Consider the following 62,404-nt stretch of genomic DNA (forward strand, 5'->3'; position numbering starts at 1 on the left):
GCCATGTTTTACTCCCCTGAGTATTATCCCTGCCAAATCCTTCCCCCTGGCCCTGTGCAAAGCCTTCCAGACAGAGTTCAGTGCCTCTTTGCTTCAGGCCCCAGTCTGGGTTCATGAAATATTTGTGGCTGTCAGTCTCGTGCATCAGCCAAAGTTGCACAGATGCAGAAAGCCTGTCTGAGGGATTTTAGAATTGCAAATGCCTAACAGATTTTTAACAGCTCTATATATGTATACACGTATGTAAATACATACATGCATATGTATGTGTAACAGACTAGAAATACACACAAGAAATCTATGATTTCTCTGGTAATAGTGTGCCAAACTGGGCTGCTGGAGATGAGAAATGTCTTGAATTGAGCTTTCAAGTCCTGCCTTGATTTACGTGTGTTACAGGAGCAGCACTTGCTGTGGCTTCTTAATGGGGCATCTCATTTTAACACCTTATTTTCTCTTTCTTACAAGTCTTTCAAGCCTTTGGTAGATGACAAAGCAGAGTATCTGCCCGTGACCCCCAGCTCTGTCTGTTGTGTATCTTGATTTCCCTGACATTTAGAAACTTTTTAAGGCAGTTTGGCACAGTTTAATAATTCAGGAGGTCACAGATTAACACTTGCAATAATGTTTTTAAGAGCATAGAAACAGCTTTACTAGAGGCCAGGATGTTGTATCCCTGTGCCTGTGGAAGGTGTCCGTGCCTACGACAGGGGATTGGAACTAGATGAGGTTTAAGGTCTGTTCCAACCCAAACCAGTCTGGGATTCTGTGATTCCCTAAAGTGCCCCTGTAATTAGCCTGAACAAAACACCTGGGGCTGTGCACGTTCATCGGTTGACCACACAGAAAACAGGTGGTGTGCAGCACACAGGTGTGTCACATTACAGACAACGAGCCTGTCCAGGGTCTGAACGACCTGCAGTAAGGTAGGCTGGGGGTCACCTAGTGAGCATCCACGAGGGAAGTAAAATGGGGAATGGCTGCATGGTAAGTGACATACTTTTTTATTTAGAATTATGGAGCTGGCACTTAGCAGTACCTGAGCCTTTCTGGTTCTGGGCTTTCCCAGAAGTGGCTCTGTGCAGCTGCTGGTGCTGCATGTGACAGGCTGCTTCATGTTTTAGGTGAAGAAATGACTGTACCCTTGTAAAAACAGATGCATTCCCACTCTTTCAGGAAAATTGCTTTTATTTTTTTGCTTTGTGGGGGGATATCATGCAGTTCAAGACCTGTGTCCTCTGAAAAAACAGGGCTGCTGTGGTTGGAATATTCATGGTATCTCCTGAAAATCAAGGCTGAAGCTCTCCTCTTTTTTAATGTCGCTGTGACGCAATTTGGGTTTAGTAGAACCAGTATTTTCCTTTTCATGTTGATACAATGATTTCTGGCAGGGAGGTCAACTTAAAAATTCTAGTTAAGCTGTCACATGTATTCTGAGGACATTTAGCAGCAGCAGATCATGTGTTTGTGCTACGTGAGGCCAGCAGAAACTGATAGTGGTGGGCTGTGATGTTTCACAGGAGTGGTAATGCCCAAGGTACAACACAATGGTTTTTAATTGGATTTTAGGATCCTGATGTTTGTAACGCTGGCTAATTCTGACCCTGAAAAAATTCAGGCTCAGTTGAACACCGCTGGTGTTCAAGGATGTCGGAGTGGTTGATCTCTGCCTCCTGGAAAGTTTCTTCCCCTTGGGGTTTCTTACCAACTGGTTATGCCCAGCTTCAACTGTGTAGCATCCTCTGGGGAAATGAAGGTGTACAGAGTGTGCTTGTGCGGATTTCTGTCTGTGGAAGGTGCTGTGCAAGTGGATTTTGGGTTCTGCCCAGGCCAGGCACCATTTCCTTTTGTGTTGTGTGCTGAGCTCCCAGCTGGTGGGGAGAGAAATGGCTTTGTGGTCAGACTCCAGTCTAGTGGGACCCTTGGGAACTGCTGGGATGGGGACATGGGGTGATGGTTTTAAACTGAATGGGCAGCAGTTTAGGTTAAATATAGGGAAGAAGCTTTTTTACCATGAGAATGCTGGGGCCCTGGTACAGGCTGCCCAGGGAAGCTGTGGCTGCCCTGGCCCTGGAAGTGTTCAAGGCCAGGTTGAATGGGGCTTGAAGCAGCCCAGTCCAGTGGCCCCCATGGCAGGGTGTTGGAATGATATGAGGAATTCTATGAGCTTTAAGGTCTCTTCCATCCTAAACCGTTGTGGGATTTTAAGACTGTAGATGTTGCAGTCTGCCTCGGGTTAATGGGAAATATGGGAGCTTGAGGATGTGGTCCCGGGCTGGGGAGCTGTTTTGGGAGTCCCTGCCAGGGTGGGATGCAGGCAGTGATGGTGGCATGGATGGATAGATGGCCGGCCGGACAGGAAAGTTGTTTCTCGGTGGATTTGAGGCGCAGGGAGCAAGGGCGGGGAGCGCCGAGGACGCAGCGGGAGCACCGCGATAGGATTAGTGCCTCGGTGCGTCCGTGCGCGGAGCCGGCCGGGTTCCCCGGCGGTTCCCCGGCGGGCCGGGCCGTGCCTGACGTGGAGCCGGCCGGAGGCGGAGCCGCCGCGGGTTTATCAGCGCCGCGGGTCGCGGCGGGCGCACAGCAACAGGCGGCGCGGGGGACCCGCCGCCTCTCCGCCCGCCCAGCCGGCCCCGGCCCCGGGAGCCGCCGCCGGAGGCAGGGAAGGCAGCGGCAGGAGGAGGGAGCGGGCGGAGCGCGGCCGGGGCCGGGGCGCGGGCGGCCGCCTCGGGATGGTGCTCCTGCCCCTGTGGCTAGTGGCAGCCGCGCTCCTGGGGGCCCGCGCTGCGCCCGGCCGGCAGGTGAGTCAGGGAGGGAGGGAAGGAGCGGGGGACCCTTGCCCTCCCCTGCCCTCCGCGCTTTCTCACGGGGTCCTCCCTCGTCCCCCCGCTGCCCCGGAGTCCGCGGGCGGTACCGGCCCGGGGCGAGGAGACACGGAGATGGACGGGCGGCTCTCCGCTCTCTGCCGTGCTGCAGGGCGCTGCGTCCAAGCAGCCTGGAACCGGACACGGCATCCCCGGCCCGGGCTGGATCCCGCAGCGGCAGCCCCTGGGTCCCTTCCCTCTGGATCCTATGCCCCTAGGTCCCCTGTCCCTGGCAAGAGCAAGTACCAAGCCAGCAGTGAGCTGACCGTGGCATCGGATCACTGCCACTGTCCCTGCGGTCACTGTGGTCCAGTTGGCTTTCCCATTCTCTAGCCGAGATACAAAGAGCTGTCAGCTCGCTGCTTCCTCTCTGCCCCAGCACCCGTGCTTCTTGGAGCTCATTGCTTTCCTGCTGTTAAATCCCCTCTTTGGCCACCAAACTTACTTTTTGGCACAGTGTCACAACGTATAGAACGGGTCATTCAGAATCAGGATTGCTTAGCAGCTCTATTTCTGTTAAACTTGCTATGTTCTCCGCTAGGATATTGGGGGGAACAGCTGTTTATTCAGTTAAGGAAGAACTGCCATCCCTGGAAACCAAATGAAGAAACGTATAAAATAGTGCAGCACAGACTGAGTGATTTTTCAGCCTTCTGCCATTCCCCATTGCATAGTAATTACACTAACAACTTTGTGCATGTGTTTCTTCTCTCTTCTGCAGGCTGGTAAAGAACAGCAGATCCAAAGAGGTAAGTCTTTTTAGCTATTATTCCTGCTATCCAGACAGAAATAAAAGAAGTTAGCTCAAAGACTAGTTATTTCTGGAGAAATGATCTGTATGCAGGCAAGCATTCCCTGTGCACCCCCCACCACTGCCACCCAGAAGGGTTTGTAGTTGCAGTGACGTGGCACAGCTTGAATTTGCATGCCCTCTCGTGCTGCGGTTTTGCATCTTTTTGTGTCTGTGCTTCCCTTCTGAAGTACAAAGCAATCGATGTTATAAAATCTGTGGCTGCTCGCTGTTGCCTTGTAAACTGATGGACCTGGGTAAGAAGGTGCTGTGCAGCGAGTTTAGGGTCAGTGGCACATGAGGGAGCTGAAGGGAAATGTGCCTTCGTGTGCCCATAGGGTGCTTCTTGCTTCAGCCTCTAGGACTTTTCCCAAAGACAGGAAACTTCCTTTAATTGGGAGGATACATCTACAGTTTACATTTCAGGAGATCTGTGTTCATTTAGAGTAACTGGTGCTCCACAGGATGGAAGAGGTAGTGGGAGGATGTGGAAGCTGGCATTCCCAGGGCATTGGTGGCAGGGAATGCCATTCTACGTGCTCCTTCCCTTAGCCAGTGTGGAATGAGTCTTTGACCATGCCGGTGCTGAGTGTGTGTCCCTGCACACGAGTGCTCTCTGGAGCTCTTCTGCAGTGGGAGTGGACCCCAGGCAGTTCTGCTTCCAGCTGCTGTTGGACGTCCAGCCCTGAGGTTTTGGTGCAGCTTTTGTTCAGAAAAGAATTTCAGGCATTTCTGTGAGTTTTGGAGGTCTTGTCTCAACTTCAGTTCTGGCACTGTGAGCTTCTGGGCTTAGGCTGGTTTCTGCCATGATCAGTGAATAATGGGAACAGAGACAGCGAGGTACATTGGAAGCTAATTGGCAAACAGAGGGTTTTTCCAGTGGTATGCTGATCCTGTCTTTTATTTCTTGTCCTTTCCATAAAAAATGGATTGTATTTGAATTTCAGAAACCATAAGCTATATAGGAATGTGTCTTTTAAATTACGCAGTACATCAGGCAAAATTCCTCAATCTGGAAAATAACTTTTTGTCCTATAACGTCTTCCTTTCTTCCACAGCCCTGGCACTGCTGTAGTCAGGAACATTTGGGGCTGAATTTGATCCTGTAAATTCTGATTCAAAAAGTACAGAACCATAGAATCCCAAAATGGTTTGGGTTGGAAGGGACTTGAAAGATCATCTCATTCCAAACCCCTGGCCGTGGGCAATGACACCTTTCACTATCCCAGGTTACTCCAAGCCCCTTCCAACCTGGCCCCATTCCAGGGATGTGGCAGCCACAACTCCAAACCATGGCTTACTCAGTTGAGAGCTGTAATGACTTGGAGGTAAGACCTGAAAATGCACCATCCTGCTTCTGAGTCCCCACGAAGTATCGCTTTGCATTGGTGGTGTGTATTTTGAGTTGGCCCAGGACTGGCTTCTGGCAGCAGCTGATCTTTGCTTGTAGCCTGAAGAGTCACCTAGGGAAATTAAGGCACCTGGGGTTTATTTTTGTTAGGCATCATCCCAGGCAGCAGTACAGGCATAGCAGGTTAGCACACTTAATTGTCTGCGTTCATGCACAGAGTGCTGCAGTGCCTGGCAGCTGTCAGGAGGGAGTCCTTGTGTGTCACTCCGCCTGAAGGTGCTGATGCTGTGCTGCACCTTCACCTCCCACGCAGCAGAGCTCTGTCCCTGCTCAGTGCCACTTCTGGAAGACACCTGTGGCACAGCTGTGCTGGGCCCCACCGCCTGCAGGAAGCACCTGCAAAACACCTGGAGCTCGGCAGAGGCTGCAAAAAGCACCACACCAACCATCTCTTGAGCTGTGTGTGTCCCTGGGACAGGTGACAGTGAAGCAGAAGAATGAGGACACGGGAGAGGTGTCCCACATCAGCCTCTCTCCTTGCTTTCATTCATCCAGCTTACAATGTCCAGATCCCACACACCCTCATCCCTTTTCAGGCGCAGAGCCGAGTGGGAATTCTCAAGGAATATGTCCCCCTTTCTTGTCTTCTCTTTCTTTCTGGGCATTCCTGCCACCTAAAGTCAGCCAAACAAAGAACAAATGGTAGTTCTGGAGCGACCCAGGTTGTTGAGAGGGGCCAAAACTGCTCTCTTGGTTCTGGAAGCCACCAGCCAACAATGAAGCAGAAAAGGGTGGTGACAAAACCCCTGCTGGGCTTGTCCAGTTCTCTCCACACCATCTTCTCTTTTTAAGCATCACCTTGCTAAGTGACCAGAGCAGCTCTGTGCTCATCCCGGTGTGCTTATCTGCAGGACACAAGCATGATGTCCCAGAGCATGGCACAGTCTCTTTATGGAAGCTCTGTCCTCTTCACCCCTATAGCAGCAGGTAACTCCAGTGCTTCCACTGCAGAGCTGGATGTCGGCCATCCAGCAGTTTGGTTGTGTCACAGCTTGTGAGTTCCAGGCAGAAAATTCCATGGTGATGCTCTGGAGATGTCACCTTAGATCCATTGCTTTTGCTGAGGTCCCTGAGCTTCCTGACCCTCGCATCCAAATGCATCTTCCAATGGGGAGGCTCTGGAAGACTCAGCAATGGGATCTCGTGCAGGGGCCATGTGGGTGGGCTGTTATCAGGAGTCCCCACATTTCCTTTCTTGGGTAGTTTGGTCTAGACATAGAAAAATAATTTGAACTTTGAGAAATTCTTCCTTTTCCACTGATGCCACTGATTTCTACATAGACTGTGCCTTTGAAGTCTTCTCAAGTGGATGTTTAGGTATTTGGCATTTGCTGTGCACAGCCACCTGAATGATTTTTGATCTCTGTATTTCAGAGAATCTCATGCATGAAAAACACTTTTTCCAAATGTAAGTGATAAAAAAAGTTTAGGATTTTCAAACCTCCGTTGAGCACAGCTGTTGTACAGTGCAGAGACAGCTCTTGTGAGGCAGTGGTGTTAATCCTGCAGTTTGACCAGGTTTTGAGGGGAAGGAAAGCCTGGACAGCTCTCTCCAGAGGCATTCTCTAGCTAATTATGTTTTGGCACAAAATGAAAGAATGCGATCTTCCTTCTTAAGTGCTTCCTTTCAACCTAAACATTGTGCAACTGGAGCGGCGTTTTAAGGCCAGATTAAAAAAAAGGATGAAGAAAATTTACAGTTAAGTGCTTTTCCTCTTGCTCTGATCAGCACTGTCAGCTTTGAATTAGCAGAGCAGATCGGCTCTGAAATTTTAGCTGAGGGAAGGGACACCTACAGCTGGGATAGCATTTCCTCAGAGCGTGCAGTTTGTGGAAAAAGGGTAATGTAAGTCAGCAGAGGAGTTCAGATGTCGCTGGGATTCAGTCATGTCCCATTTAATTTTAATTGCCTTTGAACAAAAGGCATTTCCTCTTCTAGCTCAGCATTTACAGACTCTGGAAAAGGCTTTCGCTGACTCAAAACCTAGACAGTTGTTATTTTCCACCCTTAGTTCCTGCCTTCTTGGGGCTAGCTGGCTGCTCTTATTAGCCAAATAGCCAGGTTTTCCCCCCCAGCCTGTGGAAATGTGGGAATGCAAGATGTGCAGAGCAGTTTCTCAGCCGTGTGGTGAGCACAGAACTCCATCACCAGACTGTGGTCTCTGGCACTGAAAGTCCTGCTTACAGAAAAAGGGAAATGAGCCACGAGGAATCTCAGCGAGGTAGAAGGTGGAATGTCAGCCTGGGAATGAAATCCCAGTGTTGAAGCACTGGGAATGTGAGGATCTGAGCTTTTACTTTGACCCAGTTAGGATGTACAACCCAGCAGCTCTGTCTCCTGGGCATGGCCTGGTGTCTAATTAACAAAAATGACTTTAGAGTTTTAATTTGGTCCCTTCTCTAAGGAGACAGATTAACAATCCTGCTCAGAATTCCCAGTGTTTAAAATGGGAATTATCCTAAGGATAGTGACCTAATTAGGCTGCCTGTTTTAGAACCTGATCTTGTGGGTGTACGGCAAAATAGGTGGAGTTGGCTGCTGCTGAAACTCACCCTGTGGCTGCTGGCTGTAGGATGGGGGGTACCAATGGGCCTGGAAATGACTTTTGACATTCCTAGGATATAGACTTTGTGCTGTAAGGTATTTGTAGTGCAAGAATTTACATCTGTGCGTCCTACTAGTCCCATACATTGTGTTTCTGTCAGATTGCTCAGTAACTGGCTGGAAGAATATTAAAAGCAGTTCCCTGAAGCCATTAGGAACGTTTTCCTACTGAAGGTACTTGCTGAATGCGTGAGTCTCTTAAAACCAGCAGCCCTTGCTACCAGGAGAGAGGAACTGGCTGCTGAGCTTTTCCTCTATTTGATTCTCATATCAAGTGTGATGCATCCTGGGAGCAGGTGAAATTTAGCTCACTAAATTAAGTGTATTTATTTGAGGAATTCTCAGTGGCACTTGGCACTGACATCAGAGCTATCAGATCTCGAAGCTTTTAGAATGAAATTGTCAGTAATATCACCCTGATACTGCTTTCACCAGCTCCCCCAGGAAGATGGGAGTAGGGAATAACTATTTTTGTGGAAGATGTCTTTTTAACTCTCACCTAGTCAAGTGGAGAGGCTTAGACTTGGGCTTTGGACCCATTCAGAGCAGCAGTGTGGCTCTCTCAGCTTGACCTGGTCCTTCCCTGACAGCCTGGAAACCGGACACCGACTATCCTGATTGCTGCCAGGTTACAGAGGTCTCACTGAAAAGATCAACTCATTTGAATGGATTTCTTTTCCAGTGGTGTGAAATTACTTAAAATCTTGTTGCCTTAGCTGAGGGTTGTGCCATTGAGCTTCTCCAGGATTGCAAACAATGTGGCTTTGCTGGGTTTATGGCTTCTCTCAGCAGCACTAAAGTGCAAAATTTAGGGTCACATTTGTGCAGATCTGGGTTGGGTTTTTTAATAATTAGATTCTCTCATTGGTTTTGATCTGTTACTCAGAGGAAAGGCAACAGCAAGTTGCTAGGTACGGGGATTTGTAGATGGAAAAGTTACTGCCTTTACCAGTGCTGACGTGGATTAATTTATCAGCAGCACGTGATCTGCTGGATTTTTTCCCTGTTTCTATTTCCTGAGAAATCAGTATGCAAATTGTGCTTATAGCCAAGCTTGGCACTTCGTTTTCAAAACTTGATGGAAGTCCTGGCACAGAAGCAAGTTCTGTGTCAGGTGTACAACAGAGCTGTATTCCTTACAGGAGAATTCAGAAGGGTCTGTGCCTCTCCAGGGGCTGTTGAGCAAGCCTGAAACCCAGAGGAAACTCCCCAGATAAATGTCAGTGAATATTTCAGGCTTTTCTCTGTAAGTTTTAGGAAAATGATTTTTATAATAGCAATTGATGGGAAGAAATTCTTCCCTGTGATGGTGGTGAGGCCCTGGCACAGGTTGTCCAGAGAAGCTTCCCCATCCCTGAAAGTGTCCAAGGCCAGGTTGAATGGGGCCTGGAGCAAGCTGGGATAGTGGAGGGTGGTGTCTCTCCCCCTGGCAGGGGGTTTGGAACTGGATGGTCTGGAAGGTCCCTTCCAGCCCAGACCATTTTGGGATTCCATGACAAAAGAAGAGCAGTGACACGTGCCTTACATTTCCCCCCGTTAGTAGCTGGAACAGGAATCCTAAGCTGGGATTGTTGAAGGGGAGGTGTGAGCCAGAGGGGTCCTTCAGTCTCTGGGCTCCTTCCACGCTCCCGCTCTCACGTCGGCGCGGTGTCCGCTGTGTTTCTTGGCAGAGCTGCGGCGGAGCAGAGCCAGGCCCTACGGGTTGGTGATTCCCATCAGCACGGCGGCCGATGGCAGCTTCGTGTCCAACGTGCTGTCGGCCGGCCGCCAGCGGCGCTGGGCGCGCGAGGCACCGCGCGGCCCCCGCCAGCTCTACTTCAACGTCAGCGCCTTCGGCAGGGACTTCCACCTGCGCCTGAGGCCCAACGCCCGCCTGCTGGCTCCCGGCGCCGTGGTGGAGTGGTACGAGGACTCTGCGGGGGCTGGCGGCCATGCTGGGAACGCCACTGGCACCGGGAGCGCCGCGGAGCGCTTGTGGAAGAGAGAGCCCCTGTGGACCGACTGTGCCTACGTGGGGGACATCACGGACATCCCCGGAGCTGCCGTGGCCATCAGCAACTGTGACGGGCTGGTAAGGCCGGTTGCCCTGGCTCTGGGCACAGCTTTGGTTGCTTTTAACCGTGCATTCCTAATGCTGTCATTTCGGGAACTTGATTTCTTAGAAAATATCAATGCCCTACTGCTTTGCTTGGGGATAATTTCTCTGAGGTTGATAAGCAAAGTTCTTGATGTCTCAGATACGTAAAAGAGAACTCAAACCTAGGTGGTGTTGGGTGTTCTTTTTTATTTGCATGAGGTGTTGCAAACAGGAAAATGAATAATGAAGGTATTTGCAGACTTAAAAGGTGACCTTTTGTTAACTGAATTTAGAATTTGGGGTCCAAATCATCCCTCTTTGCTTCACAGGTACAAAAATGATGGGCTGCCCTGTTATCCAAGGATAGCAGCATTAAGTTTTAAAGGGTTCTTTTATAAAGTGAGCATGCTTTTTGTTCTCTTAGCTGCAGTTTTGTTTCATCAGGAGGTGTCATATGAGAGTTGAGTAACAGGTAACAGTTTGTTTTCAAGCTGTCTGCGAACACACAGATGCCCAAATCCCAGAATGAAAGGCTGGGCATGTTTGGATCCCACAGACCATTCCTTGGTTTGCTCAGGCAGCAGAGAAAGCCAACAATCCCCACCTTGTGCTCCATCACTGGTGGAACACACCTGCCCCATCCAGGGAGATGGATGCTGTGGTTACCCTCCTGCTGTTTGGGACAGGAACCACGTGAAGAAGTCTGCAACAAGCATCCTTCCTTGGAAGTGAGTTTCCCACTTCCCATAGCTGCCCCATGGTCCTGATTGGATTCCCTTTGGAGCTAAGCCCTGGCTAGGAAAGCTCCCACCTCAGCAGTGGCAGCAGTCGCTGTGGGAGTCACTGCAGAGATGGCTCAGAACCCCCATTCAGACCAAAACCCCTTGAACTCCCTTGCTGAGGGAAAGGAAATGCTGGTAGTCGTGGTTGCATCAGAGGTGATAACTAATGTCAGTTTGGTGTGCTTTGGGGGGTTTTGGGGGGCTTTTGAGGAGGTTCTATTGCCAGTGCACTGTGTTTACAAAGGCCAGGCAGACCCCTGGCTGGCTAGATGGAGCTTCCAGTGGGATGGCTCTGCTGAATGAGACCCTGGCAGCTGGGTTTTGGCAGTAAGGCTGAGTGAAGCTGTTGTGTTGGGACAGCAGGTGAAGACGAGCAATTGGATTAAATGGAATGAGATTAAGGAGTGTAGCTCTGGCACAGATTGCCATGGGGCTGGCAAGCTGCTTGTGGTGTGCTTTCAGGTAAATGAAGCCAGAGGGGGACTCCTGGAGGGGGAGTGGCTTCACTGGGACAGAGGACAGGGTTGGATGGGATATTGGGAAGGAATTCTTCGCTGAAGATGGCGAGGTGCTGGCACAGGTTGCCCAGAGAATCTGTGCCTGCCCCATCCCTGGAAATGTTCAAGGCCAGCTTAGATGGGGCCTGGAGCAACCTGGGGCCTGATCTACTGGAATGTGTCTCTGTTTTCCTATAACATCCCATGTGCTTCCTATGGTTTTGGTGACTAGAGTGGGAAAACATGGGCTTTTTCTTGGAGGAGTGGTGGGTAAATGTTCCTGGGTCACTCCTGTCTCTCTGTTCATTTCGACCTTTGCTGTTTTAACATCTCTTGGAGCTCTAATCGTGTGAGTGTGAAAGAAATAAATAATCCTGAAGATTTATTTTATGTTTTTTTTTCTCCCAGCATCTCGCAGGGTAGCAAAAGGAACTTGCAATTACTGTCCCTGCCCTCTCTGTTGCTGTACTATGTGTCTCTCAACCCAGCTAGAATGTTTGATCCTCAGTGTATCCTAAAGACCTGAGGAGTGAGATAATATGGCTGAACAGAAACTGGAACAAGAGTGAGAAATTCTAGGGGCATGTGTGTGCTGGAGGGATTTATTTTTGACTTCAAAGGAGTTTAGACACTCTCCAGAGCAGCCAGCTAGGTTCTGAAATCGTGGAGAGAAAGTGGAGGGACTCACCAGGGTAGCAGTTTGCACAATGTATAACTTGTAGAAGAGGCTGGATATCCTAAGTAAGAGAAAAAGAGCATTTGGTGCTAAATTCTGATTGTTTGATAGTAAGTGTGTGGAATAATCAGCATTTGCACTAGCAAAGTAAGATTTTTGCCAGCAGTCTCTTCCTGAATCTAAACTTACATTTAAACCCCCAAATACTTGAACACTTTTGTTTTGAAATAGTTTGCATATCTACTTTTGCAATGGAAGTTGTCTGTCTGCCATCAGTTCTGCAAATTCCTATTTTCACATCTGCTTAATCTCCCTTGGAAATGACCCTGTTTATTTAAAAATCCCACATGCATGTGCCTGCACTTGTCATGGCAGAAGAACCCTTCATTAGTCACGGAGGAGCTGCCTCTTTTCTCCTTCTCTGTGTCAGAATGCTGTGTATTTCTGCTGTTGTTTGGTCAAAACAGCAGTATTTATTGTCAAAATCCTTCAGGGGAGGAAGGTGCCAGCCTCAGAAAATGCTACAAATGGTGGAGATTGTAAACAGAGGCAAGGCAGCAAGCCTAACGCTGAGAAATAGTGGCTTAAAACACTTTCTACCTGTTAATGGATAGAAAATCTCCTCAGTTTCTTGGTTAGCTTCCTGCCTTTGTAACAAACTCTGAGCAGGTGCTGGTGTGTGATGCCTTTAGCTTGTACTTCCACTCTGGACTGTGTTCCTGTAGATCTGTGTCTCTGTGTCGGAGCTGGGATCTGGTTTGTGCCCACATCTCTGCCACCCCAAGGGGCAGGCAGGGCTGGTTTCTGTTTCTCCCAGAAACCTTGCTTGTTGCAGATGAAAGGGCTGGGCCCAGGACAATGAGCCTTTAATCTTTGACTTCAGGTTCCAAGTAAAACGTGACTTCTTTTTTGTTTGTTGGAAGTGATTTGGAGTATTTCTGTTTGTTGAAATTCCAAGCCCAGGGCAGCGTGTGGTTGTTGGAAGTAGAGCTGTTTGCAAGTGGAAGGTGCTCTGGAATCTGCCTGCCTTGTAGTGTTGAGCTGCCAAACCAGGGAAATCCTGGAAGACAGACCAACCATCAAGAATTTAAAAAATACCCAAACGTGCTTCAATCTGTCATTTGTGACAGATGATTCCTCACTTGCTTATTGCCCTGCCTTTTTCCAAGGATATGGAGACGTGAAGAAACATGTCTGTGCGTGTTCACAGCTCCTTTCCTTTGGCAAATCTTTTGGAAATACAGGCTGGAGTATCTCAGACCAGAGATGATTGCACAGGCTTTAAACTTGGTTCAGGAAAAGCTTTAAAAGTCTGTAGGAGTTGGGGCACATGGGATCCAAGGAGTTTCAGGGCATTTTGATTTGTTTCAAATCCTTTTTTATTACCATTGTTTCATCAGGACTGAGCTATTAAGGCTTATTTTTTGTTCCTGTGTCAGCTCTAAGGTTCTATTTCAGCATGATTTCCCCCAAGCTGGCAAGACAGAGTTCCTGAATGGAGAAACATCTTTCTAGGAGCCCATGGTGTTTGATCCCTGTGTATTGGAATAGCATTTTGGAGACAAACACTTGAATTGCTGCAGAGTGCCTGGTTGTAGAAACTCAGGAACATCAGACACTCCTGCTGAGTTTGGGATTGGGACTGGGGCTGGGACTGGGACTGTCCCCTCTGGCCTGGAGGCTTCTTCCAGTCCAAGCTGAGAGCTGTGGGCAAGGGGAGATCTGGTCATCCAGGACTTTATGGGAGGGCAAAGCACAAGGACAGCAAAACAAACTCTGGGAGAAGGAAGGCAGGACAGAGCCTGGGGGAAGGAAGGCAGGACAGAGCCTGGCAGAAGGAAGGCAGGACAGAGCCTGGGAGAAGGAAGGCAGGACAGAGCCTGGGAGAGGGAAGGCAGGACAGAGCCTGGGAGAAGGAAGGCAGGACAGAGCCTGGGAGAGGGAAGGCAGGACAGAGCCTGGCAGAAGGAAGGCAGGACAGAGCCTGGCAGAAGGAAGGCAGGACAGAGCCTGGGGGAAGGAAGGCAGGACAGAGCCTGGGGGAAGGAAGGCAGGACAGAGCCTGGCAGAAGGAAGGCAGGACAGAGCCTGGGAGAAGGAAGGCAGGACAGACCCTGGGGGAAGGAAGGCAGGACAGAGCCTGGGAGAGGGAAGGCAGGACAGAGCCAGGGAGAAGGAAGGCAGGACAGAGCCTGGGAGAGGGAAGGCAGGACAGAGCCTGGCAGAAGGAAGGCAGGACAGAGCCTGGCAGAAGGAAGGCAGGACAGAGCCTGGGGGAAGGAAGGCAGGACAGAGCCTGGGAGAGGGAAGGCAGGACAGAGCCAGGGAGAAGGAAGGCAGGACAGAGCCTGGGAGAAGGAAGGCAGGACAGAGCCTGGCAGAAGGAAGTGGCGCTGGCCGCGTGCCGCTCTGGCAGATGGCAGCGGGGCCTTAGGCTGATTTAACTCTCTGGTATTCCTGCTCCCCTGCCCTACTGTGCTCTTCCCACAGTAATTCCCTCCTTGCCATGAACCCCTGTGACCTGCTGTGCCTGCTCTCAGCACTGGTGGTTCACTGTGCTTGGCAGCATGATGAGCTGGGCCTGATGGCTTGCAGCTGGACTCTGTCCCCGTCACCTCTCCGCTGTGCAGCACTTCCCACAGCCCTAGGAATCCATAGGAAAGAGGATTTCTCAAAGCTCAGGACCTGCAGGAACTTGGGAAAAGGCATTCCCTGATTTGGGACTTGGGGCTGCTGGAGTAAAACCCAGAGGGGAGGAGCATTGATTGAGAAGGGAGGCGATGGGCACGGAAGTCAAGTGTCAGGGTAGTGGAAGATGATAAACTCTAGAAATTCTTTTATAGAATTTCTATAATGGTTTGCTTCTCCCTGAAATTCATCACTCAAAGCACATGAGTACTTCACCCTTACTTCCCAGTCAAAGTTATGCAGATGGTTGCTCAAGCTCCATTTATTTGTTCTTTTTATAAATTCTCCTAACAGGGCCAGATTTGGTCTAATGACAGCTTTGCCTCATTTCCAAGCCCTTGTGTCTCCTCCTCTCTCTCCTGCCTACCTTCAAAGACAGACTTTGGGCCATAAAAATTATACTTTGGCCCCTTAAGATGAGCCTTTATACCTCAGAAGGGATGTTTGGAACTTGTGAGGGTTTGTACCCTAAAAATGAGGTTTTTAATCCTAGAGACAAAGTTTTGAACTCCAGAAATGAGGCTTCATGACCCAAAAATGAGATTCTTTGGTCTAAAAGTATGATTTAGACACTAGGTATGAGGGATTGGACACTCAAGACATGTCTTGGACCCTAAGGATTGATTGGATGATAAATATGGAGCTCTGGACATGGGAAATGAGGCATTAGGCACTATAAATGCAACTTTGAGCTTTATCTGTTCAAAAAAGGAGGAGGTAGTTTAGCTCTTCTTGGCTCATAGGAGGTGTTTGTAGGCCCATTTTTGGTGACTGCAATTGAACTTGTGCTGTTTGTCTCTATCCTCTGTTGAGGAGCAGGTGTAATGGAAAGCAAAGATGAAAGGAAAATCAATCCCAATTCTGCAGAATTCCTCACCCTCCAAGCTGAGGAGAGATGCAGTGAGTTCAGGCTGGCTGAGTGAGCTGTGATGTCACCTAAGGTGCCTTCTAGGAAAGCAGGACTTCCCTGTGGGGCCTCTCTGGATCCAACAGCAGGAATAGCCCAGAGCACCTGAGCTGTGACTTTAACAACCACGCCAGGATGGGCAAAATGTGCACGTGGTACTTGGCCACGAGTGGAAAACATGGTGCTCAGGAGACAGGGTTGTTATTAGTCTCTTTTTTCCTGTCTTTAGACTGGAGACAATATTCAAAGGTAATTTGAGAAACTCGACAGTCTGGTGTGGGTGAGACCAGGCGAGGAGAGCATCCTCTAGGAAGGGGTTTAGGAGCAGGCAGCTGGAGAGAGTCTGCCTGGAGACTTTCCGTAAAAATCTCCACTTTGGTTGCCACAACTTCAGACTTTTATTTATAGTTGATTTCTGGTGTTGAAAAATTGTTCTGTACAGCAAAGCACAGGTTTACATGTAATCCCTCCCTTTTAAGCAATGTATTGAGGGGCTGAAACTGCTGTTACAGATCAGTGTGTGGTTAAAAATGGTCTGGAACAAAGGGCTGCTGGTTGGTGCTGCTCTGGATATGTCTTTTGTAGCTGTTATTTAATCACACCTTGTAGTCCTGGTGATGCATTTTCACAAAACACTGCTTTTAGGGCACTTGGGCAAAGAATTTCCTTTCTGGATTTTTCCCTCTTTGTTTCCAAAACAGCAGACGCTTCTTAAATGTTTTCATTCCTGGAGGCTCACAGCTGACAGTTTATAGAATAGCAGAAGCTTATTAAATTGACTAAGCACAGCCCTTTTTTATAGTTTCAGTAATAAATCCCAGACTGTATGACCTGCGTGGACCCTCGATAACACACTCAGAGTGCATGAACTGGGCTCTCATTCCTGTCCTGCCTCCACATGTCACCTGTGAGACAGTGTGTGTCCCAGGAAAAGCAGGTAAACAGATCCTGCAATAGTCAGGGTTGTCAACATGCAGTCCCATAGCCTCTCTCCAAGTTCTCCCTGGTGGTGGAGTGAATTTGGTGATGGTGGTGCTGAATTTGTGACTGCATTTGGTAGGGTGGAGGTACAGGAGCCATCTTCAGCCATGGCTTTTTGGTGTTCCATGTTTATCCAGTGCTGTACAGACTTGGATCTGCAATGTAGCCTGCAAGGCACGTGGTCTGATGTTTGAAGCAATATCTTTAGGGGCTGGAACTGCTGTTACACATCAGTAACAGGGAAAGGGGCAGTAAGCAGCACTGGAGAGAAAATACTGTGCCAGGTCATTGAGGAAAATGAGTTGGTCTGCTCTTTCCTGTTCCTAGTTTTCTCTCAGGGTCACACTGCTACTCTGAACATTTTGCTCCCATCCAGGCTTTGAAAGAGTCGTGGAAAGAAAAGTCAGATGGTTCCATCTCTGGCCCCTCTGTTTCAGCTGGAGCTTTTTGAAATGATGGATAAAGTGCAGCACTATTGTTCCCATTAAAACAAGCTTTGCTTTCACTTCTATTTTAATAGATGCTTAGTTTTCATTGAGTGCTTCTGCTACTGGGCTGAGAACTTCAGTAAATTACAACCATGCAACACTAAATCAGCTTCCCCACCTCATAAAAACCCCTTTGTCATTTGACTTTCTTGGTTTGTACGTGACCAAAGGTGTAAAACTACTTCTCCTTTTCCTTTGAGAGATTTTACCATAGTTTGGTTCTTTTTCCTTTGTGCAAGGATGTGGAACCAATTTAAAACTGACTTTGATGGGAGTATTACTAGCTGTGGTGCTTCCTAGCTTTTGATCCCCAGAGTATTTCCATTCAGAGGAAGCTGCATCAGTTTTCTGTGCTCCTCTGACTTCTGTCTGAGGAGATGACTCCTCTCATGCATAGTTTGGGCTGAGCTTTCTCTTGCCTTGGAAGGATGATGATGCTGCAGCATCATTCCTGTCTGTTGTGTACAGGCAGCAGATAAATCAGTGTTTCTTTTGTGTGCCACTGTAGAAATGCTGCTGCTGACATCCAGATCATGAGATATTCACATTCACATTATTTGTTCACTTTATACTTTTGGAGTATTCAGCACTTGAAGGTCTCATTTCCCCTTCTCTGAAGGCTATCAGATGTCCTCACTTTTTGTTTTCCTTTCCACATTTTAGAGGAATCTATGACTGGTGGCATCCCATGACTTGTGGATCTGGGAAAACACCACGTTTACTGCAGAACTGGCAGCCTCTGCTGTCTCCTGTACCATTTCTCCATGAAATAGTTCCCAGCAAAGACCTGCTGCAGCTGACACAAAGACAAAACTTGTGCTCAGTAAATATTTCTACAGAGATTTGCTGGGCCTGGGGATGTGCCTGACTGCTCTGAGCATGTTCCATGCATACTTTTCCCTCTTGAATAGCTGATACTTTAAACCCACAGTTCCTTCTTTAAGGACAAAGCCTTTGGCCTGCCAGCTCCATGCGGCAGTTTGCTGTTAAAATGAATCCCACTAGGTTTTCCAAGAAGAAAAAATAGAGACATATTTTTCCACATAAAATCAAAGTTTGTTTCTTTCTCTGTGCTTTCGTATAACTCTTGAGGGTTTCCATTGAGTTTTCTTAGATTTTCTGAAAGGGGAAAAAGGAAAGCCAGCATTTAGATCAAAACCAAGCATGAGAAATTTCAGCATCAAGGAATTTTCTTATGGATGTTTATAGAGGAGACTAAAAAACATAATTCCAGTCGAGTGCAGTGACCCAGGAAATGCTGACGTTTCCTTTTCTTCTGTGCAAATTCAACAGGAACTTGGTTAATTTGATGGCTCTTCCAAGTGCCTTTTGCTCCTTAAAGTGGTATCAATTAGTATGTTGAGAGACTTCAATTCCTCTGGGCAGTGATTTCCAGTATTTCAGTAGGAGCTTGTCTGAGAGCCTTCTAAGTATTGCCCATGGTTTGGAAGAGGATATTAAACATTCCTACCTTTTCATCTGTTTCTGAATCTTCTGAACAAATAAAACTTCTCTTGGCAGAAGCTTTTTGTTTTGATTTAAAAATCTGGTATTAATGATTGGTCACAAGCTGGTGCTGGGTTAATAATTCAGTTGTCAAGTCCCTGTGCTGCCTGTGTTCAACACCCTTCAAGGATGGAGCCTAAAATGACACAGGAGCTCTTGCTTTAATTCTGAGATGCGTGGCCAGGACAAAACATGGCCTAGAACATGGATTTTATATCACACCGATCTTCCAGAGATGGAAAATGAGCTGTGGAATTTCTGCTTGCTCCTCTGGGAAGCACTCCAAGGGTGCTGGAGCTGGAGGGTCAGTAAATGGGGATGTTTTACCCCAAAACTGTGGTGTTTTCCCAAAGCCAGACACCTCCATGGAGACTGGAGGCCCATCCATGGAGAAGGAGGAATTCCATCTGCAAACCTCCTCCGTAGGCACCCAGCAACTGGATCAGCAACATCTGTTTCTCCAAAATGTGCACGGTGCTGCAATATTACTTTTTTCCAGCATTCCTCCAACGTGTAGTGTTTTTTCATATGCCAAGTATGTCGAGGCCATAAATACTTTAGCATGCAGAAAATGTGGAAGGAGGGAAGTTATGTCCATTTGGATGCCTTTTCCCTTCCCTGCCGGGGGACCTGTTGGAGTGGGTGAGCGCGGTGGGACCTGGGACGAGGGCCTGGAGTGACAGTGCAAGGGGGATGGCCTTCAGCTGGCAGAGGGCAGGTTAGATGGGGCATTGGGAAGGATGGTGAGGCACTGGCATAAACTGAAGAGTGGCATCACAGGCAAACCCCACAAGTTGAGAAGCTTCTAGAGGATTTTTGGAAAGAAACCCAGAGAATTGGTTGATTCTTGCCAAAAAGTGGAACCCGTGCAGCATGGGAAATAATATCCCCCCAGGGAACTGAAGGTGTAACCCTGGAGCTACACAAACTGAGAATCAGTGTCCACCCGCTGTGGCTCAGTTTTGGGGGAGGCTGGCAGGGGGAAATGTGCTGCAGGCAAAGCATACTTCTTTGCTTTTCTTTTTCTTTCAATAAATCAAGCAGTGTTGGGTGCAACTCCAAAAGCTTTTTGCCTTTGCGTTGGAGAGTGGAGCAGCAGGTAGGTGTGACGCAGGTTTTGCACAGTCACCGAACGGAACCCACCCTAAGCCAACAGAGAGGGTGAAAGGTAGCAGTGTTTGGGGCTGAATTGCTGTTTTCAGAGCAGGCAGCCCCTCTTCTATAAAGCGTGTCTCTATCGACTCCTTAAGAAGTGAGACTGGAGGGCTGTCTCCAGAAGCTGCCCCCTCCCCGCTGCAGGTCCCAGGTGTTTGTCTTGGCAGGAGGCAGTGTCTGCTGGGCCGGGGCTGGGATATTAAACTGAGGGAACACAGAGCTCTTGATGCTTTTCAATAGGGCTTCTATTCAGGTAGGGGCAGGATAGAGCTGTCAGGCACCTGTGATTGTCCAACGGGGAGAAAAGGAGGGATGAGGAGTGGGGGGAGAGGCCTGGCAATGTTTTCCAGTTCCATCAGTAGAATGGGGAGAAGAAAGTGTTGTCTGGGTTGGTTTGACTGCTGAGTTCTTTGCTGCAGTCCGAGCATTGGTGGATGGAGAAATCAAGGATGACACCAGCTGAAACTTTGGGATGGCACAAGGAACTTCCTGAACTGAACTTCCCACACGTGGAGAGCCTTGTAAGAGATTTTGCTACAACCTGATTGATCCACGTGTGGCCCAAAGTGAGAATTGATCCAGGTATCCTGATTCTGATACTTGTGATAATTCTCATTTTCCATATATATCCCAGATATCTGTTTCTGCACTTAATTTTTAAGGGATATGGAGTGGTTGATTCATTCAGTTTCCATGGAATGGAAATTGAATTTCAGTGGCCTTAAGGTGAAGGATGAAAGGTTTGGATTGGGTATTAGGAAGAAAATGTTCCCTGTCAGGGTGGTGAGGCCCTGGCACAGGCTGCCCACAGAAGCTGGGGCTGCCCCTGGATCCCTGGAAGTGTTTGAGGTCAGGTTGGACGGGGCTTGGAGCCACCTGCTCTGGTGGAAGGTGTCACTGCCCAAGGCAGGGGGTAGAACAAGTTGGTCTTTAAGGTCCCTGCTAACCCAAACCACTGCATGATTCCATGATTCTGTGTGGGAAACGAGGGGAGTCCATTTTGGATGCTTGTAGGAGATGCAGGTGGAAGCTGAAACCAGACCATGGCAGACTCCCTCTTTATTGGATAAACCAAACCTCTGTTGGCCTTCATCAGAGGGAAGGATGCTCAGCCTGTCTTGGTCAGATAAAAGCTTCTTCTGCCCTTGTTTTGAAGAATGCAAGGGGGAAGAGAAAACATTTGGAGATTGCTCCAGGCTTTGAAATTCTTGATGTGCAGATCCTGTCTGTTTCCCTCTGTTGGTGCAGGTGTTGGACTTGATCTTGTTCATTGACACAAGCAGGTTCATCCTCCCGAACATGGTCTCTCCCATAAAACAGAACACAGGTAGTCCTCCCTTTTCCCACTGAATCTGTCAGTGTCCTTGGGTTGGAAAGTATCTGCCAGGCTCTTTCACACCAGCCTGCTTCACTCTGCTGGGAGCTGTGGTCTTCTCATGCTTCCCTTCTAGGGTCCAACAGCACAGTCCATATTTGCACCTGTGTGTGACTGAAGGGGTCACAAGTGGGAACCACCTTCTGGAGGGGAAGGGGATTTTGGCATCCTTAGATCCCTGTGTTCATTCCTGATATTTTTCTTGCTTGTTTCCTACTAAGGATGACCATTTCATGTAGCCTCCTGCTGCTGAACAAGCTCCAACCAGCTTATTAATCTGCTTCCACTTATTGACAGCCTGCTGTGTTTGGAGATGAATGTAGAGCCTTGAACGTGATGTTAAGTTTCAATTTTTTAAGCTTATATCTCCAAGGGGAGATATAAGCTTAAAAATTGAAACTTAATATGACATTAAGCTTCATTTCAGCTCTTCCCAGTGAAGACCCAGCACGTGGTGTTTCCAGATTACTGTGTATGACAGAGGGATGTGCAGATCCTGAGCCAGAGAGAGGATGTCTGTAATGCAAATGAAGGTTCTCATGTGGAGAGATGCAGGGAAGCTCTGTGCATCCTGAATTCCCATATTGTGTTGCTGGTTTGCTTAAAGCAGCTCTCCTGATCTGTTCTCCCACTGTTCAGAGCTGGTTTAGAGAAATAGCTGCTAATTAACGCCTCGGTTCCCCAGGGTGTCACATCAGTGTTTGAAAAACTCTTTCTTTGCTGTACAAAGGCATTAAGGACAGTTTGACAACATAACTTAGAGCATTATCTTCTTTCTGAGAGATTCTGTGTCTTGCAAACTGTTCCCAGTTCAGATACCAGCAGAGTTTGGCACGGAGACTGGGAGCAGGAGGTGAGAGCATCCTCTGGCCTCGTGGTGTTGGCCATGGCACAGTAGGATGGGTCTAACAACCCAAAGCCTTTCCTGCTCTCTGGTGATCAGTTTTAGAAGCACTTGATAATGGCCATCAGTGTGACTGCTGAGCAAACTTCCTGACGTTTTGAGGGTGAGGGTGGCCTTTCCCAAGCTCGCCTGGGAGTTAACTGCCTCACCCATACTGCAAACCGCTAGAAAAGGGGGCATTTGACTTCCTAAAATACTTCTGGAAATCCCACCCCTAATGTTTAATACTGAAGGTAAATGTGGCCATTAATGGACACTTCACAGCTCTCCCTTGTGCTCTCTGAATGAAGGGCTCTTTCCTCTTTCCCTACAAACACCCCATGCATATTTATAGGGAGTCATGTTCCCCCTTAAATACTGTTGATTTTGGCTCAGGAAGTGATTCCTTAGTTTAGCCTGCCCTTGTAGGTTATTTTCTCAAGGCTTTATATTGTTCCTTATTCCCTCATGCTTGTCTGCATCTTTTACATTTTGGAAGGAAAAAAAAAAAGTATTTGCCAGGTTTTTCTTCATCCATGGATTGTCCAGTAAAGGCTATAAGGTTTGGTGTCCCCTGGGAAGCCCTCCTAGGTGGGCTGCCTGAGCCAGACTGGGTTTGGCCTTGCTCCCACGTACCTTTTGTTATGAACTCCAGCAGCACTTGCTCTTGCATCTCTCTTAACTCCACAGAATTCCCTCTGTTCACTCTGCACCATTTGTTCTGGATTGAGGGGGACAGGAAGAACTGCAGGGTTGACAGGAGTTAATGCTCAGAAGTCATTTAGGCAGCTGCAGATACTGGGGAGTCAGGTAGATGCAGACAGGGTGCTGATGGGACCTAGGGCAGGTTTCTTCTGGATTCTCCCCTGGGAGAAGCAAGTTTCTAGGAAAGCCAAGGGGTTGATCCACTTCCCTGAGCCTCAGGGCTGAGGTGGTGCTGGGAACAGGAGGGTTTATTCCAGCCACTATGCCCCAAAGGCTGCTTTTGGATTTTGGATTTTGGATGGTCCTGTTGTCTTCCCTCTTTCACAGAATCCACAGGACAGCTCTGGAGAAGTCCACAGTAGCACAGATTCCAACCTGCCTCCTTCAGTGGATGGAAATTTTGAATGTCATTAATTTAGAAGAAAAAAGTAGTAAACTTAATAGCATTCCAAGATTGGAGACTGCTTTCCTGGATTGCTCCATCAATATGCTTTTGTGGGGAAAAGAAAAAAAAAATTCCACTACATAGTTTTTTCTTGAAAATCCACCACAGCCTTTTCTCCAAGGGAGCCTTGAAAAATACGTGCTCCGAGCACTTCCCTGGACATCTCTCTGGCTGGGTTGGCACTGCAGTTTACAGGGAGGCTTCACATGGAAATGCACAGCCTGCTTCTGCCCCTTCATCTCCATTCATTTGGAAAACCATAAGCTCTTTTTGTTGGTGAAATTTTTTTTTTTGGGAGTGGGGGGAAGAAATGTCTGGGTTACAGTCGTATTGCAAGCATTTTATGCTTTGTCCCTCTTGGTATTTGTTTTTAGAGCCTGGGTCTTTAGTCTCTAAAATGGCATATGGACATGTTTTCTCTCTTCCTTTCCAGGCTGGAATGATAAGAACTGATGAGGATGAATACTTCATTGAGCCTTTGGAGAGAGGGAAGCAGATGGAAGAGGAGAAGGGAAGGATCCACATGGTGTACAGGCGCTCGGCGGTAGCGCAGCATCCCCCCGACACGCTCCCCGATGTGCACACAGGAGGTACAGTACCCCATGGCGCTGCTTGCAGGTCTGGTCCAGGTGACTCCAGCCTCTGGAAGCTTTTGAAGGAGGCTGTACAACTCCTCTTTAAAGTTTGGGTCCTGTTTCTTTGTGAGTAACAGGGAAATTGTGCCAATTTCATTGTTTTCCTCCTGCTGGTTGCTATGAAAGCAGTCTGAAGGCAGTGTTGTTGATCGGGTATATTTTGTCACATCCAAGAATTCCCCTCTGCCTTGAGGATGATGTGGTTGGTCCATCTGAGAATAATTACCATGTCTGAGAATAATTATCATTGTGTAGTTTAGTCCATTTGCTTGTGTGTCTTTTTAATGTTACACAAATCCTCGTAAGCCAAGCAAGGCATTGCTTATGGAAGGTTGAGGGTTGTGAGGCTCTGGGCTTGGGATGAAAGAGCAGCTCTGCACCCATCAGTGCTCTGCCTTTATTTCAGTATCATTCAGCTTCTCACAGTCTCACTGTGTTTATGGTGTGTTCACATATTGTTGAAACTGGAAAGGGTTTGGGAAATAAAAGAAGAAGGATTTACAATGCACAGAACTAGAGGTGCTTGGCTTTTGGTACCCCAGCAAGGCCATTCCAGTATAGCTCATGCATCTGGTCTTGGGGGGGTTCGCCTGGAGAAGAGGAGGTTCAGAGAGACCTTCTCTGAAAGGAGGTCAAAACTCCCTGAATGGAGGTTATAGCCAGGTGGGATTCAGTCTCTTCTCCCAGACAAAAGTGACAGGTCAAGAGGACATGGCCTCACATTGCCCCAGGGCAGGTTTAGATTGGATATTAGCAAAGATTTCTTCTTGGAAAGGCTTTTCAACCCCTGAGGCTGCTCTGGGCTGTGGAGGAGTCACCATCCCCGGAGGGATTGAAAAGTCGTGTAGGTGTGGCACGTGGAGACATGGGTTGGTGGTAGCCTTGGCAGTGCTGGGGGAATAGCTGAACTTGGTCTTGGAGGGCTTTTCCAACCTGAAGATTGCTGAAGGTTAAAGCAAGGTGCCCAAGCCTGTGGAGCCTGAGGAAATGTTTGCAGTGGTTGAGTTGTCTGGTTGGTATGAGCTGCACATGAAAATGTTCCTGTTTCTTCTCTGTCCTCGCTCCCCCACCACCGTGCTTGGGCTCGAGGCAGCCGTGCAGAGCACGGCCTGCTCACGCTTGGGGAGCTCAGCCAGCACACACAAGGGTCCACATTTTCAGTAACACATGACAGATGACTCAACAAAACAGCCATTAAGATGCAAAAGTCCTTAAAGTTGTTGCTGTCAATGAAGTCATCACAGAACTGGAAGCAGTGTGACAGCCTTTCTCGGCAGTGACACGGGACATGCTGTGTCATGTTTTCCCTGCAAGTCACTTTTCTGAGAGGGAGGCTTCCAGCTCTAGCTGTGTGGGAGGAGCCTGCAGTCTGACAGGCCATCTGGTGTTCCTGCAGGATTTACAGCGTTTGGGGGTTGGTTGGACATTGCTCAAACAGTTGGACAGAATGAGTGTAGGAGTTGGAAGTCGAAAAGCTGCCATCCTGAGGGCAAGGCTTGAGCAGTGATCACAGGGCTGAGGAGCATGGATGGGTTCCTGCCTGGTGCTCTCATGGAAGCCAGCACACCTGCCCAGTTCTCTTTCCCTGTTGCCTTTAGGGCTGTGCCTTTGATGAAGCTTCCCTGAGCTGTCTTAAGTGGGAACCAGAAATGTGTGGGGCTCTGGGGAAGATGTTGGGATGCCTCAAGCATCCATGCTGGATAGTGTGGGTTCAGGCTTCCCACCCTGGAGGAGCACCCTGTGCTGATTTCTATTGATGGTATCCGTGGCTCTGGACAGCCTCTTTAGGGAATGACAGTGGCAATTTGCATGGATTGTTTTCCTAATTTGCTTTGTGTGGAGACTAATTTCTTTAGAAGCCTTACATGATACGCTCAAGAAATCAGATTGGAAATCCTGCCCCATTCCTTTGGGGAATTTTTCTTTGTGTCTGTGCACAACCAGTTTAGGCCCCTTGGTGGATTCCCTCATTAGTTATTGCCTTTTTATACCTTTGTCTTTTTAGTCATTTTGGTGTGAGTAGGATCTCTGGCATATAAATGGACCTGAATATTTGGGGTTTGTTTTGATACCAGGGAATTGTAGATAGTTTTATATCTTCTGTGCTTAGAAAATGCCTCTGCTCTCACTCTGTGGTATCAGGGAAATGTGGATCATTTTGACAGGCTGTTGGCAGGATTGACTGTTTGTGTGTCACGGGTAATCTGTCTGCTGATTCAAAGGATCTCATTGGACTGTATTCCTTGGAATCTGATCTTCCTTCTGCTAGGTGAGGCAGATGCAGGGAAGCAGTAGGTCTTGACCACCAAATGTTAAAATAATTTTATTAATCCAAAATCCTGCTTGGTCCTTGTGGTGTCCATCAGACAGGGTGTTTGCTGGTTTCGAGTGCTTGGCTCAGGTTAGTTCTCCTGGCCAAAGGAAGCTCTTCCTCTTCTGTGGGGTGCAAGACAAGGCCTCCCATGGAAATCCCAGCTATTGAAAAAAGCACTTAAATGCAGTGGGATGTGACACTGGACATTTGCTTTTAAGCATCTGGGATGAGCACCAGGTTAGGCCTGCTCTGGGAATCCTGTCACAGAGCAGGACAGTGTCTCGAGCTCTCCATGGGTGCAAATACACACGACAGTCTCCTGCCAGCTTTTCCATGTCCCACTGTCCTGGGATGACATTTGTAAGCTCCACTTCCCCAGTCATTTAAGTCTTGATCCTAAAGACACTGAACATCTGCACTTCTCGTTTGGGTTGAGTACTGCAGGTATTGTTGTGTTACTCCCCAGAAATGTCTCTTAAATCAGAAATGCTTCTCCTTAAGGGCAAAAGGAACAAAGGCCAAGTCTCCATGTTGGGGGTGGAGGGTCTGAGGGACAGAGGGTGAATGAGCTGTGCAGACAGAGCTGAAAGAAACAGAGCAGTGTATGAGGCTGTCATGTTAAGACATGATTTAAATAAATCCTTACCATTTTCTCACCAAAACAGCTTTTTACTCAGGAATAGAAGGAAATGCTCTCAGGACAAGCCTGAGTTTGGGAGGTTTTGGAAGTGTAACAATGATATTACTCTGGGTGGGATGAAAATAAGCTGTTCCTTGTCAGTAAGCTGGGAAACATCACTGAAATGTGTGATCATTAACCTTATTCCTTGGAAGCACTCAAGACACAGCAGAAACAGGCAAAGAACTTGTAGAATTTACAATCTAATTTGCACCTAGGAGTTCTACTGAATTTGGCTCAGGAGCGTGGTAAAATAAAACCCAAGCTATGTTTCAGAAACATAAAAGCCTGATCCAAGTCTAGTGGAGTCAGTGGGAACACTCAGACTGACAGCAGTGGGATGATGAGGCAGGATTTGGATCATATGCTGCTCGAGCTGATAACTGAGTATTCAGTTTGTCTTTCCTCCTGTTTGTTCATGTATCATTTTTTCTGTGCACTCTGTGTGGAAGAATGATGACACCCAGCCCTGAGCAGAGCGGTTCCACAGCGTGGAATGTACTCGGAGCTTTCCTCTTTCATCCTCCTCTTCACACCATAGTATTTCTTAAATGACAACCTATTCACCCAGCAAGCACTTGAGATGAAAGTATTTTTGTAATTACTTCCTAACAGTGGGAAACAAGGAGTAGGAGCCTTTATCTCCCAGCTTCCTTTCAGAATTTTCATTTTCCCCAAAGAACCAAAGTGCCTGTGTGTCTGATGGGGTTGCCATGGCGCTGGCGTCGAGTGTCTTTGTCCCAGGTGGGAAACATGTAGGAGGAAGAAATGATTTGGGAATTGCTCCTGGTTGCCTGGGAATGAAGCCCTGGAATAGAAGGTAGAAGAGTGGGAAGACTATTGCCTGCTTGGGAGACCTCCCTGTGCATTTCCCCAGGCACATTCGTGGTTCTCAGGGACACTGTTGTGCCGGAGGGTGTCTGAGCTCTTTCTCAGCAGAGTTTCTCATGACCTGTGTTCTGGTGGAGGATATTTTTGATGCTGCACAGCCCACCCCATAAGTTTGTGCATCAGAACAATGGGGAAGATGGAAATGATTTCTGTGTAGACTCATTACAGCATGTTGTGTAACATCCTCTGTTCAGTATGGACATTCCTGTATAAACACGGGATCCCAGCGTGGCCTGGGTTGGAAGGGACCTTAAGGATCATCTTGCTCCACCCCCTGCCATGGGCAGGGACACCTTCCACTATCCCAGCCTGCTTCAAGGCCCATCCAACCTGGCCTTAGATACTTCCAGAGATGGGGCAGCTTCTTTGGGCAGCCTCTGCCAGGGCCTCACAACGCTCAGAGGGAACAATTTCTCCCTGATACCAGGTCAAAAGTCTCTCTCCTGCTCTCTGGTAGTCCCCCAGGAAAGGGCCACCAGGAACTTGTATTGATGCCAATAACCTGCATTGTCTGAGGACATCCTGTTCTTTGTCCAGCACTTCTTTAGCCTTCTTCTCTTACATTGAAACTGAAGTGGAGTCTCTGAAGTTCTTCACTGAATATAGTTTGTGGGGCTGGGTTTCTTCTTTCTTTTTTTTTTTCCCCCCAGGTAACAGTTTGCTTAAGGAAAAGGGGATCAAATAGAACAGGAAGAGCACTGTATGGTATAGAAGAAAAGGAGTGTTGGTGATGGGTGTACAGGAAGCAAAGGGAAACACAGACTTTATAGAGAGGAAAAGCTTCCAGTTTTTTTTAAGGAAGAAAAGCTTGAGCAGGAGTGGATCAGAAGGTGCTGTGAAGTGACTGATGTGCTCTGTCTGTGTCGGGGAGGTTGTGCCTGATGATGAGAGCAGGAACATCCATCTGCTTAAGTCGTCTTCTGTTCTTGGCAATAACAAAGGAAAATGATTTTTAAATAAAACCAAGAATAAAGGCTTCATTCCAACTGCAGGCACCCAGCGCCAGAGCAGTAAAACACACAGAAAAATCTGTATGAAGGGAAAATTGAAAAAATGGAGACAGGTCAGTACATTCAGCTTGCAGCCATTCCAAGGCTCATACCATTTTCCAACAAAAACTCCCTTTGCCCCCAAATTGCATAGGAAGAAAAAGACTTGGAATAAACAGTGGTGCTGACAGAGAGGAGAGGGTTTTAAATATTGTGTAAGCAGCTGGTCCAGTGTGAAGGAGCCTCTTTGGTGTATAGATGACATTCTCAAGGTAACCTGGGAGAGATATGCCAAGGTGAGGATCACCCTTGGGTGGCCCATGTAGGACTGAGGTCCCTGGCTTGGAGGTGAAGTGGCTCATCTCCACCCCTGGGTTTGATCAGAAAGGTGCTCATGAGGTGGTTCACAGTGCTTTTTATGGAGCAGGATGTAAGTACCAGGATGGCACTCTGAGAATATGGGAATGAGAGTCAGAGGAGCTGCCTTATCAGGGGGAGTTGATGTGAATTAGAGGTCAGGAACCAGAGGAAATGAATCCTCCCACGGCTTGTGGGGGCTGAGGCTTGTTCATGTGTTTCACATGAGCATCCTACCAATTTAGGACCGAAATGAGAGCACCAAGAGACTCTGTCACTGGGAGCAGAGAGCCTTGTTTGATCACCCTGTGTTCTACAGCAGGCTGCTCTTGATGGGAAAATGAGCTAAATCATACCAGTTTGTGTCATAGCACAAAAGGGTAATTCCATGCTGTAAGACTCTTCCCAGACTTTCTCCTCCTGAATTTTCTGCAGCTTTAGCATTTTTCCCCACCGTGAGACACCTGGTTTTTAATGGGTTTGATGCTCAGTAAATTTATAGGAAGATCCTAGAAACAGCTGAAGAATCCAAGCTGAGGGCAGTTTAATTCATTTTTATCTTTGAAAATACCTGGATGAGATGTTGGCATCCGTGGTTTATGACAGAAGGAAAATGCATCTGGTGTGTTTTGAAGGAGCAGTTTGGATACCATGCTCCTGCTTTTGGTGGGGTCCATGTGGGGTTACCGTGGACTTATTCTTGCTGGGACCAAGATGTCCCAGAGCTCACATCACCCTTCCCTTTCTCCCTTCCAAGCAGGGTGCAGATGCTGAAGGAGCTGGTGTGGTTTGTGGTGTGTGGGATGGCACGGAGCTGGGCAGCTGGAGCTGACAGGAACGCGGGTGGAATGACGAACGTGAGAACAGCAGCCTCGTACTTGACGCTGCTCCCAGTGGACTGAGTTTCTTCAGATGCACTGCTGGGTTGCACAAGTGCAGAAATCTTTCCAAAATGCAATAGTAAAACACTGCAGAGTAACAGCATGACCCAGCTGTTGTTTGGTAAGAAAACAGGGTTATTGGTTTTTTTGTTTTGTTTTTTTTTCCAGAATACCTTGCCTAATCATTCTTTGGAGTATTCCAATAACATGGGACAGCATCAGCCAGATAATTAGGGTTCTGGAGGTTATTGAAAGTCCCACATGTCTGCAGTTAGAGTTGGGAAGGAGGGAACTGATGTCTCAGCAAAGCTGACTTCTCGTGCGTGGTGACGGGGAGAGGCTGACCTGTGGAACTCTGTGTTGGATTCCACCAAATACCATGTGGTTTGGGAGGATAACCTGGCAGGGATGAAGAGCTTAGCTGGCTTGTGTTCCAGGAGTAGCCAAGGGAAGCGTTTCTTTGCTGTGTCTTCCTTTGCAGCATTATTGGCAGGGCTTATTTCTAAGCATTCCCTGGAAAGGTTTGAGGACCTAGCCCCAGCAGGCATGCCCTTGTGTCTCCTTTGGCATTTTTCTCTCCACCCAGGTAACAAGCAGGCTGCTGCCTCTCAGCAGCCAGTGACATGCCTGCAGGGAAGAGGTTTGTCCTTCCCCTTGATCCTGGCAACAGGCTGGGGCTGTCAGGTGGCTGGAAAGGGTGGGATCTTCCTTCTTCTCCCATAGTTCTGCACAGGATGCCCAGCAGTGGACCTAGCTGTCTGGGGAAGGCTGGGTTCAGACACTGGCATCCCCCATGGAGGACAGGAGTGCTGGGCTGTGAGTGTGTGTGGAAGTGCACCCTTGATTAGCAAGTGCTCTCTTTTTGTGTGAAATGACTGTCCTGTAGCCATTAGCCAAATACTTGTGTTCTGTAATCCTAGAGACATCAAATAATAAATCAACACCACCTGGGTAGTGCAAATTAGAATAAAAACTTCCAAATGCACAGATCCTCTTGTGCAAAATCCTAATAATACCTAAAATAAATTTTCAACTGCAACAGGGTTAAACACAGTGTAAACTGAGCTTTTTTAGTGTCTGCTGGAAACAGAAACAGGTGATGCAAGGCCATCCAAGGAGCTTTGTGCTTTCTTAATGGAGAGCTCTGCTCTGCCTTTCCACTTCTCCTCACTAATAGCTCCAGAGAACATAAAGTCACCATTTCCAGGAGGAATAGTAGTTGTGCTTTTCTCTCCTTGACAATAAATCTGTCAGAGGTGTAAAGTAAGAGGTAGTAGGAACTCTGTTAATTATTTACAGAAGTCAGATCAGTGGGAGAGTATGTGATGGGTCTGTGGTTGCCCTTGAGCATCACAATAAGCTCTGGGCCTGAAGGGTTTGGATGTGTTTCCTCCTTTCCCTTCATGGATTGCAGCAGAGTTACTGCTGGAATAGTTTACCAGCTCAGTGTATGCCCTGTTCCCTCCTGCCCAGGCTCTGCTGCCCTGTGTGTCCATGTGCTGTGGAGTGGTATCCTGAGGCTGGAGAAGGTCCCTGCAAGCAGAGGGGGAAAGTTTGTGGGCCTGGGGATTTCTGCAGTGTGCAGCATGGGCCAGCTTCCCACTGCAGGGTCAGATGGGACACTGGGAGAAGATTGTCCCCTTGGGGCTGGTGAGGCCCTGGCACGGGTTGGCCAGGGAAGCTGAGGCTGCCCCATCCCTGGAGGTGTCCAAGGACAGGATGGATGGGGCTTGGAGCAACCTGGGATAGTGGGAGGTGTCTGTAACCCAGGAGAAGAGGAGCCTGGGGGAAGAGAAGAAGCTGCTGAGGATGTTCCTTGGGAGCTCTGGATGTGGCTTGAGCACAGTCACTGGGGATGGCTGCAGGCTGCTCTGCCAAACAGTGACAGACTTTTCACCTAGGTCCAGCACTTGCTAACCAAATTAGGGAGCTAATTAGGAGCCAGCTACAAATTAGTGTCTTTTGTTTCTGGGTGTAGATTTTCATTCACCTTTGAGTATCTGTGATTTGATGATGAAGAGTCTTTGTGGGGTTTTTTTTCCCTTGCTTAAGGCAGAAAGGAAGCTCAGGGCCAACCCATGGTGAAACTGAGTTCTGGTCTTCCATGTTTTCTCATGACATGGAGCAGATATCTCAAACTCTACTCAAAAATCATGTTGCTGAATGGGAAAAATTCAGCTGCTGCTTCTAGCCTGAGAGTAATTCCAGGTATGTCCCTTGCTTTCATTTGATCTGTGGCAACCTGTTCTGAAAACTCCCGAGAAGTACCTCAGAATGAAAGGGTAACTCATTGTTCTCTGGCTTATGGAGAAACTCTAATGGCTGTCACCACAGATGATGTAACTAGTGGCATCATAGATGTGGTTGATTTTCTGCAAGAGCCCTGTATTCCACAGATCTATGATAGCAATAAAAATCCAGTTCATAAAATAATTTACTACCTTATTTATTTAGTTTTTGAATGCTCAGTTCTAACCAACAGACAGTGAGTATCCAGAAACCATGTAATCAATTTTTTAATCTGTTTTAAGTAGTTTGTCCTAAACACTCCTTGAAAATGCACTGCCTTATCCCTGGGTTCTGCTCAGGTTCTTCCATAGCCAACTCCATGTTCTTTTTATTCCTGATCTCAAGTGAATTTGCAAACAGATGCATTTGAGCCTCTGCTTTGGTAGTTTAATGGTATTTTTCAATTTGCTTTTACTGGGTTGATTCCTGATTTATTTCAAGCCCCTTTTCTTAATCAGAGTTTTCCCTGCCAAGAAAAAGTAACAATATAGTTTCATTACTTCCAGCACATCAAAGCTTCCACGTTTCTGATGCTGAGAACATTTACTACTAGAAGTGAACATCAGACTTCCTTTAGTGTACAGTGCTCTTTAAAAGGGAAGACAAGGGGAGATAAATCAATTAAAAGTGTCTGTTCTTTGAGGGCTCAGGCAGCACTGTTCCATGTTGTGGGGGTGGGTTAGACACTTGGTTTGATTGGAGGAAGGCTGCTGAAGTTCTGACCTCCTCAGATCTGCTTCCTTTGCTCTTTGTCAAACATGCTTTCTTCTTTTTTTTTTTTTTTTTTTTTGCTGGCGAGACAGAATCATCATTCATATTTATTTTTTTACATCTGAAGTTTGTCAGGCTGCTTGGAAAAATGGGACAATGAAAGCCATCTGGGCATCCCATCCACTTCCATTTGGAAACATCTGCCTCGTTACTAGGAACATCTCACCAGCACTGCAGTGAACAGATGTGCTCCCTTTCCATCTCCAGGCTCACTCTGAGTTTCTGATAGTGAGAGAAATTCAACAGGCACTAAACCTCAAATGCCTCTTTGTTGGTCAGGCCCTCTAATATCCCTTATTTGGGGTGTTTGTTCCCGTGGAAAGGAGAGCCCTGTGGCATTTGAGGGAGGGGGCAGTGGGAAAAGGCAGCAATGTGTCCTGCAGGTCATTCCCTGTCTCTGTCTGTAGGATTTCAAGCTGAGCACTTGTATTCTTGAGCCTTTGCCACGCAGGTTGACTCACAGCTGTTCATCAGATGTAAGGCTCTGTGGAAATCCAGAGCCCTCTGCCTCCAGCTGTCCTGTCTCCCTTCTTAAAGCCTTAAGAAATTAGAGTTTAAATTTCTTTCAAGAGAGAGAATTCCCTGCATGGAATTCCCCATCCCTTTTCTGAACCTCGCAGGCGATGGCACAGTGTGCAGGTGTTCCAGCTGCCAATATCTCCCTACTCTGCAGTCCCTGAGCAGGTTTCCAATGAGAGTGGTGAGGCACTGGCACAGGTAAAAGATAGGATTGTGTTTGCCATGCCAGGGAAGCTGAGGCAGAAGCTGAAAAGCCAGGGAGAAACTGGAAAGCTGCACTGCTGGACAGTGACTTCCCTCAGGTGCTCTTCTGTGGAAGAGCAGAACTGGACAACGAAGAGCATCTGGGAAACCTTTTAGGTACTTGGGACAGAACAAGCTGCTTTCAGCCTCTTCTGTGAAGGCTTATTTGGGGTGACAATGATATTTACAGCTGGAGTGGGATATTCAAAGACACTGCAGGCTATTACCCCAACTAGAAGTGGATAAGTTGATGCCCACAGTTTGGAAGTGGCTGTTCCACAGTGGCAGAGCTTCTATCCAAATCAAACTTGCCAAGTCCCCAGCAGATATTCTGTCTCACTAATGGCTCGGATGTTGTTTGTTTTCTCAGGATTTTCAGGTCAGCAGTGTGGTGATCTTTGGGCTTTTAAAGCTGCTTCTTGTCCCGACCCAAGACCCCCTTTGTGCAGGTCAGCCTGGGCTTTTGGGACACCCCCTTCCTCTGTGGATGTGGTATCTGGGTAGAATGGCCTTGTGCATATTTTCACTGTTATCTTGGACACTCTCATGGTCCACGGACTGTTGGGAAATAGCTTGGGCTTGGAGACATTTGTTGCTCTTGGAATGCTGACTTACAGTGCATTCATGGAAAAAAAAGCAGGAGCCCGAGTTCAACAGCATTCAGTGACAGTTTATAGTTGGAGCTTTTCCTTTATATTTATGCCAGTGGAATTTTGAGAAATGGCTGGAATTCCATGTGGCGAGAGAGAGAGGCTTATTATCTGTGACTAACTTTTTAAAATTGGTATTATTTGCTGCTGTGCCACTTGTACTCTTGTGCTACATTGGTTCATTCTGTTGTCTCCCAATTTTGAACAGCCTTTCTCTCACCTTGGGCTGCCACTCTCACATCATTCCCAGTGCCTTCCTCCTCTGGGAGTTCAGCCCCTGCAGCCACACTGTCAACCTGGGATCCAGAGCCGGGCTGAGCTCGCTTTTGTGTTAGTTAGGGTTGAATCCAAGATGAGGGCTCTGCATTTTTGCATGACAGGATTGAAAATAGGACTCTCTGCATTTTCAGCAAAGCAATATTTGACTAAGCATTTCTTCTCTGTAGTTCTAAGTCATTAAATTTATTACTTAGCTTAAGAGGTCCTTTTCTGTGTCTAAACTGAACACTTGGGCTGGTTTCCCTCCTTTTGCAGAGGAGAACTGTCTCCTTTTTGTCATATTTCTAGTCAGACCCACTGTGTATTCGATGGAAAATTCTTCCTAAATCTTCTCCCCTCTCAGGTTCTCCTCCTTTTTATTATTATGCTTTTTCTCGCTGTCTCTGTTAGCTTTCCACCAGACTGGAGGGCTCATTAAAGCAACACTGTGCAGGAAATGGAGAGAGGTGCAAGAATGGAACCCTGCTCGCCAAAGAGGGAAAGTTGGCAGCTCTCCTCTGACAGGAAAATTCCTTGGATTTGAGGAGCAGCTTCATTGAGAGAGTGCTACTGAAGGGGCATGGAACGCTTGGTCCAGTGTCATTCTACAAATAAATGGCATTTTGGATACTCACACATTGTGATGAGGTTCCAGCAATAACCTTCCAATTTATTCGAATTACCTTGTATGTGGGAGTTGGAAATTTGTGTTTTCTCTGGGTGTTCTTGAGTGTCAGGAGGCAGAAGGTGGGCTCTGGATAGAAAGAAGTGTGAATTCCCTAAGGAAGATGCTTCCAGCAGACCTCACCTCTCATGGCAGACTGCAGGGATGAACCTTGCTGAAAAACTCCTTCTCCTTAGTCACAGCTTTTCCAAGAGAAGCAGTCCTTGAAAGAATGGTCTTTCAGGTCAGACCAGGAGAATTTATGATTATGACTCTGGGCTATTTTGGACGGGATGGGGATGGGGAAAAGGAGAGGGGAATGATCAAAATATCCTGTGTGGAAACAGAGGGAGTTAGATTCATAACACATCTGTGCGAGGTGCAGGCGAGGCTGGCACGCTCCGAGGAATTTGGTGAGGTGGAAAGGAAAAAAAAAATGCTTCGTTGTGTAAGAGTCTATATGAGAAAAGGAAAGAATAAAGGGGGGTGGATCCATAATGAAAAAAATCTGTGTCAGTTTTTGAAGGCCGGTGTTTGGGCCTTGCAGAAAACTCTTCCCCCCAAAGAATGGCCTCAGGAAAGTGGAGATGGGACCCTCTTGTTTGCAAACCAGTTCTGTGGTGTGACAGTGAAAATCAACCCTCCCAAGCTGCCTCTTTGCTGGGATTTTTCCCTACAAAGAGTGTGATGTCAGTCTGTCTAATGTCAGGCTGTGTGGTTTTTGTAAGTGTATCACACTTGCTCCATGTAATTATAGACAGAGCTGTGGGTAGATGAGGTTCTGCTCCGTAAGGAATTGTGAGAATTGAGAGCTGGCTTTTTCTTCAGGACTGTTCTCTCCCTGTCAGGCCTTCCAGTCTTAAAATCCTCCCTTCCAGAAAATGCTTGCCTGGGAGACAGCAGAGGCTTTGACTGACTTTTTGTGATTTCACATAATCTGTGTCACTGAATATTACTTTTCAACAAAGAATCAGAATTGGTTGACCCAGCACAGCTAGCTGGAATATGTTTATGATCGCTCACTTCATGTATTTTTTTGTTCCTCCAAAAAAAGTTACTCCATAATCATTCATTCAGCCAGTCCTTGTGTGCAAGTTAATTAAAAAATTAAGGATTTCAGCTGGAGATAGGGTTGATGGGCAAATGAAACTCTGCAAAACTTCAGGTTTACGTTCCTTACTAGCTAAATATTGTAATGCAATGAATGTATCCAAGTGCAGTGTATGTGTATCATAGGATTGTGCAATCCTGGGGTGTTTTGGGTGGGAAGGGACCCCTCATGTGTGCAGACATGGCTCTGCTGCTGCCTGGCAGTCGGCTGCAGCAGTGGAGGAGCCCTGCCTTGGACGTGGCCAGTGTCACTGCAGGTGCACTGGGCTCCCAAACCCAGCTGCTGCACTTTGTCCTCTCCCAAGGCTGGGATCCACTTAGTGCCAACTGAGCAATTAAGGACAATTATGCTTCCAGCTCCATGGACAGGAAGGGGGCAGGAAGGCCCTGGGAGGAAGTGACCCGTTGTCACACACCCGCACACTTTGTGACTCACTCTCACTGCCAGGCCCTTTGAAGTGCTCCTTGTCTCCGTAATATGGGCTGCATGAATATTCTCCCACATTTCTTCCCAGTTTTACACACTCAGTTCTTCCTTTTATGAGAGTGGTTACTGTGAATTCCATTCTCCTGTCTCCTTTAAGCACTGGTCTCAGCAGAAGCCACAGGACAGCTGAGTCTTGCCCGTGGTGTTCACGTCCTTGGTGAATCACACTGAGGGTGCTGAGCAATAATTTTGCCTTCTATACCTGTTCATTCAGTTTAGAATGGAACCAGGCCCAGCTGTTCTTCCTGTTTTGTGTCTTCTGTGAACCTTCTGTGAGAGGGGGAAAGAAGTGGCTTAAGGCCCAATAAATTCAGAAATCTCCTTTGATTTCTTTATGTGCAAAACTTCTGGCTTTGGCACTTGGACAGAGCTTCATGTCTTCTCTCCTCCATTTCTCATTTGGCCTTTTAGACTTCAGGTGTCAGGTGGTTGGACTTGAGACTCATCAAGGTCCTTTCCAACCTTAACAATTCTGTGATGCTGTTTTATTCTAACAGGTCACATATTCACTCCAGCCAGTGACCCCTAGATGGATTATTCAGATTCTGAATCTCCATCACACAGACAGGCCAGGAGAGAGCTGCCAATGCAGCAGGCAGGACCCAGATCCCAGTGTGAACTGGTCCCCAGTTTCTTGTGGTAGTGGTCTCCTCTGTCTCTCAGAGGTTCAGGAGAACTTGGGGCAAGTCAGTGAGAAGCATCTTTATGTCTCTTTTGTTTCCAGAAAGAAACATTTAAAGTACCTTTTTGCTTTTTCCACTGTTGCCACCACAGCGTCCTTCAGCATTCTTGCAGTAGCAAAAATGGTGTTGCTGTGCCCCACCTTGTCCCCAGTGGCATTCCCCCCTTGGATTTTCACAGTGTGTTTTCAGTGCTGGTCATCAGTGCAATGGAAAAGCTTAGCAGCCTCAGCTGCCCGTGGCTCTGCTCTCCAGCTGGACAGCAGTTCTGCCCTTCAGACAAGCTCTTTGGCTTCTCCACAGGCAGGAGAAAGCAAATCTGTCCTGGAAAAGGGCAGAGATTGTTTGCTGAGGTTTGCCCTTGCGTAGGTCATGGTGGGAGAGCCTTCCCCTTGGCGTGGCTCAGAGCAGCAGGCCTCCGACACCGCGACTCGCCGTCCTTTGTGGGGCTGCAGCAGGGCCACGCTTAGGGTGTTTGGGTGAAGTATCACATTGTACAAGTCCTTCCTCAGCAGCTGTCCAGCTCCATCCCTCCTTCCCAGGGGCTGGGGAGGATGGTGTGTGTGTGCTCTGTGAGCAAGGCCAGCTCCCTGCTCGGAATAATCCCCTGCTAAGGGAGCCGGGCTCTGTCCCGGTGTCCCGCTGCTGTGTCTGGACAGCGTTCAGGCTTTGCTGGCTTCCAGAGGCTTAGGGCAGATCAGCTGGTGATCAGAGGGTAATTGCTGTTGACAGTGGGCAGTGGGCTGCTTGCTGAGCCCTTGCAAAAGGCTGTGGCTGGGCCTGCAGAGGATCACCAGCCAGGCTGTGTCCTCTTGAACAGTTCCTGTGGCAGCAAAAGGTCCCGCGTGTTTAGGAACACATTCCTTAGGCAGCTTTTAAAAACAAGCAGCTGCATGTAAACACAGCTCTGCCTTTATCCCAAAGAAATGAGCAGCCCAAGGAGTAGTTAGTGCCCTCTCTGTGGAAAGTGCTCCCATTTGCCCCAGTCTTTGTCACTGAATATTCACGTACTGTGTTTGCCCTGGAAGTTGTGGCTGCCCCATTCCTGGAAGTGTCCAAGCCAGGCTGGATGGGGCTTGGAGCAGCCTGGTCTAGTAGAAGATGTTCCTGCCCTGTGAAGATGTTCCTGTGGCCAGGAGGCAGAAGGAGATAGGCTTCAAGCTCCCTTCCAACCCAAACCATTCCATGGGTCTGTGAAAGAGGAAGCTTGGCTCCTGCTGTGCCTTCAGCCAGCTGGCAGAAGCTGGGTCAGGTGCCAAGGAGTGAGGAGTGAGGGAATTTTTAAGGCCTTGCTATAATGACTTCGTTCATGGGCACTGGGGGGACTGCATCTCTGCCAAAATAACTTCCTCCAGCACTGGAAGCTCACAGTAGTCTTCTGGTGCTGAAAATACCTGCTTAAAGAGTTTAGACCCTGGAATTCCTGTGAAGCCTGTTGGGATCTCAAGGAAGCTGCCCCAAAATGCAGACAGCTCAGGCTATGCAGCATTTGTTCTTCCAGTAAGTTCTGAATTAGCAGATAAATTATAAATGGAACCTGTGCTTTCAGAGTGTAGTGGGTACCCCCTTTCTAGATTGCTCTGTCCTTTTACAGTGCATTATTCCAGTTAGGAATCCAAGGATGCTTTAAGAGTACTCCTTTGTGAAGTAAAAATGATTTTTGGGTTGATGTAATGGTACATAAAGGCATGAGTGCTTTTAAGGTTGTTAATGCAGAGCTCTCTCATGTTCCTGGGTGAGTGTCTGACTGCAAAGTCATGGATTCAATGCTCTTAAGAGCTGGAAACTCTGGGACTAAAGCCTGGCCACTCTGAGCTGTAAAATGAAGCCCTCCCATACCCAAACTGGCTTTGGTTCAGCACTCCAGGTACCCCAGGTGTGCACCTCAGCAGTGGGCCATGCTGCTCATTGTTGCTGACTCACTTTTTCTCGTCTGCAAACCAAATTTCAGAGCCTCCATAGATGCTTTTTCCATACTTTTGGACATTGATACAGATGATGACTTTGTAAACTGGGACTTCTTTTCCTTTTCATTTCTCACCTTTTATTGCATCTGTGTTTGAAGGGCACCATTGATACTGAATCAAAGAACTTGGTGTGGTGTAAAATGAAAAAGGGACAGCTTTGCTTGGTTTATTGTGTCCAATATGTGACCCACAGGCCTCTCCATGTCCTCCTAAAATGCCAGACCCAAATGCTCAAGTCTTCCTCACATGTCCAAAAAAATCCTGGCCTTTACCCAACAGACTGTTCTCCTGGGATTAAAGTAGAAAAATTCAGTTTATTGCTATTAAAGTCTCTGAGCTACGTGTGTAAGTTGCTAAGCTGGAGGAAGAGTAACACCTTGTAATAATGTGTTGGTAAAAGACCTGGAATTGTCAAGAGACTGTTTTTAATACGTTTTCATACTTCAAAATTCAGGGTCAAAGCCAGAGTCCAGCTCTACCTGTAATTAAGTTTTTTGAATCATGACATGTAGTAAATATATATTTTTAACCTGTTCTAAAAAAATTCCACAAACAAAACTAACCACCAAATCACCTGTACCTCCAGAATAAAATTATGATGGAATTCTTGCTTTATATAGAAAGAGAGCCAAATATTTATGGAAATGAGGAAAGGGGACATGTCTTGCAACTAGGGAAGCAGGAATTCCAGGAGACATGGTTAGTAGTTCCAGGATAACCACCTCTTGGCTAAGTTGGCTGTTAGGGCTAAAGCCCAGCTAAAAATAAGGTGCAGAGCAGATGAGCCAGGGCAAGTCCTGAGGCTGTGTTAAGCCAGCCTGGAGCTGTGATCTGCTATTAGTGGTGGCCAGGGAAGGGGCTGTGCAGGGAGCAGCCTCTGTGGCTTCTCCTCTGCTTGTCCTGTGCCCTCCCTCAGCTTTTCATTATTAGAGGGTAATATCTGTAATTCCAAACAGGCTTGGTCTGATCCTGAGCTTTACTCCTCTTCTTGTGATTGTATGTCAGAGCCTCACAGCCACAGTTCCACCAGCACCATCCCTGCTAAATCTCCACAGATCCAAAAGCCCTTTCACCACGAATCAGGTGAGTGCAGAGCTGTTGCAGGCTGTCAGGCATGTCCTCCAGCACTGAGAGCTCTGGAACAGGCTGGCATTCCTCTTTGCTGTTTGTTTCTGGTCATGGGATGGAAAAAGAACAGTTAATAGTTGACCTAAATTCAGGCCTGGTTAATTATAGTTTCCTTCAGTTCTGGCTTTGTTCTCTGTGTGTTTGCTGCCAGGTAAGGATAACCTGCAGTCCTAGAAAGCTTCGTGCCAGGGAGGGAAGTGATGACAAGAAAATTACAGGGTAAAATTCCAGCCTTTTCTATTGGAAAAGTTTATCCTGAGTTGGCTCTAAACATAATTCAAATACACAGAGGATTATGCATTTCTACGTGGCTCCCCGAGCGTGGGGCTGGCATGGAGCCCTGGTGCAGATGAGGGCTAGGAGCTGTTTTTGCTGATGGTGTGTGGAAGGGAAGAGCCTTCCTGTGATGTCAGCACAAGGAATAGAGGGCAGGAAATCTTCCATCCTTCCCAGAATCACCCTGCAGCTGGAACTGCTCAGGTACCAGAGAAGCACATATTCCATGGAGGCAGTCGGCACTCTGGGGTGTTTGCTTTGCTCTTTTAAGTGTCAGAACCAAGTGAGATGGGGTCTGTGTTTGTGGCCCATGGAGTTGATGCATTTCGTGACTAATCCTGCAGCCTGGGGATTCAGACCTTGCTTTAATCCCTGTTTGTTTGTCATTCTGCCAGTCACTGTCACTCCAGAGCTCCCACTGGAAGAGAACATAAACAGAGGTAATTCTCCAAGCTTAGTCATCTCAGGAGGTCTGTGGGTGAAGTCACAAGAATGTCTTGTTTCCCTTTCCTTCATTGCTTAGTGTGATGAAACCCTTGTGAAAGTGGAGCTGTGTCTGAACCTGGTTGCTGGCACTTTTGTTTCCATTAGTAAATTCTTTTGTGTCTTTGTGTTCTGCTAACACCTCCTGTGACACCGAGACACCTTTCTGAGATGTGACACCAGCACCAAACCTTAGCTGCCACATCCCAAGGCTCACAGGTGCAGCAGCACTTCCATCCTCATGTGGTGGACCACATCAGGGTGGTGGGTGAACAGTCAGACTCGATGGTCAGAAGGGTTCTTTGTAACCTGACTCTGACTTGCAGGCTGTTCTGAGCTTGTCTGGTTTGGTTTTTGTAAATGCTCAAGGGATTTCTTGCACCTGCCCCGGGGGAAATGTTAAATCCAATGTTCTCTTTTGTGTAACTGCGCTGTGTTTCTGCAGCAGCAGAGCTGGCTGGCTTTGTGTTATCAAAAGTTCATAGATAATATTTATTTATTGTGAAATATCCCAGAGAGACACTCTGCAGGGGCTTCTGGAAGCCCTTCATGGGTATAGCCTTGAACATACAGGGAAACATCAAGTAAAGCTGTGTATTTTTAGCCAGCTGGCTCAGTTGGGGTTGCAGCAGAGACAAACTCTTCCCTCAGCCCCCAAAAACAAACAAGCAGAAGTTTTGGCAGAAGTTAGGCAAACAACAAACTCTCCTACAGAGACAGTGACAGCATTAAGGATCCAAGTCGTGGAGTCAAGACTGCAGGTCCCAGTGTCAGTGCTTCACATGGGAAGGGGGTTTGGGACAGGGACCTTAGGAGAGGACACATTCCTTTCGTGCCACAAAACTGTTGTGGTGGTGGTAGAAAGTCATTTGGCGCTTCTGGAGGAAAAGGCAATTTCAGGCAACTCTTCAAGAAAAGATAAGGGGGAATGTGTCAGGGTTGCCAGGGTTTTGTTTTTTAAGGACCTAATAAATCAGAGCACACGAGTTGCAGCACATCCCAGAACCTAATGAGAACATCCTGTCATCATGTCTTCGCCCTGCCGACCTGGGTGGTTTCTCTTGCTGACCCCTCCCAATCAGGCAGTACCAGCAACACCACAGAAATGCTGCATGTGCACACTCTGTGTGGAAATCACTGGGAATGATGCTGGAACTCTCTGGAATGTGTGTTTGAACGAAATGATTCTTTTTCTCTTCGCTGCCTATTCAAAAGGCACACTTCAAAATAAGGCTCAGGAGGCGGTGACGGGATGGACTGGCCTACTTTCCCTACTTTGGGAATAGCAGAACAGAATTTTTTAGTAGCTGCAGAACACGTCTGTCCCTGGGGACATTTGTACATTAACACACTCTTTGGAAAGGGACTTGGATTGATCTCCGTGGGTTCCACACTGGTTTCTCATTAGTTGCATTTTGAATTAGTGACGGTGTGGATCTTCCCCAGATACTTTTCCTTGCTGTCTGTTCAGAAAAAGGCTAAATTAGTCAATGGAGCTAGTGAACATATGGGAGGAACATAGACAGACAGATGGATGGATGGATGGATGGATGGTGTGTATACATACATATTTAAGGAATGCTTCTATCACTAGCACACCGAATTGAGCCCGTGTATTTTACAATATAAAATAAGATGGTAAGAGTCTCCCATGCGAGTGATGCCGAGGAGGGTTGGTTTAGGAGGGTTGGTGGATAACAGCGTGGATGAAATGAGATTTGGGCAGATCACAGCTTTATTTAATAGCAGGGAAAGAGCTGTAGTTCCATTATTTTACAGTCACACTCCAGGACAAACACCTGCTGTAACCCAGAACAGCCATTTCTCTTGGCACAAGAGCATGGGCTGCTCTGCTCCTGCAGGTAAGGTTGGGATGTAAGTGGTGCAGGTGACTAGCAAATTAAAAAAGGAAGAGGTAACAAACCAGCTAATTCCAGAATGAGATTAAGATGGATTAGTCTGTCTAGCTCAAATCCTCAAACAGCCAGACTGGTTCTGTGTGTTTCTTCACTGTTGCCCCATGTGTTATCTTTCTCCCAGGTTATAACAGGTGATCAGACAAGAGGAAATGGCCTGAAGATGTGCCAGGAAAAGTTTAGGTTGGACATTAGGGAAAATTTCTTACAGAAACTGTTGTCTGGCCCTGACACAGGCTGCCCAGGGGAGCGATGGATTTCCCATCCCTAGAGGGATTTAAAAGCTGTGTGGATGTGGCACTTGGGGACATGGTTTAGTGGTGGCCTTGGCAGTGCTGGGGGAGCAGTTGGGCCCAATGGACTTAGATCCCATATGTTCTGTTAAGTGCTTGGCCATGGGTGCAGACTGCATCCTCTGAAACAGCAGTGGGCAGTACCTGCAAGCTGGGATGGAGCCTGGCTGCTTGCTCTGAAGTGCTGCTTTAGGGAAAACAGACCAGAGAACAGATAAACCCCTCACGTGACACGGTGTTTTTTGGGCTGGGCACTGCAAGCTATGGGAAGTTGGCACCGTGGGCACCACAGTGTGACAGTGTTCCAGCTGGGTTTCCCTTGGATGCTGTGCTTGGCAGCTGTGCCAGCTGGAGTGGGTTTTGGAATTGGAGTGGGTGTATGATTTTCCCACTGTTGTGCTGCCCTGGGCTTGGCATACTTGAGAGTGCCTGAAGACACAGGAAGGGCTGGTTTGTGGACTTGCAGCCTTGGCATTGATGAATTCCAGCCCAGAGGAGAAGGGCTGGAAGTTTGCTGTCGTAGGGGAAAGTGCCCTGATAGAGCATGAGTGGAAAGCAGGAGTGTTCTCTCCTCTCCATCCCCTGCATGCTGCTTGCTCCTGCTGGGTTTGTGGAGCAGGGAGCTCCCTGAATGTTTTTGGGAAGAGTGGGGGAACAGGGGTGCTCCTGACTGTCACAGGGACACAGGAACCATAGCACACAGCTCAGTGTGTGCACCACGAGATGTTCCTCAGTGATGGTCATTGCTCAGAGATTGCTGGAGCACTGGTGTGGATTTGGGAGGAGCCAAGTATCCTACAGCTGTGAGGTTTTACCTGTCAATCCCTGGCCATGTTTTGTTTTACTGCCCTAAGTGGAAGCGACAGCTTTGGATTTTGTCTGAGGAATGAGAACCATGGGCAATAACAGACCCATGTGGTTGAATGAATTTTTTTTTCTTGGTTTTCTGGTGATTTCTTCCAGCCCTACTCCACAAGAATAATTTCTTCAGGGTTCCTCATGTATTTCATCCAGAGAAGTGGTGACTCTGGAGTTGAGGATGCTTTGTGGGAGGATGTTTCTGAAATAGAACTGGAATTCCATTGGTGATATAGTGGAATCACAGAACAGGTTGGGATGGGTTGGAAGAGACTTTAAAGACCACTCATTTCCAACCCCCTGCCGGGGCAGGGACACCTTCCACTGGAGCAGGTTCCTCCAAGCCCCGTGCAGCCTGTCCTGGAGCACTTCCAGGGATGGGGCAGGAGTTGTGGCTCCACTGATGGCAGGCTGTCCTTGCAGAGTCCCTCCTGGCTGGCCTGGGAGCGCTGAGTTCCCTGCACGGCCGCGTGGAGCAGCAGCTGAACGAGAGCCTGCGGCGCCGCCGCCACGCCGGAGACAACGACCACAACATCGAGGTGCTGCTGGGGGTGGACGACTCTGTGGTGCGGTTCCACGGCAAGGAGCACGTCCAGAACTACCTCCTCACCCTCATGAACATCGTGAGTATCCTTTGGCAGCTGCAGTGGCTGCTGGGAAACCCATACTGGGTGTGGGGATAACAGCAATGGGATCATTCTGACTGCTGCTGGAGAAGGTGTTCTGGTTTTAAGATGTTCCCTGAATTCATCTTTTTCACAGTAGTTTCCTTCCTAGGGCACATTCGAGGGTGTTTCCAATAATGAGGAAATAGTTGAAAAATAGTAAGGAAGAAAGTAAACTTGATCCATTTCTAGTAACTCTGAGCTTCTCCCACAACACAGATGTGGAGAAAAACTGATTAAAGCATAAATATGTAGGGGAAAAGGGGTTCTAAACTCTCAGTGGCTCTTTGACAGAGCAGACCTTCTGGTAATACCGGTAGATCTGTCTTAGAAACTGTGGGATTCTAAGGTTTTCCAGGAAATAAAAGCAGTCTCTTAAGGATGAACATGAGGGAATAATTATTCCCATAATGATTCCCGTTAATGATGATTTTATGGACGTAGGAATGATTCTATGTTTTACACTCTTTTATTCCTGGAATTATTTTGAAATGATTCCTTGGGTTTACAGAGCTTCTAAATTTGAGAACTTAGAATCTGAGAGGAAAAAAATGATTCCTGTATGAAATTTACCCCAACCAATGTGATGTTTTCTGGCACATCACTCACAGGATCATCTCCTTTTTCCCACATACACCGTGGAACATCAACATTGAATCTCCATTGCACATTATTGCAGAATATTGTCCTTTTGGTTTTGCAGCCTCTTCAGTGAGCAGCTGGGCTGGTCCATGGCCCAGACCACTCCCATGTTTTTCACATGCCTGCGGCTCCATCTGCTGGGGCCGAAGGCAGAGCGAGCTGACTCCCTGCTGCCAGAGCCATCCAGAGAATGGGATAAAATGGGGGCTGTTGGGAAATCTTAAAGACTTGAAGCTTAAGGTCATCTCCAGGGTCCTTTTCATCTCCATGGAAGTCATTCCTGTGTCTAGAAAACTCCCCTGTTGTCTACTGGCACAAGGGAAGTTGTGAGCACTTATTCTGGCCCAGCTCTTTGTGGGAGCAATGCTCTTTCATTGATGGGAAGAAAATAAGAGAGGAATACCTGACCTTTGGGATGATTGCTTCACAGGACAGTCAGCCTGAGCTCTGTGCTCATTCTCTGTCCCACTGCCCTGCTGACACTGCTCTCAGCCTCAGGGATTTCAGGTTTAAACCATGGGCTGAAATCCTCGTGCCAGGGCCCACAGTCTGGACAGCTCCCAGTGCCCTTTTTTCCCTGAGGGGAAGTTCTGTTTAGCCTGACTGAAAAATAAAACAACCCTCTAACTGCTGCTCAAACCCACCAACCTCTGAACAGGGGTGTTTATTTCTCACCAGTTGCCCATAATATAATATTTATTTTGTTTTCAGGGGAATGAGGAGCTTCATTGAGGACCTGCAGATGTTTCACACTCTGGTGCCAGGACATTTCTCACCTTCCCAGACACAGGGAAGGGCCTCAAGAAGGACAACTTTTGGCCCATCTGCATAATTCTGTTTTTCTAACTTCCCTTCCACAAAGCCTCTTTTTAGTACAGAAGTGACCACAGAATTCTAACTGATCTTGAAAAAGTAGGGCAGCCGTATAAGTTGCTCCTAAAAAAAATACCCTTCAGAACAAGAAGCAGTGGAAGTGCTCCAGGCCAGGTTGGACAAGGCTTGGAGCAGCCTGGTCTAGTGGAAGAGGTTGCTGGCCGTGGCAGAGAGGTGGAATGAGATGAGGTTTAAGGTGCCTTCCAGCCCAAACCAGTCTGGGATTCTGTGATTTGTGGGGTTTGTACTTGAAGTCTTTTCCCCAGTCCCCTTTTCTTTGAGCTCTGATCCATGAAACATGAGAGGAGGCTGGACATGTGCTTCCCCAGGCTCCGTGTGAAGGGGGTATGTGATGACAGCAAGTCAATCTATGCTTTCCACTGGGCAGAAATGATCCGAGACTTGAATCCTCTTCTGAGGACTGGAGTCATTCAGGCCCTTGAAAAAACATCTCCGTGGCCTTGGAAGTTCCCTTGGTATCATCAGTGGGTTTTTTTCCTTTTTGATTTTTTCCTCTTTTTTCCCCTCAGGTGAACGAAATTTACCACGACGAGTCCCTGGGTGTTCACATCAACGTCGTGCTGGTCCGAATGATCATGTTGGGGTACGCCAAGGTGAGCGAGCCGCTTCTCCCCCTCATCCCCTGGGCAGAACATCCACACCCTGCTGAGGGGCTGCCTCTGGGAGCCGCGGGGTGTAACGTGTGGCTGCCTCAGTCCATCAGCCTGATCGAAAGGGGGAACCCCTCGCGCAGCCTGGAGAACGTGTGCCGCTGGGCCTATCAGCAGCAGAGGCCGGACCCCAGCCACGCCGAGCACCACGACCATGCCATCTTCTTAACCAGGCAAGATTTTGGGCCCGCTGGTATGCAAGGTAATGCAGCTGACCCGGAGCAGAGCTCTGGGCTCGGTGTTTCTTGGCTGGCATCTGCCAGAAAAGAGGAAAAATTGGGAATTGCATTGTGAGCTCCCTGCTTTGTTCATTCCACAAGCTGTTTCAAAAGCAAGGAGAACTTGCCATGAGTCCTTGCCGTTTATAGCCAACCACAGATGGGTTTTCTTTCTTGAGAGTTGTAAATAAGTACTTCTTAGCTCTCTTCAAACTCCTGTGTGTGCAGGGATCACTGGGAACCTCAATGCACGTGGCATTCCACTCCTTTTATTTTATTGCATCTTTCACCAGAGATTTCCATTTATTGTCATCCCAGCCACCCTGACACCTACATCCATCCTTTGGCCTCGGGGAACTAATGATAATGGGCAGGAAGTCCCAGAGTTCGGGATGTGTCAGAGCAGGTCAGGATGAGGAGCCAGGCAGGCTGCCCTGGCCTTAGAGCAATGTTAGCTTTTCCTGAGGAAGTTTTCTGGGGGTTCTCATTTAAAATCCGTGTGCTGAGCACAAGACTCAGCCCTGATGTCTCTCTGTAGGATATGCTCCTGTGACGGGCATGTGCCACCCGGTCCGGAGCTGCACCCTCAACCATGAGGATGGGTTTTCATCAGCCTTTGTTGTTGCTCATGAGACTGGGCACGTGTAAGTACCACTTGTACCATCAGGTCACACCAAAATGCTGTGCTGCACCTCCTGCTTGCTCCAAGGGTGTTGGATTTAATGGCTCCGTGGAAGCTGTCCTGGTTTTATTTCCAACCCCCTGGGAATGCAGTAGTGGTTGAAGCAATGGAGAGACAAGTGGGGGAAGAAAGGAAGGGGAGGCAGGGTGAAATTGTTTTCTCTGAGGAAGGGACTTGGGAGGTCCAGGCAGTGGAGACAGGAGCTGGTGTGAGTGTCCTTCACTGCCTTCTCCTCAACCTCCTGTACTGGTGGGTCAGGTTTGGTACCTCTTCCAGAGCTGTTTCCTTACAGTTGTTTTTGCAGTAGCTCTGAGGGGAGTTCTTTGTTCCAGGCTGGGCATGGAGCACGATGGGCAAGGGAACAGATGTGGGGACGAGACGGCGATGGGCAGTGTCATGGCCCCCTTGGTGCAGGCCGCCTTCCACCGCTACCACTGGTCCCGCTGCAGCGGCCAGGAGCTCAGGAGATACATCCAGTAAGGCCTCCCCGGTGCAGCCAGGCTCTGATCCCTCTTTTTTTAGACCCTCTGTCCCTTCAGTTCTCTGTTAGAAAAGCTCTGACCCATGAAGGCTGTGTCCTCACTCGGGGCTGTTCCATAGCCCATCTGCTCGGGATGAAAAGTCTGTGGAAAGACCCCTCTGACTCCAGTGGGATTTGGACTAGGTCTCAGATTGTCACAGAATCCCAGATTGGTTTGGGTTGGAAGGGACCTTAAAGCTCATCTCATTCCAAAGCCCCTGCCACGGACAGGGGCACCTTCCACTAGACCAGGTTGCTCCAAGCAAGCCCCACCCAACCTGGCCTTGGACAGTTCCAGGAATGGGGCAGCATTTAGAAGTATACATCCTCTCACAGTATTTTTTTTCTGTCTCTTTCCATAGCTCTTATGACTGTCTTCTCGATGACCCCTTTGAGCACGACTGGCCCAAGCTTCCTGAGCTGCCAGGCATCAACTATTCCATGGATGAGCAGTGCCGTTTCGACTTCGGCGTGGGCTACAGGATGTGCACAGCTGTACGTCCAGGCACAGCGAGGGGGTGTGGCTGATGGGAGAGCTGCAGTGCCATGGTCACTGGAGAGAAGTTCATGCAGTATTTAGAGAGCTCTAAAGAGCAGAGGGATATTTATGGGGGAAACTCAGTCCTCTGGGTCTTGTGGAATAATGGGAAAATGAGTGGCAGCGTGGTCCGCATGGCACAGATAGGTGAGAGCAATCCCAAGAAAGAAGAGGGGGAAAAAAAATCTCCTTTTTGTCCCACTTCTGGGTGTCTTCTTTGCTCTTTTCACTAGCCCAGGGCTGGGGGATGCAGGGAATAAGCACTGCCCTGAAGATGCCAGGCTCATTGGGGTGTGTGAGATGGAATCTACGGAGTGGGTTGGATCCTTATTCAAAAAGCATAAATAAAATATCAGATACAAATAAATTATAAACAAAATACAAAAGTATTTGCTTGTCCAAAAAGTAGAAGCCATCTCACGTTCTGCATTTGGTCTCTTTGTGTGTTTTCCAGTTCCGAACCTTCGATCCGTGCAAGCAGCTGTGGTGCAGCCATCCCGATAACCCCTACTTCTGCAAGACCAAGAAGGGACCTCCCCTCGATGGCACGGAGTGTGCCCCAGGAAAAGTGAGTCTGGCACTCTGTCTGTCCTGGGAAACACCCAACAGTTACCTCCATTTGGGCTGAAGGGCGCAGCGGGGAGCGGGGAATTGCCTGGTGTTCCTGGGGTGAAGCTGTGCTTTCCCCCTGGATATTCTGGGAGCTGTACAAGGTTTGCCCTAGCACATTTTGGGCATAGAGATTCCAGCTGAGGTGCAACCTGTTCTGTGGCCTCTTTGTTAGGTTTTTTGGGTTCTGTCTCATCTGCAAAGTTTATGTCAGTGCCTTTCAAAATCCAGGGAAGCAGATGATGCTGTTGCTGTGGCATGGCTGCTCAGAACTCTCTGTCCAGGCACCCTGTGGCAAATGTTTGTGTAGGCTGAGGATTAGTGCCTGATTTTTCCCTTTAACATCCCCATTAGTGCATGTCCTGCTGCCAATCCATTTTCAGTTATAAAATTACACTCAGATGCCTGGGGTTTTTTTTAGCAGATTCCCTTTATTTTGAAATTCAGGAGAGCCACTTGTACAATCTGAATGTGCCCCAGGCAGCAGCAAAATATTGCTGTCCAGTGCTAATACATTTGATTTGGGGATTGTGTCTGTTCTCACCTGTTTCCTGCCCCATTTCCCTCAGTGGTGCTACAAGGGCCACTGCATGTGGAAGAACACCAACCAGCTGAAGCAGGATGGACACTGGGGAGCCTGGACCAAGTTTGGCTCCTGCTCACGGACCTGTGGAACTGGGGTTCGCTTCCGCACGCGCCAGTGCAACAACCCAATGTAGGTGTGGGAGCTGGGCATCCTCAGAGGGGTCACTTGAAATGGCATTGGGGTTTTGGGTGGACATTCTGTTCAAGCCCCTCAAAATGGGATCACTTTTGGAGAATCCAAGAATTCCATAGAGTTACAAAATCCCAGACTGGGCTGGGTTGGCAGGGACCTTAAAGCCCATTCCACCTCCTGCCATGGGCAGGGACACTTTCCACCAGCCCACGTTGCTCCAAGCCCTGTCCAGGCTGGCCTTGGACACTTCCAGGGATGGGGCAGCCTGTGCCAGCGCCTCAGCACCCTCAGAGGGAACAATTTCTATTTCTCCCTGATGAAAATCTCTGGAATGTTTTCTTCTCCCAGGCCCATCAATGGAGGTGACGATTGTGCCGGGGTGAATTTTGAGTTCCAGCTGTGCAGCACCGAGGAGTGTCCGAAGCACTTTGAGGACTTCAGGGCACAGCAGTGCCAGCAACGCAATTCCCACTTCGAGTTCCAGGGCAGCCGGCACCACTGGCTGCCCTACGAGCACCCCGACCGTGCGTCCTGCTCTGGGCCTTTTGTGACTCTTGAAAGGGTTTGAAACATTCCCCTTGGCCTGGATATCTCAGGGGCAGGCCCAGAAATCCCAGAAAAGCAAATAAGTTGGTTCCCTCCCCATCCATCTCTCTGTTTTGTCTGGAAATCAATAGTTTTGCCTTAAATCCGGACTTTATTACCCAAATTCCCTGCTCTTACTCAAGTTTTTTCCATTTTAGCCCCAAACAATCAATTTCTCTCTTATTTATCCCTAAAATTCACAGCTTCGACCCTAAATTAACACATTATATGTGAAAAATAGCAGACTTGCCCTAAATCCCTGAATTTAACCTGCATTTTCCCTACTCTGGGAAAATTTGCCCTTTTTACTGCCAAAGCCCCAATTTTCCCCCCAGATATGCCCCTTCATCCTTAAAGTTGACATTTTTGCTCCAAAGTTGCAGAATGATGTCTCAAAATCACAAGCCTTGCCCTAAAATGCCCCGTTTCCCCCCAGGCCTCCTGTTTAGCCCTAAAATTTGCCTTTATTACTTCAAATCGCTTGTTTATCCCTGAAATGGATACTTTTTACTCCAAATGGCCACACTGTGTCTCAAAACCACCAGTTTTGCCCTAAATCCCCTGGGTTCTGCCCGAACATCCCCATTTCCCCCCAAAAAATTCCCTGCAATGCACGTGTTCCTTCCCAAACCACCCCGTTCCCCTGCTCCGCCCCCATGCTCACCCCCAAACCTGCCTGGCCCTTCTCACTCCTTGCTCCTTCGGTGGGATAGCTGTTGGGAGCACGCCTGGATCAGTGTCCTCCCTGCAGCCCTTTGTTTTCCCTGGCTCCACAGCTCCCAAGAGATGTCACCTGTACTGCCAGTCCCGAGAAACGGGGGATGTGGCTCACATGAAGCAGCCGGTGCACGACGGGACTCGCTGCTCCTACAGGGATCCCTACAGCATCTGTGTCCGTGGGGAATGCGTGGTGAGTGGCACCTGCTCTGGGGACAGCTCATAGGAGCAGCTCACGGGCAGAGAGAGACTTGGCAGATGTCTCTGAATTCCGTGTTTGCAGCACTGTATTCCTCTGATTCCTTGAGATGTAAATTAAATGAGAGAACAGCACAGACCTGTTCCAGGCAAATGCTCCTCTTGTCTTCCACTCATTGTATCTTATCATAGAATCCCAGACTGGTTTGGGCTGGAAGGGACCTTACACACCATCAGTTCCACTCCAGTGCCATTTCCTTCCACTAGCCCCATCCAGCCTGGCCTTGAACACTTCCAGCCTCCCTGAGCAGCCTGAGCTGGGGCCTCAGCACTGTTAAGGAAAGAATTCCCTCCTAATATCCAGTCTCTCCGTTTTTCCTGCAGAAAGTGGGCTGTGACAAGGAAATTGGCTCCAGCAAGGCTGAGGACCAGTGTGGGGTCTGCGGCGGGGACGACTCCCACTGCCGGACCGTGAAGGGGACCTACACCCGCACTCCCAAAAAGCTCGGTAGGAATTACAGCTGCCAACAGCTGGCTGGGACTCCTGCTGCCTCTGGGGTTTGTGGGGCACTCACACACACAAGACATAATCATTCAAACCTTGGGAATGATGGGTGTAACACCATCCCATGAGGCCCAACTCTGAGCCTGTTCAGGATAAGCTGCTCTCCATCAACCCCTGTTTGTGGATGGGTATGGAAGTGATGGAGGTGTTCAGGGAATGCTGATAGATTTTCCCTAGCCTGGGTAACCTGGTCATTAAGGAGGCTGATAGACCTCTTCCTACAGGGAAACATGTAAGCAAGAGGTGCTTAAACAGGATTGGAGGTTCTAGAAAACAGTTTCTGCAAGTACCCAACTTAAAATCCTGCCCGGATTATCTGACTTCCATGGACTGGTCATCTTGCCCAGATGTGTCCAAATCTGCTGTAGATACATTTGTCTCTGATGTAATTTATATCTTTTCCTTGTAAAGAGCATCTGGGTGGCACCCAGTTAATGGAATGACCAGACTCAGCTCTCAGGACACTAATTCCAGGTGTTCTGTCTAAGGGAAGACCAGAGGAGCCTTTCCCTTACCCAGAGGAGCTCACAGTATTTCCCCTTCTGGGACAAAGGAGCCTCAAAACATTCTGGGAAAGTGCAGGGCTTGTAGGGAGAGGGGCAGCCCTGGGAATGGCAGTTCCTGTCTTGCTGTAAACACAGACATTGCCAAACAAGGCAAAATCTTGATGTTCCCTGTGCTCTAAAGGCAAAGGAAAAGATTGGAAGTGCTGTTGGGCACAGGTACTGCTCAGCCAGGACTGTGATCTTCCCTATTCCCAGCTCTTCTGTTCCTTCACTTGGATTTTCTCAGGAGCTGTGTATGTCAAGGACAGACTGCCACTACACCCAGCAGTCCCAGAATCCAGTGATTTTGCTTAATTAAATCTGCAGTTGTTAAAAAGAAAGTAACAGGAATATGAAAATGCCATGCACTTGGAGAACTTAGGGGGCTCTTGATTAAATTTGATATGTGACCCATCCCTGGAAGGGATTCTAGTCTTCCTAATGGCAGTGCTTCCTTAATTTTACACAAATTACCTGTGATTTGCTCTGCTAAATAATTGAAATTGAAACTAAGAACATTTTCCTTTGGGAACAGCTTTTGACTTTCACTGCAGACGTGTCCATCTGAAAGGGCAGTCATGGGTTCCAGTCCAACAGCCTGGCTGAGGACTGCTTTGGGAAAGTAGTGAGAAAGGCTTGTGCTTGTGCTGAGGAGCACAGGAAACATCTCTGTGCCTGAACTGGTGATAGATCCTGCTTGGAGCAGCACTATTAAACTGATCCCAGGTGGGAAGTGGCAAATCCATCTGTAACTGGGCCTCTCCCACCCGTTACAAACCCATTGGCTCCATGCCTCCCAGCCCTGCTCATCCATGGCTGCCAGATGCCCTCTCCTGCAAGCAGGGCGTGCCCTGTGCCCCTGACCATTTCTCTGTTCCTTTCTCTTTCCCTCCCTGCTGCCTCCACTGACCCTGCACCTGCCAAAGGGTACCTTAAGATGTTTGATATCCCTCCCGGGGCTCGACATGTGTTTATCCAAGAAGATGAGGCCTCTCCTCACTTTCTGGGTAAGTGTTCTTCTGCTCAAGTTTGAGAAGAAACATGGGGGACTCATGCCAGAGAACCTGAGGGATGAGAGAATCCAGTGAAGGGGTTGGGTAAATGTGGGCTTTCCAAATTCCATGGTCTGGGCTGAGTCCTCCTGTCCTACAGCTCAGCAAACAAACATCTGCTCATTTGAATTCTCCAGAATGGTAAAGTGACCCCCCTTTGCATGTGTGCTAACCAAGGATTGTGATGACTCACATCCAAGTGGGAACTGTCAGGGTGAATCTAATTCAGTATCTTTTAATTATTCCTGTTGTGCATTGCAAAAAGCTGTACAGAAGAACAATGGCTCTGGGAACTTAATGATCTTTAAGGTCCTTTGCAATCCAAAGCATTCTGTGATGCCAGCTCTTAATGAATTGGCTTCTAACTGAAGCATCATCATCATCATCATCATCATAGTCCCTGCTGTACCTGACTGTTGAGGTGTGCTGTGGAAGCCCAAACCCTGGCAGTTCCACAGGGCTCCTATTCCTCAGCTCTTCACTTACAGATTTTAGCACCACCTAGAGATTTTAGCATCTGGGACACGCTAACCTGTGTGCACCGGGCAAAGTAAAATGTGATGAAAATCTGTTGTTTTCATAATCTGATGGAAATCCCCCTCCCCGTGCCACCCCGATTGCTGCCAGTGCGGGGGAGGCACGACAGGCTCTGCTCTCACTCCTCCCAGCAATCAAGAACCAGGCTACAGGACACTATATCCTGAATGGCAAAGGGGAGGAGGCCAGGTCCCGATCCTTCATCGATCTGGGCGTGCAGTGGGAGTACAGCATCGAGGACAACACGGAGACGCTGCACACGGACGGGCCCCTGCACGATGCCGTGGTGGTGCTGGTGGGTGACGCGCTGAGCTCGGCCTTAGGGACCATCCCAGAGCCAGACCTCGGTGTCTGTGCTTAGCAGAGGAGTCGGTACCAGTGCTGGGTTTGTGTTTGCTTATTCCCAGATCATTCCTCGGGAGAACGACACCCGATCCAGCCTGACCTACAGATACATCATCCACGAGGATTCGGTGCCCACCATCCACAGCAACAACGTGCTGCGGGAGGACACGGACACCTTCGAGTGGGCCTTGAAGAGCTGGTCCCAGTGCTCCAAACCCTGCGGGGGAGGTGAGCACCTGTGACAAGGGACAAATTGCCAAAAAAGGCAGGGGGAAGGAATGAGTTAGATTCTTGGCTTCCCCTTTTTTCAACAGCGGTTTGTTATTTTAGGGCTCAGGCTTAAAATACCTGAAGCGCAGGATTGTTCTCAGGTGTCACACTTGCAGCCTAGGAAGAAAAAGGTTTCTTCTGGTGTTTACATTCAGACCCCAAAGCTACTTTGGATGCCCAAACTCAGGCATTGGTGCTCCTGAGCATTCCCTGTACTTGTGGTCTATCCATGGCTCTTAAGCAGATAATGGGGAATGCAAATTCCAAAACACCTGTCCTGTAAACCCATTTACTGGGCCAGAAAACCCTGTTTAAGCCAAACATTCCAACAAGGACCTGATTCTTGTGATTCCTCTGACGTGTTTCCCAGGGTTCCAGTACACCAAGTACGGGTGCCGCAGGAAGAGCGACAACAAGATGGTTCATCGCAGCTTCTGCGAAGGCAGCAAAAAGCCAAAGCCCATCCGCAGGATGTGCAACCTGCAGGAGTGCACAGAGCCCCTGTGAGTGCAGCTGGGCACGGAGAGCAGGCATTGCTCCTTCAGGGACAGGGTAGCCCCAGCCAGACTGGGTGGGATGAATTTGAGGGCATGCTGACAGCTTGCCAGCCTGCAGTTCCTGAATGTGGAGGGGAGTTTCTACCTATGTAAGCATGGATACTGATCTGACTGGGTGGTTGTAGTGTATATATATGTATATAAAATCATGGAATAGATTGGGTTGGGAGGTGCCTTAAAGCTCATCTCTTTCCAGCCCCCTGCCATGGGAAGGGAGTTTTTCCACTAGATGAGCTGGCTCCAGGGATGAGGCAGGCACAGCAGGATGAAAAGGTTAACAGTTGACAGTGTCTGACTCCATTTCCCTTCGCAGCTGGGCAGCGGATGAGTGGGAGCACTGCACCAAGACGTGTGGGAATTCTGGCTACCAGCTCCGCACGGTGCGCTGCATCCAGCCCCTCGCGGACGGCACCAACCGCTCGGTCCAGGCCAAGTTCTGCAGCGGGGATCGCCCCGAGAGCCGGCGCTCCTGCAACCGGGCGCCCTGCCCCGCGCCCTGGAAAGCCGGGCCCTGGTCCCAGGTGAGCAGCGGCCGTGGGGGCAGCACCAGCCTGTCCCAGAAGGCATGGCTGGCGCGTGGGAATTGCCCTGAGCTGTGCCCTCTGTGTCCGACAGTGCTCGGTGACGTGCGGGGAGGGGACGGAGAGCCGGCAGGTGCTGTGCCGCGCCGGGGACCGCTGCGACGGGGAGCGGCCGGAATCCGTGAGGCCTTGCAAACTCGCTGCCTGTGAAGGTAAGAGAAGGCTGCGATGGCTGCAGTGGGGGGCGTGATTCCTCCCTGGCAGAGGGGTCACACACAGAGAGCAGCTTTTCTGCCGTGCTCGGTACAGCAGCCTCAGGATGTCACAGTTCCCCACGCCGGGGTCTGTCCTGTACATGTGCTCACGCAGGGTTTAACCACATTGGCCCAAGTCGTGTTGGCACAGACTGGGGCCAGAGGTGAAGGTCAATTTGAAACAAACCCTGCTTGACCTCTAAATCCCAGGTAAGTTCTGCAAGCTGCCAAGTGAGGGAATAAAAATACATAAATGTGGAACCAAGAGCATTAATCAGCTTCCTAGGAATACATTGCAATTACATTGTATTGATAGAATTTGTAACAGGTTTTGAAGCTTTTTATGACAACAGTGCATTTCTTCCTTTGGATTATTCACTCTGTAGGATTTGGGGTATATTGGGGTTTTAACTCCCTCGTGGCGGCCCTGACACTGCTCAGGAGCTGGCAGGAAAAGCAGTCAACCTGCTGGAAGTAGAGAAGCAGAACCCCAAACCTCCACGCTGTGGGTGGAGTCATGGAATCTAAACCAGCACAAATGGATGCTCCAAAATGAACCATGAGAGGACAGGACCCAATGAGGGTCACTGGCACTGTGGTGAGGCAAAAGGAACTGTGCCTCTAGCCCAGAATTCCACTCTGAGGCTGGGATAGCCTCGCAGTGCCTCGTGGAGCGTTCCCATGCAGAGCTGCTGCTTTTACACCAGCTGTGTCAGGAACCAGCAAGGGTTCTGAGAAAGCTCAGCAGGATCAGGACAAGGACATGTCTATATTTTGTAGAATTTGCTATTTATAACCCTCATCCCCCAGCCCCAGGGGTGACCTGTGGGGTATTTTACTGAGTTCCTTGGAATTGAGCTGATTCTCACCCACTCTGAGCTCAGGCTCCAGTTGATGTTCTAAAGCAGGAGAAGGTGGTGGCTGGATGTGCTTCCAGTCCACAGTGAGGCAGCCCCTGTGCCCAGGTGAGGACATCTTTCCCTGCAGAAAGCTGATTTTGCCTCAAAGCTTCCGGAAGAGCCTCTGGAAGTTCTTTTTTCTGGGGAAAAGGATGCAATCCCTGCCTTCAAGGCACCTCAGGTGTGACCCACTGTTACAGCTTTCGTCAGTTCTACAGTTCCATTTGGTTCCTGAAAAGCACCAAACTTAATCTGAACAAAACTTCATCTTACTCTAACTTTTGATCTTAAGGCATCTCCGAGGGTTATTGCTTGGGATTTAATTTCTGGGAGGGAAGTCTGCCTTGGCTTTAATGCTGCTGATGGATGATGTCCTCTCAGGCTGGAAGGGAAGGCATTTGGGGTGGGTAGAACACAGCCAGTGTGCAGGCGAGCTCTGGGAGGTTGGCCCTGGGAATTGCTGTCTGTGCCTCTCTCAAAACGCCCAAGTGCCCATCAGTGGGGTTCCCATCCCCGGGACGTGTGTTTTACAGATGAGCCCTGCCTGGGAGACAAGTCCATCTTCTGCCAGATGGAAGTGCTGGCCCGATACTGCTCCATCCCTGGCTACCACAAGCTGTGCTGCGAGTCGTGCAGCCGGCGGAGCAGCAGCTTCCCACCGCCCGGCGGGGCTGGCGCCGAGGGGGACGCAGCGCTGGATGCGGGCGGCCTGCCCAGGGCTCCGACGGCGCCCACGCCTGCGGTGCCCGCCGGGAGCAGCTCTCCGAGCCGGCTGCCTTCGGAAGCGCAGCAGGCCCAGCGGCGCGGCCCGCCGTCCAGCCCCGAGCCCCGAGGCGCCAGCGTTCCGCACTGGAGAGCTCCCGCGGCCGGCAAGGCTTCAGGGCTGCTGGCTTCCCTGCGCCAGGCCCCTGCCAACAGCAGCAGCCTCAGCTCGGGTAGCGCCCCGGCCCTGCCCCTGGTGCCAGCGGGGGCCCCTGCGCCAGCCAGGACCTCCGGGAAGGGCGAGGGGCGCACAGGGAAGCGATGGCCTCCGAGGGCCGCCCCTGTGGAACGATGAGCGGGAAGGCCTGTGCAGGACAGCCGTGGAGAGGGGCTGCTTGGCACTCTGTGACTCCCTGACCTCTGGACGCTGCGTGCCCCGGGCAGGGCACTGCGGGGCACGGGTCGTCCCCTGTAAATACAAAGGACAAGAAGTGCTGGTTCACTTTCTGGTGCTCCCGGCCTCCTCCCACCCCTCCTTCCCTGGCCGGCTGGGACACGCAGAGGAAATTCTAAAGGAACCTTCCTGGCAGTGAGAGGGAGTCGCTGAGGGCTCCATCCAGCTCTGGGCCCAAAAGCTAGCCCTAACCTCAGCAGCCCTGTGCTTCTGGGCTCTGAACACCCCCATGGTAGGAAATGCCCCACTGCAGCCAGGACCAGGCATGGACACTCGGTGAAACACTTGCCACAGACCGAATGAACCCTCAGGACTCGTGTCTCCCTGGAAACAGATGTTGTTGCACGAGCACCGCTGCAGCTGTTGGCTAAATGCAGGAAAGCAGCATTATTGTGAGCGTTCTGTGCTGTCCCACAACTCTTTTCCTGTATTTTTCCAGTGCCAGGTGCCGGCCAGCAAGTTCTGCCCTATGAGCATTCCAAGGGCTGGTGTTTAAAGCAGTTTCAAGGTGGATTTCAAGGTGTGAGAGATATTTATATTTCCAGCATGGATCAGCTCCAGACCTCCCTGCCCACGGCGCATCTGACTGCAATAAATAATTTATGTCCACCCCCACCTTGTCCCAGCCCAGCCGGCCACGCTGTCCCCGGCACGGCGCTGTAAAGTACTTGTGTATAGGAGTGAGAACTGCAGATATTTATTAAAAGTGGGTTTCTTGACAGTAGTTTGTGTACTAAATATTTACACTGAGGGCAGGCGACTCTTCCTTTTGCCAAGATCAAATCAGGAGATGGAATTAGATGCTGTGTCATATGGATATTGAAGCTGCTCCACTGCTGATCTTATTCTTTAAAAAAGGTTTTTTATCACAGGTCTCTCTTGTCTCTCAGTGGCCATCGGGGTTTCATGTGCAATTGCTGCTCCCCTGTAAGAAGTGCCCAGGATGGAGCCATTTAAAGCTGTGAGGGGATCTGGCCCCAAAGATCCAATTCTGGCAACATCCTGGGGCCCTGTGGGTCCCTGGGGGAAATAAGGGTGGCACTGGCCAGCAGCAGAGGCTTCAGGCGTGACAATAAAACAAACCTGGGACATCCCGAGGCTTTCCCTGCCTTCACTCATGTGGCAGCGTTTGGTTTTGGCATTTCTGTTTCCTCTTTTTTTAGCCATTTCCATCCCAGGCAGGACCTTCCCCGACTGGAAATAAAGATTAAATATTTTAACGGGATTTTGAAAAACAGAAGTTTTGCCATTGGAGAGTGTGATATGTGGGGAAATTGAGGGAGAGGAAGGAGGGGATCAGATCTCACTTGGCAGCTGTCAGATGAGCTGCACCTTATTGGTGGCAGGGAAAAAGCCGCTGTTTGAAACTCCCTAAGTTCCAATGGCACGAAGGGCAGGAACTGCTGAAGGCAGAGCTGGGACCGGCCCGTGCTTGGACCCCCGTCAGTGGCACCTCCTAGGCCAGGTGCGCTCGTGGGGCCGCCCGAGGACGGGCACAGGGAGGGACAGACCGGCGGCCGCTCTGGCTTCCGGGACACCGGGGGCACGCGGAAAACACCGCTGCCGCCGTTCTCGGGGGCCCCGCAGAGCCCCGGCAGGGCCCCGGCTCCCCGCCTGCGGGCCGGTTCCGTGCCCGGATCCCCGGCGGTGCCGGCCCCCGCTCACGCACCGCGCTCCGTGTCCGCCAGAGGGCGCCCTGCCGGGTCCCGGCCCCGCACGGCGGCTCCGGGCCCGCACCGGGGAACGGCCGCGATCCCGCAGGCGGCAGCGCCCTCCCGCTGCCATCCCGGGCCCGATCCCGCTTCGATCTCCGACGGGGGAGAGGCAACACAGCCGGGAACTCCCGGCAGGACCCGAACGCCCCATCCCGGCTCCGGCTGTGGGCTCCATCGCCCGCTTTCGGTTATCCTCGTCCCTGCATCGTAGCAGGAGGGAGCATCGAGTCCAGGCTGGGCTTTGCCCAGTCCTCACCCCTGTCTCAATCCGGCCGAGACGCGCAGCAGTCCCGCCGGGGCAGGGGCAGCACCGCCCCGCGAGCGGGCAGCGGCAGGACTCGGTCTCACAGCCCCGTCCCCAGTGGCGGCCCCCGCCGCAGCGCTCCGGGCTCCCCGCCACACGCGGCTGGGGCTCACACAGCGCCGAGCGAGGGTCCCGGGACAGCGGCACGGGGGGCCGCGGTGGCACGGAGGGGCGGTGCCACGGAGTGCGGGACGGGGCCACGGAGCGCGGGCACGAGGGCGCTGCGGCGGAGCCGCTACGGCGACCAGGGTGGGGGGCAGAGAGCCGCAAGAGTGAGCCGGGAGGTCCGGGCAGTGCCGCCTCTCCCCCGTCGGGAGGATCGAAGCGACACCGGGCCCGGGACCGGTATCGGGCCCGGGACGGCCGCGGGCGGGCGCTGCCGGGGTGCGGGCCCGGAGCCGCCGTGCGGGGCCGGGACCCGGCAGGGCGCCCTCTGGCGGACACGGAGCGCGGAGCGAGCGCGGCGCCCCCGCGTGGCTGCGAGACAGCGCTGCGGGGGCGGGGCCACAGATGGGCGGGGTTACGGAGCGCGTGCCACGGGGGCGGGGCTGGCACAGGTGTGAGGGGCGGGGCCACAGGGCACGTGCGCAGCTCGGGACGGCAGAGCGCGTGCGCAGCTCGAGACAGCGAAGCGCGTGCGCAGCCCGAGACATCAGAGCGCTGTGCGCAGCTCGGGACGGCAGAGCGCGTGCGCCCCTCGGGACAGTAGGGCGCGTGCGCAGCTCGGGACAGCGAAGCGCGTGCGCAGCCCGAGACATCAGAGCGCGTGCGTAGCTCGCGGCCGCCACAGGTGTGAGCAGGGGCGAGGCCACGGCGCGCGGGGCGGGGCCGAGGTCATTTAAAACCCCGGAAACCGCCTCAGGGCGCCATTTTCTCCCCAGCGCCGGGAGGGGTCGGATGTGGCTGGTGCGGGCTCCCCAGGCGGGGCCCAGGTGAGGTTCTCTCTTTCCCTCTTTTCTCCTCCTCTTCCTACCCCTTAGCCCTCTTCTCCCCTCCTCTCCCTGCCCCTCTGTGCCCCTCTAATCTCCACTCCTCCTTTCATTCTTTGTCCTCTCTTCTTTCTGCTTTCCTTTCTCTCCTCTCCCCTCCGCTCCTTTCATTTCCTTTATGCTTTCCTTTCCTTCCTCCTTTTGCCCTTCCTCCCCTTTCTCCGCTTTCTTCCCTTTCCCTTTCGTTTCCTCCCCTTTCCTTTCCTCCCCTTTTCTTTCCTCCCCTTTCCTCCCCTCCCCTTTCCTCCCTTTCCTTTCCTCCCCTTTCCTTTCCTCCCCTTTCCTTTCCTCCCTTTCCTTTCCTTTTCCTTTCGTTTTAGTTCGTTTTCCTTTCCCCTGTCCCGCCCTGTCACCGTTCCTTATCTCCCTGTCTCCCCAATCTGTCCTATCTGTCCTTTATCCCCCATCTCTCTCCCTTATCCCCCTGTCTCTGTCTCTGTCTCTATCTCTCTCTCTCTCCTCTCTCTCGCCTGTCTCTGTCTGTGTCCCCGCAGCCGCGGGGTTCGGGGTGCCGGATAATAAAGCCCCGAGGGCCGGAGCCGGCACCCCTGTTTTGGTTCAAAAGGGTCGGGGCCCGCTCTGCGGGTCCCCCCTTGCAGATGCCAACACCGCCCCACACCGCCCGCCTTGGGCCGTCCCTGCATCACACCGGGGTCAGGGCGGGCCCTCCTCAGGAGGGGTCCCGGGCCGGGGGGTTAGCGAGGGGTGGGGGGTCCCGCACGGGCCCCCTCGTTAGGAGGGGGTCTGGGGGGAGGGGGTTCAGGAAGGGCCCCCTCGTTAGGAGGGGGCCCTGGGGGGATGGGTAGGGCCCCCTCCGGAGGAGGGGGTCCCGGGAGGGGCGGGGGGCGGGCCCCCTCCGGAGGAGGGGGTCCGGGTGTGGGAGGGG

The 62,404-nt window shown here is 49.7% G+C and overlaps 1 protein-coding gene across 1 annotated transcript; it reads left to right on the forward strand.

Moving 5' to 3' along the window:
- The first annotated feature begins 2,583 nt into the window (after positions 1–2,583).
- On the forward strand, positions 2,584–59,234 carry ADAMTS3 (ADAM metallopeptidase with thrombospondin type 1 motif 3). The gene is made up of 22 exons (XM_059843520.1): positions 2,584–2,801; positions 3,586–3,613; positions 9,341–9,741; positions 23,269–23,425; positions 44,597–44,796; positions 46,884–46,967; positions 47,070–47,226; positions 47,781–47,886; positions 48,257–48,400; positions 48,807–48,939; positions 49,437–49,550; positions 50,161–50,306; positions 50,658–50,833; positions 51,671–51,804; positions 52,194–52,317; positions 53,846–53,926; positions 54,640–54,803; positions 54,916–55,081; positions 55,494–55,626; positions 55,994–56,201; positions 56,296–56,413; positions 57,888–59,234. Exons 1-22 carry the CDS (start codon positions 2,733–2,735, stop codon positions 58,409–58,411), a joined length of 3,567 nt encoding a protein of 1,188 aa, XP_059699503.1. The 5' UTR covers positions 2,584–2,732; the 3' UTR covers positions 58,412–59,234.
- The last annotated feature ends 3,170 nt before the right edge of the window (positions 59,235–62,404 follow it).

The sequence above is a fragment of the Haemorhous mexicanus genome, chromosome 4 (assembly GCF_027477595.1).
Source record: "Haemorhous mexicanus isolate bHaeMex1 chromosome 4, bHaeMex1.pri, whole genome shotgun sequence".
Taxonomy (NCBI): Eukaryota; Metazoa; Chordata; class Aves; order Passeriformes; family Fringillidae; genus Haemorhous; species Haemorhous mexicanus.

Excerpts from the sequence above, each read along its gene's own strand:
- ADAMTS3 (XM_059843520.1), top strand. The coding sequence starts at position 2,733 with ATGGTGCTCCTGCCCCTGTGGCTAGTGGCAGCCGCGCTCCTGGGGGCC. Across the intron at positions 48,401-48,806 it reads GAGCTCAGGAGATACATCCA|CTCTTATGACTGTCTTCTCG; the intron begins GTAAGGCCTCCC and ends CTCTTTCCATAG. Across the intron at positions 48,940-49,436 it reads GCTACAGGATGTGCACAGCT|TTCCGAACCTTCGATCCGTG; the intron begins GTACGTCCAGGC and ends TGTGTTTTCCAG.